Raw genomic sequence first — 72,089 nt, forward strand, 5'->3', positions numbered from 1 at the left:
AGAGGCAGATCCCCACCAGTACGCTAAATTCTTCTGAGGGTCCTCTAAATTTCCTGCATAACTAACAATACCACGCGTAGAAAAATTCAATGAGGTATCTATGTCCGCTTACATAAAGCAACCCCGACCTCGAACTTTGAACGAAAACTTCCATAAGAATTCGTGTTCTCTATAACCATAATGATTTTACAAATCACATCACTATTAGAAGTCAAAGGCGACGACTTGCGAAACATAATCAGACCAGTCCCCTCAAATTTACCCGGCTTTTTGTATGACCTTCGGTCCCCGACATCATTAAACCTTGTCATGCACAAATTTATAAGCAGTTAGGGCACATGACAGCATCCAACCATGAATTCTCTGCCAAGCAGAGTTCCACAAGATTCGAAACAAAACAAGTATGTGTTCCAACCAAAAAGCGTGATCGATTTACAACTCACAATAACCCTAATACCCACCACTCTCAAACACCCACCAGCTGATGACCCTCAACATAGTCTTTCACAACTTGTTAGCAGAGAACGCTCTGTGCCTGTGTATGTGTGCGCTCAACCCCCATCACCCGAACAAAGGAACAAGAAAGGTAGGCCACGGTCTGAATTCAAATTACGCATCGGTCGAAGTGGGTCACTTAGCTTTGGATTCACCGGAGAGAGAGAGAGAGAGAGAGAGAGAGAGAGAGAGAGATTACCTGTTGTGGAGGCAGAGACGAAGGAAGGAGGCCACTGCACCTTGCAAACCCTACGAAGAACTCCAACGGAGAGAGAACTTTGCTTTTTAGTTTTGCCGCGCGATAGTAGTATTTATTTTTTTCCTTCCCAAGTAGTCATGGCCACGGGCCGGTTTTGGTCCGGTCAAACCCGGCCCGGACCATTGACCGGGCCCGCGGTTCGGAACCGGAACCGGCCCGTGGCCTACGGGGCCTGGTTCCAGAAATTGGGAACCGGCCCGGAATCCGGGTCCAGGGCCAAAAAAAAAAAAATGCACGCGGCAAGAAAAAACCCTGCACTCCTGCAAAGATGCAGCACCCACGCCCCCCGCCCCACTCCCCCCACCCCCCACCCACCCTCACCTCCTCCTCCCTTCTCCCGGCGCTTTTCACTCCCACCCTCTCCGCGGCGCAGCCTTACTCCTCACGCCTCCCACCTTCCCTCCCTTCTCTCGTCCTGCACTCCTTCCCAAGTGCATGGTCCTTGAGGGAACCTTTAATTTATTTAATATGATATTTAAATTTTTAATATATATTCAATTTAGTCTATGAATTATACGAAAATATTCAATATTATCTTTTCATTAATTTAAACAACATTTGCTACACAAATTAAATTGAAACGTGTATAAAAAATTCAAGGGTGAACCTTTAATTTATTTAATATGATATTTAAATTTTTAATATATATTCAATTTAGTTTATGAATTATACGAAAATGTTCAATATTATCTTTTCATTAATTTAAATTTCGGGACAACATTTGCTACACAAATTAAATTGAAACGTGTGTCAAAAGTTCAAGGGTCACATTGAATAATTTAAAGGTTTAGAGAGGATAATGTATATTGAGATAAAGTTCATGGACCACATTACATATTAGAACAAAATTCAAGGACTATTTGTCATTTTCCCAATTATTTATCAAGACTAGATTTGCGTTGTCAATATTCCTGAATTTGACCGGTTATTACCTCTCTGACAATAGTCATGCACTTTTACATCTTCCTCTTCATTCATTTGAAATAATTGTTGACATTTTGTGTAACTTTTATGCCCCACAAGTTAAAAGATCGTTAAAGTTCTATTGAAAATTAAACCATTAATGATGTATCCCATTATTAAATGAAATACTAGCTATAATATTTTTCATTCACTAAGATTGCTATTAAAAATAAATTCATGTAATTGAAAAATTACCATTAAATTAACAACAAAATACAGAAAAAAGTGTATCCTAGTTTTAGTATGACCTACCTATACCTTAAGTAACTTTATTCTGCTTTACAAAATAAAATAATTAAAAGTAATATAACTTTAAAAAGTTAATTTAAATAAACCTATTTAATTTGGCACAAATTTGAACAAAAAAAAAAAAACAAGCAAACTAACTAGATCCAATTTGATCGCGTACGCACCTCTCAAATTTCTCATGTATCGAATCGATCTCCACGTGTTCATCGCCTGACTTACTGGATCCATCATCGATCGTTGACTTGATCTTAACTACTTCGCCATTATTCATTTCTGCCTTGCCTCGAGCAATCGAGACTTGTGATTTCTTTTTCATCTTCTAAACCTCCTTTGAGATATTTTGCAGTCCTCATCGCTCACTACAAAAATACTATAAATTAAATTCATTTAATTTAAAAAATAAACTAATATATAAAGTGAAAAGAGTAAACTACTTTATATTTAGTTTTACACTTTGGAGGGCTGAACTATTTCATTATTTACGTTTGAATTTATAATGGAAAGAACAAAAATGTGTTGAAAGTAAATTTGTATGAATTCATTTTATAGCTAGTTGAAATTGAATTTAAAACTTTTTATTATTCTAAGCATGACATTATTTGTATTCAACAAAAAAAAATTAATATTGAAAGTTTATCAAGAAAGAAGTATTCACTAACAAAGACAATAATGATGATAATTTATGAAGATAAACAACGGTAAGACTTTTTTTCTTGATATATCTACAATATTAACTTTTCGTGAATTCCACGATTAACTTCTTTGATAAATTTTCATTATCAGCTTGTTATCAACTCCTTTTCTGAATGAAAACGTAATAGTTAAATTAAAATTTTATTTCATTGAAAAGGTATAATATTAGTGACTTAAATTTTAAATTCTACTTTAACTATCGACCAAATATATTCATATAAATTTAGGGTGGGTCTTTTGTGTGATTCCTCTCCTTTTTTACTTAATAGACAAATCGGCCTTAATGGTTTCCATTTTTGCACAATTTTTGTATTTGCCTCTTATGTTTTTCCATCAAATTCAAATGTATTGCTATTTAGAAAATAAAAAGTAGTCTCTTTTTTCTCATTGCCCTCGTAATAGTGTATCTATTCTTCGTCCTTTTTATGTCGAACGTTCACTTTCTTAGTGAATTTTTTTGTTTTCTAAATTTTATTAGTATGAAATAAAACCTAGTCTCTTCATTTACGATATCAAAGAATTAATATTTTTTTTCCTTTCTATTGGTGGGAAACTTTTATTAATAGCATGCAAGAGTATCCAGTAATACAATAAAAACAATGAAGTGAAAAAGCTATGCATATTGAGGCATCTTGATATATTTTTCGTAAACACTTCACAAATGATATGAATTTTTCTCAATTTAAAATTGAATGAAAATTTTCATTGAAACTTAAAACATAAAAAACTTATTAATTGTAAAGCTTCGATTTAAGTTAAATTTCATCTTTTAAAGTTTCTCGTTGGGGAATGTAATTGTGGTTTTGTTTTGTAAAATCTTTAAAGAGGTTTTTCTTTTCATCCAACCATCCTAGTTTATGTGTATTTAAAGACAACTGATAAAAAAAGAGTTTGATGGTGATATGCCCAACAAAAATAACATGTGACCGTGTTAAAAGTTGTTAATGTTAGAATTTTCTACATCTTCATTTCATAATTAATCAAAAAATTTACTTGACAACGTAGTAAAGAAGTAGGTTTCTTGGCAATCAGATCCTAAATAGAAATTTAAAAACATTAAAAAAAGAAGGAAAGCATATAAATTTGGGGTCATTATTTAAAATTGCAATTGACTGTTGAGGGTAAATTTATATCTTTAGTGAAAATGGTGTGGACATGGTTTCAATATATTTGGTTTCTTTTGATCTACAGATATAAACATAATAAGGAAATAACTCGTTGTATAATTTTGTTGTTATCCATTTATATGTTTAAAAGTAATAAGGACAGAATTTCACACTTATAATTGCAAAATTTCATTCATTAATAAGATATGCTATTTCGATATAATTTTAGATTAAATGAATTTATGTCATAAAGCATTCAACAAAGGCTTGAAAATGCATTTCACTTGTTTTTTTTTTAATTTTTAATGCAAACTCAATGAGAGGAGAGATTAAATTTTTGGATTAACAAATCAATAAATTTGACCAAAAAAAAAAACAAATCAATATATTAGAAATTAATTATTGATTGGGTGCAACATATTTTTCGATTTTATTTAGTTACTTAGATTAAATTACAATAATTAAGACTATGGAAAATGTTAGAAGTTATTTTAATAACTTTAGGAGAGAGGTATGTATGACTAGGAAGTAAGGGTGGAAACTAGGTTTTCTTAAGGATCATTTGATGCTGAGAAGTCTAGTTTGGGAAATAGATTTAGGAGAGATCTTTTGGGAATAACATCTCAAGGAGGACCTGTTTTGGGGGAAAAAAGTCATGAAAATAAGTGCAATGGATAAGAATGGATGAATCAAATCTAACAATAAACGACAACTCCATAAACAAACCAATAACCAACGCTTCCTCCATGCATCATTTTATAAGGAAGAAAATTCGATATGGTAATTTTATATTCTGCAAGTTTATCCATGACTTAGATTTATAGTAACTTGCAATCATATTGCAGATCTTACATTCTATTTCGAGGCTTTACTAAATACTGCGAATTGGAGATTAATTAGCCTTCTAATCTCATCATTTCATTCGGATTCTCTTCTGTTTTATATCCAATTTTCCTGTTCCTGTCAACCAAACAAGGCTTGACTTTAGAAGGCAAGAAATCTTCCCGAAAGGAAGGAAAGAAAATCCAAAGAACACGTCCATCCTTGGTACGTTCTTTAATCAGACATCCCCAGTTCATCTCTGTTTGGTAGGTTCATCCCATATCTCTCTCTCGCTCTCTCTATTGTCTTTTGTCCTCGATCTTTCTTTCCAATCTTTTGTGCCTCAAGGTAGATATCTCCAATAGATGTACTGTTAGAAATTTAACTATAGTGAAAGATTGAAGATTCTGATTATTCATGTATAAACAATAACCATGCATAATCAGAATCGAATGCGGAAACGTCGAAAAATATGTACTAACCTCTAGCCATTGATGAAATTGAGAATCTGATACGTGGAGTTTTGACGATTGTCAGTAGATGCTTCTAGCCAATTGCCCTCTCAACGTCGATGGTGTGTTTTCCGATATCTCAAATCAATGAATGAGGGATCGATCTTAAGATTATGAGAGGGTTTGGCTTATATAACCTATTTATATCCCAATTCATACCTTTATAGATAACTTCTCCCATCAAGATAGTTATCTTAATATTAGGCTATCATAGTTATCATGTATTTGAATGCGCTCAATAAACATTGACGAAATTAATTAATGTAAGCAATAATAAACTAAATGTGTAATCACATTATAGATAATATAATTATAACATGTACTTGCCCCGGTAGATCTGCTGAATATACTACTGGTTCATGCATGTCAATCCACCACAGTGGGACAATCTACTAATAGACAACGTAATAACAACAGTTCCATGTTTGGCGTTAGCTTCCATTTCTACTTTTCAGGTGAGAATTTAACAGGATATCTTATATTGGTCGCGACACAAAGCGCGTCGTAGGCAACAAAAAAAAGAAAAAAAAAAGGACGGGGCAAACCCGTCAAGAATGTTGAGATCTGATTAACTGATCTTCTTAGCAACGGACACTAATTTATGTTGTCTTTAGTTTTATTTTTCAGTAACAAAGCACGCCAAGACACTCATCGATTCTTCCGTAATTGTCTTGGCCCTTTCCCTAAAGCCGCTTAATCTCTCTCGCTTGCCCCGCCGCTATAAATTCCTAGCATCCGAGACCTCTCTCTTTCGTACCGGTTTGACCTTTCTTGTTGTACATCTACTCCCCTTTCTTCATCTCTCTCTATTTTCGCTCCGGTGTACATTCGTTTCTCTCTGGTCGTAAAAGCATTACGTCCGTAAATCGTTTAACTGTTCCTGACCCGAAAAGAGAGACGTCATGGACAGACATGGAAACCGGTGGAGAGAACCTGATAGGTATCACGAGAGGGAAGAGAGAAACCAGAATAGGGATCATCGTCATGGCCATCCCGATTGTGAACGAGACCACCGACGTGCAAGGGGTGGTCGTGGTGGGGAAAGGAACACTTCCCGAGAATCTCATCGGAGAGTTAGGAGTCGGTCACCAATTGATAAGGACGCTCGTCATCCTGGATATGATGCCTCACTGTATCCAGAGCCCGAGCCTATAGCTGGTACGTATAATTTGCCTCATCTACGTTGCCTTCGCGGTGCCATACCTGATTGAATATTGATTGATTTTCTTTGGAAAGAGAAGTGTTCCAAATGGCCTGAAACTCAGGATCTTTTGATCGCATTTTCAGAGATCGGAAATGCTTTCTTTCTGCATTTTTCTGTGCATATGAATCATGTCATTTTCCATTCAATTCACATATCACTTATAATGTTTCAACACATACGATACTGAGTTTAGTTTTTATCCTGGTCAGGTGCATAATTGATGCATTTAAATTGCTGGGGTTTTAATAGTTAAACATTCAGACGTCATAAAAACAAAGTCATGAGTTTCATCCTTTTCTTTCAGGATAATAATCTGCAAAATGGTGCATAGTTGCTGTTATTTTATGTTTGCATTTCATCAGTTTTACAACCATAAATAATAAAAAATTTAAAAAAGGTATACACAAATTATAAGTGAACCACACATAGGGTACCTCTAACAAAGTGACTGAAGCTAATGCGTACCATCAATTGATGTGGTTTGTGTTCTCTTGACAGATCTTCGGGCTGTTTCTGTCCAGCCGGAGTTTAATCTGGTTTCCCGAGGAAATGGAGATAAGATTTGCCCCGTCAGACGCCCCGACAAAGGTGGCTCTTTGGCTGCTAGGCACGTTAGGATTCTTGTAAACAATTTTCCTATCACCTTCAATCCTGAAATCATCATAAGGCACTATGATGTTGACATCAAGCCTGAGGCGCCTGCGAGGCGCGGTCATCCTGTGAGGCTATCAAAAGCCACTTTATCTCAGATCAAGGAGAAGTTATTCTCCGACAATCGTATGCAGTTTCCTCTATCTATGACTGCTTATGATGGTGAGAAGAACATATTTAGTGCGATCTTGCTACCTTGCGGGATGTACAACGTGAAGATATTGTCCACAGAATACAATGAGGAGTCTTCGTTTCAATGCACTATCACGCTCGTGAACGAGCTCAAGCTTCGTAAGTTGAAGGACTACTTGGCTGGGAACTTGCTGTCAATCCCACGCGACATATTGCAAGGCATGGATCTGGTGATGAAGGAGAACCCTGCGAGGCATATGATCTCAGTTGGCCGACACTTCTATCCCCTTGAGTATCATGAGGCAGACGACCTCAAGTGTGGCATCGCGGCGTTCAGGGGATTCCAACACAGCTTGAAGCCAACCTCCCAAGGCCTCGCGTTGTCTCTTGATTACTCGGTCATTGCCTTTCGAAAGAGGATGTTGGTCATCGATTTCCTCAAGGAGCACATACGTGGATTCAACATCGGCCAGTTTGCAAGATACAGGAGGGAAGTCGAGCAGGCCTTGAAGGGGGTGAAGGTCACAATGACCCACCGCAAGACCAAGCAGAACTATACGTTCGTGAGGCTGACCAAAGAGACCACACGCTCGATATCTTTCAACTGCAAGAGCTCTGAGGGCAAGATGAAGAAGATCAACTTGGTGAACTACTTCTCGGAGAAGTACAAAATTGAGATCAAGTACAAGGACATTCCTTGCTTGGATTTTAGCAAGAACAACAAGAAAAACTATGTGCCAATGGAGTTCTGTGTGTTGGTCGAGGGGCAGAGTTACCCAAAGGAGAACTTGGATAGAGACGCCGCTTTCGTGCTGAAGAAACTTTCCTTGCCTCCCCCACATATCAGAAAGAAGTCCATTTGCGACATGATAAGGTCAAACAACGGACCTTGCGGGTATGTTACACTTTGTTTGAGAGGATAAAGATGTTTCTTATTATGTTTTAATGAGGGATTACAATATATATATACTTAACATAACGTAAACCCCTCTAACATAATATTACAATTCTACCCTTATTATCATAATTCTAACACTCCCCCTCAAGTTGGGACATAGATATCAAGTAGTCCCAACTTGTTACATAAAAAATCCACTCTATTCCCTCGTAAGGATTTTGTAAAAATATCTGCCAGTTGATCCTCTGTCCTTGCATGTTGAAGAATGATCTCCCCCTTCTGGACCTTCCCTCGTATAAAGTGACAATCAACCTCAATATGTTTGGTTCGCTCATGGAAGACAGGATTGTTCACAATATGGATGGCTGATTGATTATCACAATATAATGTTGATGGATCTGATGTTGACACACCAATTTCTGACAATAACATCCTCAACCAGATCAATTCACCTGTCACATGTGCCATAGCTCTATATTCTGCTTCAGCACTCGACCGGGAAACCACATGTTGTTTCTTACTTTTCCAGGAAACTAAATTACCTCCAAGAAATATGCAATACCCTGATGTAGATCTCCTATCAGTAGGACATCCAGCCCAGTCTGCGTCAGAGAATCCTGTAGTTTTCAGATGACCATAATTCTTGAAAAGTAGTCCTTTACCTGGTGTTCCTTTCAAGTACTTAATAATTCGCAGTACAGCATTCCAGTGAGTAGTACGAGGGGAACTCATAAACTGACTCACTACACTCACAGCAAAGGATATATCAGGCCTTGTAACAGTAAGGTAATTCAACTTACCCATGAATCTTCGATATTTCACTGGATCATGTAACAGATCTCCATTTTCTGCATCAAGTTTCACATTAGGTTCTATAGGTGTATCAACTGATTTTGCTCCAAGAAATCCGACCTCATTAAGAATATCAATCACATATTTTCGTTGTGATAAATTGATGCATGCCTGTGAGTAGGCAACTTCAATTCCAAGAAAATATCGTAGACGTCCCAGATCTTTAGTATTAAATTTTGTATGCAAAAACTGCTTAAGTTGTTGGATACCAACCGAATCACTACCAGTGATAATAATATCATCGACATATACCACCAGAAGAACACAACCAGTTGAGGAAACAGAACTAAACACTGAATGATCTACTTGACATCGTTTTAACCCAAACTTGATAACTGCATCAGTGAATTACCAAACCAAGCACGAGGAGACTGTTTAAGTCCATATAAGGCCTTACGTAAACGACATACCAGATTCTCCCCCTGAGCAACAAACCCAGGTGGTTGCTCCATATAGACTTCTTCAGCCAAATCACCATGTAAGAAGGCATTTTTGACATCCAATTGATGAAGATGCCAACCAAAGTGTGCGGCTAGGGAAATAAGAACACGAACAGATGGAATTTTGGCGACAGGTGAGAAAGTATCATCATAATCAATACCATATGTCTGAGTATATCCTTTGGCAACTAACCGAGCTTTCAATCGATCGAGAGAACCATCAGGATGAACCTTAACAGTGAAAACCCAACGACAACCAACAGGTTGTTTGCCTGTAGGTAATGATGTGAGCTGCCAAGTACGATTCTCAAGAAGAGCCTTCATTTCATCTTCCATGGCTTGTCGCCATCCAGGATGAGCAAGAGCTTCAGCAACATTACTGGGCACAGAAATAGTGGACAAGGACGAGACAAAGGTCGAAAAGGTAGGAGACAAACGAGCATATGATAAGAAATTGGATATGGGATGATGAGTACGAAGACAAGAAGAAAGGTTAGAAAAGTGAGCATAGCGATCTACAGGACGACCAACACAAGAACGTGTACCTTTCCGAAGAGCAATGGGTGGATCAGGATCAGAGGATGGTGTCGCAACTGATGAAGGGACAGATGAATCAGATGTTTGTGGGACCGGTACTACCGTGGGAGGAGCTGCAGCACGTCTATGATATGTGTGCTCGGCAAATTGAAATCCTGTTGATGGTGCTGGAGGTACAGAGAGTGGAGGAAGTGCTGGGAGGACACACTCGCCACCTTCAGTAGTCACCGTAGGATTTGATTGAGTATCATAATAGGCTTGATCCTCAAAGAAAGTCACATCAGCTGACACAAACAGACGACGACGAGTAGGACTATAGCATTTATAGCCCTTTTTAGTTCGAGAATACCCTACAAAGACACATTTCTCGGCACGAGAATCTAATTTATCAAGACCCGGAGAAAGACGATGAACAAAGCAAATGCAACCGAAGACACGTAAAGGTAATGCAAAGGGAGGAAGGTTTAGATGTAAAACAGAAAATGGTGTCTCCCCCTGAAGAACAGAGGTTGGAAGCCGATTAATCAAGTAACATGCTGTAAGTACAGCATGGCCCCAAAAATGTTTAGGAAGATGCATATGAAACATAAGACAACGAGCAACATCAAGAAGATGACGATTTTTGCGTTCGGCTACACCATTTTGCTGTGGAGTGTACGAACACGATGTTTGATGAAGAATACCATGAGATTCAAGAAAGGATCGAAAACCAGTAGAGGAGGCAAGATATTCTTTAGCATTATCTGATCGTAAAGTTTTAATAGATGCATTATACTGATTCAATACTTCAAAGTAAAATAGGCGAAAGCAATAAAAAATCTCAGTACGATCTTTTATTAAGAATAACCATGTCATTCGAGAAAAATCATCCACGAATGTAACAAAGTATCTAAAACCAGAAGTATTAGAAACACGACACGGACCCCAAACATCTGAGTGAACTAACTCAAATGGACTAGACACACGACTCTGAAAACGAGAAGGAAAAGAAGTCCTATAATGTTTACCAAACTAACAAGCTTCACATTGAAAAGTACTCACAGACTCAGACTTAGGAAATAAACGTCGAAGAATGTTCGGTGGTGGATGACCAGCACGACAATGCATTCGATACACATCAGAGAATGTGCGCTTCACAGCTGCAGCAGCCATTATTTCCTTGTCAAGATAGTACAGGCCATTTGATTCATGTCCCCCACCAATCATCTGTCCAGTCCTCAGATCCTGAAAAACACAACGAGACGAAGAAAAGGTGACTGAACAGTTCAGTTCCTTAGTCAATGAACTAACAGAAATCAAATTATAGGGAGATTTGAGGTGTAAGACAGAAGACAGTGAGAGAGAAGGACTTAAACGAGCAACTCCAGTACCAGAAACATGAGATTGTGAACCATCAGCTAATGTAACAGAATTAGACACTTCAGAAGATATGGACTGAAAGTAAGACAGTAGCTTATGGTTACCAGATATATGATGAGTGGCTCCAGAGTCTATAACCCAAGAGTCAGATAGTGTAGACAGTAAACAAGATGAACTACCTTTGGTGGTCTGTGCTAAAGTTGCAGTAGGAGCTGAAGAGCCTGTCACCTGTTGAGAACGAAGCCACGTAACATACTCAGTTCGTGACAGTGTAACAGTATCACCTATATACCATGCGCAATAGGAGGTTCTGATGAAGTCAATGCCGGAGAATCAACATAGGCAGCAACAGTAGGTCGAAGCTCAGAATGAAGAGTATAGCAATAAGCCTCGGTATGTCCATTTTTCTGACAATGGTTGCAATAGCAAGAGCCACGACCACCAATACCACCATCACGACCACCACGACCACCAATCGGAACAAAACCTCGTCCACGACCCCTATAACCACGACCCCGGGTTCCACGTCCGCTAGTGCTATGAGAAACCATAGCACTTGTCTCCAAAGTTGTGGCGAAGATCTTCTCAGTAGGTGTCGAACGAAGAGCTTGAGAGAAAATCTCATCCACTGAAGGAAGAGAGCTCTGAGAAGTAATTTGTTGACGTAGTGAAGAATATTCAGGTCCCAACGCCTTTAGAAACAGAATAACCCGAAGATCCTCTTGTCTCTTGACAAGAGTGGCTGCATCATCTGAAGCGGGAAGATAAGTATCCAGCTGTCGACATAGTGTCGTGAAACGAGCATAATATTTAGTCAATGACTGATCTCCACGCTTAAGGTCAAATAGTGCCTCCCATGTATCACAAACCCGTGTCATGTTATTTTGGCCAGAATATAGTAAAGCACATTTATCCCGAATCTCCTTAGCAGTACACTAAATAAAATGGGGACTAATTTTGGAATCCATACTATTCCATAACAATGTACGAATCAATGCATCACCAGCAATCCAATCAGCTACCTTACTTTGATCTGATGGGGCCGTAGACGTAAGATAATCGCGTTGTTTGGTAGCAGTAAGATAAACTTCAACAGAAGTCAATTGTAAATGTGGCAAACTAGCAGAAGTTCCAGCAACAGCAGCCATCAGTAATTGGAAGATACGATTGAACCCACAAATAATTTCGTAAGAAAACAAGTAGTCAACCTGAACAACAGAGTCTCCAACAACACAGCCAGCCAAATATAATCACCAGAGTCTCCAACAACACAGCCAGCCAAATATAATCACCGCTTTGATGGTTCAACCGGATCAAAACTAGTCACAATGACTTATGGAAAATTCATATATCCATCAAGTCAAAATCGAAGAATTACCACTTGAAACTACTGCATCCACTGGGCAGTGATCGTCGCTGCACTGAGCAACATAAATTTTTTTTTTTCGATATTTTTTATTTTGGAAAAAGTTGCTGTTCACCTTCGTCGTGCGAACAAAAAACGAACAGTGGCGGCTTCAACTGGGCTCGAAGAGCAGAGCATGTTAGTGCTCAGCTGAACCTTCAATGGGGCCGACAAAGATCGGCGCAAGAGAGCGAGACCGCCGGCGCAAGAGAGCGAGACCGCCGGGTCTCTATGCAAGCAAGATCGCTGACCTGGGTTCCGCGATCTGGGAAGTTGTCAACAGAAGTAGATCTGGGAAGTCACCAACAGAAGCGACAAGACTTGATGGGAGTCGTCGATCTGGGTTCGCCAGACTGAGTGTGAGCCACCAGATCTGGGTTCACCAGACTAAGTCGCCGGACTGGGTTCGCCGGACTGAGTCGCCGGTCTGGGTTCGCCGGACTGAGTCGCCGGTCTGGGTTCGCCGGAGAGTCTAGGTTTGCCGGAGAGTTAGGGTTCCGCCAATGGCGGTAAATTAGGATTTCTCAACCAGCTCTGATACCATGTTTGAGAGGATAAAGATGTTTCTTATTATGTTTTAATGAGGGATTACAATATATATATACTTAACATAACGTAAACCCCTCTAAACACAATATTACAATTCTACCCTTATTATCATAATTCTAACACACTTGTTCTTTGCTGTAATTGTGGATCCCCATCATTGCTTCTGTCCACACTTGGCCTGCGGATCACAACAATTAATGTGGTTATGCACATGAGGCGTTCATCATCCTTTTGTACTGTAGTCAATTTATAATTTGTGCATGCTCGTTATTTTTTCCTTGGTAATACTGGTGCTGTTTTATAGTCACCTATACAACACATAATTGTGGATTCTATTTTCTTTTTCGATGAAATGGTTGCATAAAAAGGCATATACTTTAGGATACACATAGCGTTTGATTGACAAAGAAGGTATGAACGTATATCACAGTAAGCACCGGACTATTATGACTATCTTTTTTCGTCTTTGATTTTGTCTTGTTTATTTAAAATGTTTCTTACGTTGCTGCAGAGACGTCAGCCAAAACTTTGGAATCAAAGTCGACATGAACATGACGAAAGTAGTGGGACGGGTCATCAAACCTCCCGAGTTGAAGCTGGGGACTTCGAATGGCAAGATGATCAAGATAGAAGTTGATAAAGATAAATGCCATTGGAATCTAATTGGGAAATCGGTTGTGGATGGGAAGCGGATTGAAAGATGGGTCATCATTGATTTCAGCGCGTTGGACCGGAATCGACTCAACTGTAAGCTGTTCATCCAAAAGCTTATTGGCCGATGCAGAAACTTGGGAATTCGCATGGAAGAACCGCTCTTTTATCAAGATGCGACGATGAGCATGTTCTCCAACGTGGCAAGATTGACTGAGCTGTTGGAGAATGTCAACGACCGCGCTTGCAGAGTCGGGAGATGGCGTCCTCAATTCCTTCTTTGCATTATGTCCAGGAGGGACATCGGTTACAAGCACCTCAAATGGATTTGTGAGACTCAAGTTGGATTAGTTACTCAGTGTTGCCTTTCCGGGCACGCCAATAAAGCGAACGATCAGTATCTCGCTAATCTGGCACTCAAGATCAATGCCAAGCTTGGGGGCAGCAACGTAGAACTATTCAATCGATTTCCGCACATTGACGGTGAGGGGCATGTGATGTTCATTGGTGCCGATGTCAACCATCCCACATCCCGTAACACGACCAGTCCATCATTTGCTGCCGTTGTTGGTACCGTCAACTGGCCTGCTGCCAATCGCTATGCTGCGAGGGTGCGACCTCAGCTCCATCGGCAAGAGAAAATTGTCAACATCGGGGACATGTGTCTTGAGCTCGTCGAGACATATGCCCATCTGAATCGAGTTAGGCCCGGGAAACTCGTATTGTTTCGCGATGGTGTGAGCGAAAGCCAATTCGATATGGTTCTGAATGAAGAACTGCAGGATCTGAAGAAGGCTTTCACAGGGAAAGATTACAGGCCAACCATCACAATCATCGTGGCTCAGAAGCGTCACCAAACTCGTCTTTTCCCAGAGAGAGACGTTGATGGGGGTCCCACAGGCAACGTGCCACCAGGGACAGTCGTGGACACAACAGTCGTGCATCCTTTTGAATTCGATTTCTATCTGTGTAGCCACTATGGCGGCCTTGGGACGAGCAAGCCAACCCACTATCATGTCCTCTTGGACGAGCACAAGTTTAGCTCCGACCACTTGGAGAAGTTAATTTACAGCTTATGCTTTATGTTTGCTCGATGCACCAAACCAGTGTCTCTGGTCACGCCTGTGTACTATGCTGATCTCGCCGCCTACAGAGGAAGGTTGTATCACGAAGCGATGATGGAGCATTCTCCCAGTTCGATGGCATCTTCATTCTCCTCGATGGCATCCTCATCGTTCTCATCACTTGGTTTGAATGAGGAGCGATTCTGCAAGCTGCATGCTGATGTGGAGAACATGATGTTCTTCATTTGAAGGCCATAGGCTCCAATGTCTAGAAGAAGTCCCGAGGACGTTCCATCTAAAAGAACTAGTAGGAGGCCTTCTGGATGTTGCCATTACTTCCAGAAAAGAAGTTCGATGAAGTGATAGCCTAATGGAGCAATGTTAGCATGACTGAGCAATCGATAGTGGCTCCGTAATGGCCAGCACTTAGTGAACTTCTAGACACCGGAGCCTAAACCTTCGAGTGAAGACAGAATGTCCTCAAGACTTCTAGCCATTTTATTCAGGATTTTTAGGGTTTTATTAGGGCGTTTTTTTTAATCCTGGCAGGATTAATGCTCATCATGTGCATTAAGGAATTGTGGATCTAGTCACTGTCTTTTTTATTTGTTTTTGGTAACAAATATGGATTCCTAGGTTGTTTGTTTCACAATGCAAGGCGTTTTTATATGGCCAGAATGATATCTTTTGCAAGTGATATCTGGTTGGGAAAAATTATATGAGCAATTTTATCAATGTTTTACTGCTAATGTGGGGATGCCTTCTTAATACTCAAGCATCTTCTAGCCCCTTCGTTTAATTGCCCAATATGATAGTTTTCGTAATCTAAAGATTATTGCGTTACCTATTTAATTTACTCTTTCTGGTGATAGTCTCTCTTGATAAATCTGGAAAACTTACGATGATTAAACTCGCTAACCTTCAAGGATTTACTGCCTGGACCACTACTGATTAAACACACCTCACCCAAGATAGGTTCCAGCCAAACTCGACAATCCCACTAAAATTCTTTTGTTAAGATAATCAAAATACCCCCTTGGCTCTGATACGATGATTATCCAGAGAATATATATACACACACATTTTAAGAAGACGCTATATATGCAGGGCCGTCCGTTACTTTTAATGGGATGCACTTCTATACTCTAGCATTTCCTGACTTGTTCGTTGAGTTCCCAGGTCTGTTAAATTTTGCAATCCTAGTAACAATTGTCTTACTAGCTAGTTAAAGACTGGTGCATTGCATAGATTGGGGAGTTTGCTCATTCGAATTTGATTTAGGTAATATATTATAATCAAACAATATAAAATGCATATAATTTTTTGTAAATTTAAACCAATTTCATATTAATCGACAAACAAAAAGAATTCATTAGTAATATCAACTGTTAGAATACTGTTTCATCTTAAGCTATTTATTTGAACGTTCATATTTTATTGGTGTTTATTGGATAAAACTAGAAGTATTATGCTTTGCTTTCCAGTGCACGATGTAAAAAGATGCTTCTATTTTTACGGGATCTCTTACCTTCTTTCTCATGAATGTGTCTTCCACTTCCCTCTGTACTTTCTCAATCATAATGTTTTTAACTAGTCTATTATATGCAATAATCTCATTCTATAATAATCAAATAATATATCATAATTGTTTCATATGCGAATATATGAGGAATTCGACACTAGAAGTGCCATAACTTTCATACGACGCTGACTTAAATGTCAAAACTTTCGTCATAATTTTTTTTTCGATTACTTGAATGCCATAACTTATGTATAGTGCTCACTTGAGTACCAAAAATACTTTTCCAATTACTCGAGTGTCCTATAACTTTTCAATTAATCAGTTGAGTGTCACAATTTTTTAAATATATTCACCACAAGTGCCATACCACATTGGATTTCCTGCACTTGGGTGAGCATTTTTTGAAAGTTATGGCACTTAATTGATCAATGGACAGTTATAGCACTCAAGTGAACGATATTTATGGCATATGGTAGAAAAAAAAATTATGACACTCAAGTTGTCACGCCCCAAAACCTACCATGATGAGGGGTGACACGACCGTCCTTCCACCCGAAGGACGCAGCCTCAAATCACAAGGAATCCGACTCCCAAAAGTCCCAACGACATCGCTCTCGCTCTATTGGCTACTAACCAAGGAACCTGAAAGATTGGGAAAAGAGAGAGGTGAGCAACCACAGCTCAGTAAGCAGTGCGTATCTCTTCTAAGCAGATCGAGCAATCACTATGCATATATACAAAGCAATATCGAAACTTTAAAAGCCAAATTCAGTATATAACATATCAAATCACATAAGAGTTGTTTTATTGAAATAAGCCTTTATACAAATAAGAAATACTCGTTTAAACCATCATAAACATCAATGGTCAAGTCCATTGATCAATCTCTATTAAAAACCACGTCAATGGTCCATTCCATTGACTAATCTCATCAAAAAACATACGCCAATGGTCTATTCCATTGACCAATCTAATCATAGAAGGCCTCGTTCGGGGTAGAGGCGCAGCCGTACTGCCATCCCTCAACCCGACCCGATATTATCCTTTTTGAGCCGCAGCCGCACTGCCATCGCTCTCATGAATTTGCCCTGGCACAACAAAAAAAAACACATCGATGGTCTATCCATCGACCAAACCAAAGCTTATGTAACCCAACTCCAACATATTTCAAACGTCAATTCAAAATATGTTATATACTATTTTAACACAACATTTTCACAATAAAATGCTCGTTTTAAATCAATAATATCAAAGCAGAAACCAATAGTCCATTCCATTGGTCAATCTCGTCAAAAACACACGTCAATGGTCTATTCCATTGATGAATCTCATATCACATCACACGTCGATGGTCCATTCCATCGACCAATCTATTGCTCAATATCAAACTATGATCATGCATCTCGCCTCGTGATAAGGCGACCAAGATTCCCCCCTTGGCAAGGTCTCCACCTACTATAAACCGGTGGCTCGGCCCATAAGGATATCTTAGACTAGTATGCGCATACCCATAAGCCCCTCAATGGGCTCACAGCGATATTGAGCACCAACACACATCCTTCAATAATCCACAATACCAAATCCATAATAGGTCTCATAATCCACAATCAATATCACCAACTGATTTCACAAAATAAAACACATAATCTTTCTCAACTTCGTTCGTCAAACCAAACGCATTTTTACAAGATATTTCTCAAATCGTTCTCAAATATCAAAAGGGTAGTAATTGCCCGATCCAGAATTTTATGCAACAAACATGATTTAGTAACTCGTACGATACTCAAATTCTTATCACTTTCAAAACATGAGTTTATAAATTCATAGAACAGATAACACCACTCACCTGGGAATGCCCCATAACTAAACAACGTGGCTAAACTCGCCGACGATCTCGTAAACCTATCAATTAAATGAGAATTGACGTCAACACCAAGTAAAACACCATTTTCACTAACGACTCGACTAAACCAAGCTTAGACGCTAACTAAAACGACTCAAACGCGCTCACAAATCGCTCTTCCAAAGCGATTATCCAAATCGTCTGCAATGCGAAAATTGAACGCGAAACTTGATCGCGCCATAACTTTCTCCATCGAACTCCAATCCTAGCAAACTTATAGTCAAAAGAAAGCCCGTTCCAAGTATTACAAAAGCCCAAACTTAGCCGTCCCAAAATCGAGCCGGATACCAATGAAAATCAGCCTAAAATCCCCTGATCGCACACTATTCACCTTGTGCGGCCAACTTAAAAAATTCATATTGGGCAAACCGTAAGTCCAAATCAAGATCCGTAAAATCGCACAGCTCCATGAAGCCTAAACTATCAATTCTATATATATACGCAGCTCAACGACTCCAAAATCGGACTTCGCGGCTCGAATTTCCCAAAATTCCGAATTTAAGCCCTAAATCGGAAAACTTCTCCGATCGGACGAACGAGGGGCACAAGTGCTTACCGGGCGTTGCGATACGAAGTTGAATCGGCTTGGCGAGGTTCCGCGGCGCAAAACCCTCCTTCTCTTCTTCTTCTTCTTCTTCTTCCTTCTCTTTTCCTCTCTCTTTCTTTTCTTCTTTTCCTCTCTTTCCTTTCTCTTTCTCGAGAACTCTCGGCCCCTTTTAAAAAAATCAGAAGATGTCCACTGTAGCTTTTGTTGACTTGTTGGCTTTTTTTTTTTCCAAATATTACATTCTCCCCTCCTAAAAAATTTCGTTCTCGAAATTTGAACTTAGCTTAACCATCAAACAAATGCGAACACTTGCATTTTTCCTCCTCCTCAGACTCCCAAGTAGCTTTTGAGTGCAATTTTTGCCATTGGATCTTAATGTATGTTCTCAATAAACACATTTGCTTCTTTAAGCTTACCAGGACATTCCAAAGATCCACTACGCTTCCGCTACGTCTATGATAAATATCGATTTTGCTTTCTTTTCTATTTCAAGTTTATCATCACCCCCGGAATTATTTGATCATAAAAAGTAACTTATAGTTCTATCATATAAGTACTAGAAATGGAAACCAGTCTGACCATACTTGTAAAATCTTTAGTTTGCGGTACATGTAAATCTTCAAACTAGATTTCCTTTTCATGAGAGAGAAAAGTCTTTCTAGAACAACTCGAAGAAGGAATTAATTCTCCGAAACTCCGTACATGTTATCCTTCTTCCCATCCAGTGAACGAGTACCATCATCATCATCGATACCAATAAGTTCAAAGTTCAATACACACCATCCCACTAGACCCTTCTCGTATCTTAGGAGAAGGGACGTCACACATAAATGCTTATCAGATGCTTAATGCCATTTATAGACCCATAGAAACCCTAAACTATGCATTTAAACTTTTATCACAAAGTAATACCTATTTATTGCAGTCATTCAATCACTCATACTTCTTGAGAAGTATTATATGCATTCTAGGTTCAGCCACTCATTTTGAGCATGGAGGAAAATCAAGGCTCCTCATACAAATGTCTTGAGATGTCCTGTCAAGCAGATTATCTGGAGAATTGGTGGTGGAGAAGAGAGGGGTTGTAGATCAACAATCTCATTTTCACTAACTGAAGTCAGAGATATTGATTGAAGCTTTCAATCGATAAGCACAATTTCCTTCCATCTTCTTTTCTCAACTTCAAGACGGCTAACTTATTATTGTTTCAGCTCTCCAAGCTCTCATTGAGCTGTTGTTTCTCTCGTCACTAGCTTGTATGTAATAGAGCTTTTGCAGGGACAATAGAGCCCTTATTTCTTCTAAGGACTTGAAGCCATACCTAAACCGTGGGTAGAATGTGTTTCCATAACGACATATGAATAGATGACGAAGTCGTTGGAGCTTCAAGATCACAACTGGCAATTCTGTGACATGTGTGTTTAAGGTTTAAAGTCTCTAGGTTTTGAATCTTCCCTATGGAATTTGGAACAGCTCTCACCTTGCTACCCTTGAAACTTAGATATCTTAAGTAGCACCACTCAGCAACTTGAGCTGAGAACCTTGTCAAAGGAGGAGTTTGCAAGTCTAGAACAGTAAGCAGTCTCCTTCACTACTTAGAATAGCATCCATGCAAGATCTCTACCCCAAACATGTATAAAGAATGTAGTTGAGACAATGACCTTTTCTATTGGATAGCTTGCAGGCTGTTCCGTAGAGATAGACGACGAACTTTGTCCGGTCATTTATGATATTTTTCTATAACTATTCTGCAAAGCCTTGGTTGCTCGACTTTGAAGTAATAATATCCAGCAGAAAATCATGGATACAGCAATACTCGATCCTTCCATCACTTGTTTTAAAAGCCCTCTACTAGACTTCTATTCAGGAGCTCATTTAAGTAGTCCTAGGCTACTCCTTCTTCCGTCATGCCTTCTTTCTTGTCTACAAATCCATAATCAAAGTAACCTCCCACGCTCAATGAGTTAACCCTTGGGAAATACACTCGAGTGCAAGAAAGAGGACTTCAAGTGGTATGGCAGGTCAACAAAGGGCTCTCTTCAAGGCTTTGAATTTGTCGTAGCAATCGATTTCAGTACGAAGACTGTGAGGAACCAGATCCCATTCTTTCTTCTTTTCGTGTCTTTTGAAACCAGAACACCGCCGATGGCCACAACAGCAACTGGAAATCCTTTGCAGTTTCTTAGAAAGGGCCCATGTCTCCTCTGGATGAGCTAAACATGAGTTCCCCTGAAATGCCTTTGCTTTCCATGACTGTCAAGTCAATGCCAGGATTTGCATTCCGATTATTACTGATATACCGTTCAAAACTAGTTTGGTTGTCAAAATCTATTTGTCCACCATTGCTCTTAGCTCAGCTTGAGGCTTACCAGCTTCTTAATAGCTTTTCCTCCCAATCTAAGGATAGGGTCAAGCTTTTGACTGAGACTGGTTCATTTCATAGTTTTTCCGACATAAGATGGTATAATTTCTTTGCCTTCACATAGTCTCCAGTGGATAAATACCCACTTAAAATGGAGTTGCAATTACTCCACTAATGCCAATTGCTCCACTTCACTAAAAATCTCCTCGACTTTGCTAATGTCACCGATCCTCACCAAAGAATCCAAGTATATGCCATATATTACGGGATCTGGCTGACACTTCTCTTGGCACAAGGAGAAAGCTTACTCTAGTTTATCGTGTAGGTCTAAGTTGAAATACATACTCATCATGTCAACAAAAGAAGGACCGAGGGGCTTTAGACCACTATTCTTGAACCCTGCCACAAGAGATTCTGCCAATTCCACATCTTGAGCTTTACAAATCGCCTATGTAATTTTATGATATGTTGCCAAAGTAGCAGAACCCAGATACTCCTGCATCTCCTTGAATAAATTCATTGACTTCATGTGTTCCGCAACTTCCTCATAGACTTCCATTGTGTACACAGAAGCTTGAGAGGGAAGTTCTTCACCCAAGCCAAACCGTTTGGGCTTCGTCCAAATTCCCCTTCTTAGAGCAAGCCCTCGGTACAGACAAAAGTACCTCTTGAGTCTCTTCAATGCCAGATTCTTACATCTCCTTTCTAAGTTCTGCGAACCGCTCTCTGTCCACGGTGTCCGGATATCTATGCAGCCATATGAGAACCCCATTAATATCTTTGCGTATCTCGAGCCTAGACATAGCCAAATCATAGAATATGAATGCGGCTTGCTAGAGATGATGTTTCAACAAGACTTCTGAGCCGATCACCAAGGCTCTATATAGAGAGTTATGCAAGCTCAGTCGAGGCATATACCCTCCTAACTGGATCATGCGATTATAAATGCTACATGCCTCCTCAAGGTAACTTTGGACAGGTGCACTAAGATATGCAACAAGGAGAATGTGGAAAGTGGATTCACTTGGAACTCGTCCTTGGTTTATCAGGTCATCGAATATCTCCCTACACTTCGCGAATTTCTGGTCCTTACCCAAGTAATCAGCAATCTTAGTCACAACGCAAAATTCCAACCTGTACTAATGTTGCTACATTATTTACTTGTACACCCTGAAGCTAGTTTTATACTCCCTGATTCTCATATAATGAACAGCCACATAAGTGGCGTCTCTTGCCTCTCCACTTCTTCAGCACCTTCAAAATCCTCACCAAAGTCCCGGCCTTGTACGCCGACAACTCCTTGTCAAAACCACATCTCAAGGACCTTAAGATACTTTCCAGTGTCAAAGGTAACAAAACACTTGCTTTTGTATCTCTTACAAAGGCGAAGCATACTTCTCTGAATCAAAACCAACGGTTACCTATACCTTAAAAGAAACACACACCCTAACACACAACCTCACAACGTCCCATAGACTCTATATTCTAAAAATCATATCCTAAGCTCTGATACCAACAAATGTCACGCCCCAAAACCTACCATGATGAGGGGTGACACGACCGTCCTTCCACCCGAAGGACGCAGCCTCAAACCACAAGGAATCCGACTTCCAAAAGTCCCAACGACATCGCTCTCGCTCTATTGGCTACTAACCAAGGAACTTCAAAGATTGGGAAAAGAGAGGGGTGAGCAACCACAGCTCAGTAAGCAGTGCGTATCTCTTCTAAGCAGATCGAGCAATCACTATGCATATGTACAAAGCAATACCGAAACTTTAAAAGCCAAATTCAGTATATAACATATCAAATCACATAAGAGTTGTTTTATTGAAACAAGCCTTTATACAAAAAAGAAATACTCGTTTAAACCATCATAAACATCAATGGTCAAGTCCATTGATCAATCTCTATTAAAAACCACGTCAATGGTCCATTCCATTGACTAATCTCATCGAAAAACATACGCCAATGGTCTATTACATTGGCCAATCTCATCATAGAAGGCCTCGTTCGGGGTAGAGGCGCAGCCGCACTGCCATCCCTCAACCCGACCCGATATTATCCGTTTTGAGCCGCAGCCGCATTGCCATCGCTCTCATGGATTTGCCCTGGCACAACAAAAAAAAAAACAAATCGATGGTCTATCCATCGACCAAACCAAAGCTTATGTAACCCAACTCCAGCATATTTCAAACGTCAATTCAAAATATGTTATATACTACTTTAACACAACATTTTCACAATAAAATGCTCGTTTTAAATCAATAATATCAAAGCAGAAACCAATGGTCCATTCCATTGGTCAATCTCGTCAAAAACACATGTCAATGGTCTATTCCATTGATGAATCTCATATCACATCACACGTCGATGGTCCATTCCATCGACCAATCTATTGCTCAATATCAAACTATGATCACGCATCTCGCCCCGTGATAAGGCGACCAAGATTCCCCCCTTGGCAAGGTCTCCACCTACTATAAACCGGTGGCTCGGCCCACAAGGATATCCTAGACTAGTATGCGCATACCCACAAGCCCCTCAATGGGCTCATAGCGATATTGAGCACCAACACACATCTTCTAATAATCCACAATACCAAATCCATAATAGGTCTCATAATCCACAATCAATATCACCAACTGATTTCACAAAACAAAACACATAATCTTTCTCAACTTCGTTCGTCAAACCGAACGCATTTTTACAAGATATTTCTCAAATCGTTCTCAAATATCAAGAGGGTAGTAATTGCCCGATCCAGAATTTTATGCAACAAACATGATTTAGTAACTCGTACGATACTCAAATTCTTATCACTTTCAAAACATGAGTTTATAAATTCATAGAAAAGATAGCACCACTAACCTGGGAATGCCCCATAACTAAATAACGTGGCTAAACTCGCCGACGATCTCGTAATCCTATCAATTAAATGAGAATTGACGTCAACACCAAGTAAAACACCATTTTCACTAACGACTCGACTAAACCAAGCTTAGACGCTAACCAAAACGACTCAAACGCGCTCACAAATCGCTCTTCCAAAGCGATTATCCAAATCGTCCGCAACGCGAAACTTGATCGCGCCATAACTTTCTCCATCGAACTCCGATCCTAGCAAATTTATAGTCAAAAGAAAGCCCGTTCCAAGTATTACAAAAGCCCCAATTTAGCCGTCCCAAAATCGAGCCGAAAACCGATGAAAATCAGCCTAAAATCCCCTGATCGCGCACTGTTCACCTTGTGCGGCCAACTTCAAAAATTCATATTGGGCAAACCGTAAGTCCAAATCAAGATCCGTAAAATCGTACAGCTCCATGACACCCTAAACTATCAATTCTATATATATACGTAGCTCAACGACTCCAAAATCGGACTTCGCGGCTCGAATTTCCCAAAATTCCAAATTTAAACCCTAAATCGGAAAACTTCTCCAATCGGACGAATGAGGGGCACTAGTGCTTACCGGGCGTTGCGATATGAAGTCGAATCGGCTTGGCGAGGCTCCGCGGTGCAAAACCCTCTCTTCTTCTTTTTCTTCTTCTTCTTCTTCCTTCTCTTTTCCTCTCTCTTTCTTTTCTTCTTTTCCTCTCTTTCCTTTCTCTTTCTCGAGAACTCTCGGGCTCTTTTTAAAAAATCAGAAGATGTCCACTGTAGCTTTTGTTGACTTGTTGACTTTTTTTTTCCAAATATTACACAAGTGAGCACCGTATGAAAGTTATGACATTTGTAGTGTCCTTACCTTGAAGCTCAACATAGCACAAACAATGGCGGTGTCATACCTTGGTTGTCTCACTCTCAGGTTTTGCTCACTAAAGCTCAACACGACACCAACAATGGTGGTGTTTTCGAGCGCTTGGATGCTCTTGGCTAAAGGCATGATTGTGTGGACCGCCATACTCTCAGAGGCTCTCGCTCTGAAGCTCTCCGTCTGGCCGATCTCTAAGCTAGTTAAGGTTCAGATCCCTCTCCTATGGCTCAAGCCTCCATACGACTACCTCGTCATCATCACCATAGCCACTTCCTCCAAGCTCCACAAAAATATAATAATAAATAAATAAATTCTCCATCAAATTTCATTCAGTTGGGAAAACCCCTTAGGATGTTAAAAATGACAAAACTATCTTATACAAATTATTATCAGATAGATGCAAGTGTTGTTTCTGTCTAAGTATCTATTATTCATTCAACACCGTTGAATCTATCCCTGACGATATATGAAAGAACTTGAAAGACTGGAAGGACTTTAAGGATAAACAAGTCGACGAGAACGAGAAGTTCATGAGAACTTGAGAAAAGTCAAGTTCAGAGCCATGCTCAGGAAAAGTCGATGAAGGTTGATAAACACAAGAATTGTCAGCTGGACCACTGGGCAGAACCAAGGAAAGATGATAAGCTTATATCGAACTTGCAAGAACACTTGTACAAATGACATAATGAAGATCTGGACATTCCTTGATTGTTGTTGTGCATCCGTAGGAATAAAATAACCTATCACAAGTCTAGAATTACGGATTTAATTACTCTGAAGAAAATTAAATCTATCATTCCGCTGGACAAGGATTGTTTCCTAACTCGGCTTTCTATTTACATAAATGGCAAGATTGCTGAAAGATCCAATTGTATGGGTAACCAAATCTCTAGTGATTTTATTACAATCTACAACAATTACATTAATCTGTCAAACGATCAAATCGACGATTGCTGTCTATAAAAAGGACCAATGCATCAAGACAGAGAGATATGATTAGCAAAAATTACAAGAATTCTTTATACGCTTTGTGATAAATTGATCTTACTCACTGAGAGTTATACACTGTTTGTTAGTCTTTTGAGAAGTGAACAAAGCAGTATAGTAGTGTGTATATTCCTAGTAGTGTGGTCTACTGAGATTCGAGTAGAAGCGGCTTTAAGTGGAAGCAGCACAAGCTACATTTGTAATATTTCATGAGCTACTAGTGAACTCCAGTTTTGTTGGTGGCAGGTAGTCTAGAAGAGTGGAGGTAAATTTATTCCAAGTTGAACCACTATAAATTTACGTGCATCTATTTCTATTTCCTAATACATGCTGTATTATTTATGAAAAAGTGTAATGAAGTCCTAAAACTTGTCACGAAGTGTAATTGAGTCCTATAACTTCAAAAAGTTCAATCAAGTCCTAAAATTTATCAAATTGGTCCCATCAAGTCCTTCGTTGATTGCATTTTTTGAAATTTTGAGAACTTAATTGCACTTTTATGGCAAGTTTTAGGACTTGATTGCATTTTTTGAAAGTTTCAGGATTCGATTGTACTTTTATGACAAGTTTTACAACTTGATTATAGAAAGTTTCATGACTCAATTGCACTGTTGTGTTTTAAGACTTCTAGTGCACTTATCCCTAGATTATATAACAATCAGATTAGCAATTGACTAGCACCTTCCATGACTTGATATCAGCACGATCCACCACTCATTATCAGCACGTGCTTGTTATCATTAGTTTGTTGGTGTTGTCTACAATCAAACCGTATTGAATGACTTATCATCAATCATCCAAAGATCCTTTCGAGTATGTTAGCTTCCCATGACTTCAAGTTGATGAAGATTAGCCATGGTACCGCAAAGTCTTCATAGAATCCTCATCATACTAGGCTTGTTCTTTTGTTGTCGATATCTTCATTAGTCTTCATTGAACTTACACTGGTTATCATATCATCACAGTCTTCCACCTCATCTATAGGGAGCTACTCTTGCTACTGATCCTCACCGATGCTGTCAATAAGTAGATATTTTTGTCAATGATCCGATTTTCAATCTTCTAGTCCTTCCAAGCATATTGATGATCATGGCTCTACCTAGTTGTTCACCTTTCCATGGTTTTTCTAAGCTTTACGAAGCATCCTCGTTCTAGGAATGTTCACTATCAGGTCCGTCCAACTATTTACCAGATCTTGGTACCTCCATGTCATTATCGTTCTTCGCGACTTGTTCACCCTTGATCAAGGTCTTCCATTGTTTCATCTTATATAAATGTCCTTTCAGCTTGAGACACCTCGGCTCCTAATACCTTGTTCATCCCTAATAGTGGCAGCGATCCCTTGATAGTGACAGAGCACTGCTTATATCAGCTCATCTTGTTAGGACACCATCTGCATATTGGCTTTGTGTATCTATCGCCCGGTTTACTCAATCAATACATACGTTGGTAGCCTTTGATTATTTTGTCATCTTCAAAACAACATAGGGCATTTTTCCAACAACCTCCCCCGTTTTTATAATTACAAAACAAATTCTGAATATGCAACAGCTATCAAATTTTGTGCGCATGAAAAGTAATACAAATTATCTTGCCAAAAAAAATAGGAATTCAGATCAAGGCATCATAAGCACATAATGCAATCTACAAGTATTAAGAAATTCAACGAATATAATCAAGATATATCATGTAGAAACAATATGAGTAAAGAACAGAAATTGATAACATCTCTTGTTTTTACATAGGTCACTTAGTCACATGAGTTTTAAATAAAACTGAATATTATCTTCATAACTAAATTCAAAGCTTATATTATACCTCCAAACATATATGCATATTTCATCAAACCTCTCACCTTTTTTGTCATAATAAAAAAGGTACAAAAGGGTGATAATAAAGTAAAATGAATTACGTAAGAACTATGTAATTCAGCTCATCTTCGCGTAACTTCACCAAAAATGTTAGTTAGATACACTGTTTCCATAAATAAACATATTTAACATGCTCGGAGGAATAAAAAAAGATGTGCAGTGTAGCTCATGTTGACCACTACGAAGGATTGCAGCCTACCACGGGTTTGATTGTGCTAGAGACGGGAAGGAAAATCTCACGTGACCACCAACGGTCAGGCTTTCTTTTGTAATATTTCGTAATTATATTTTGTCATCCAAGCTTATCCACTCCAAGGCTAGGATTACTAATTCATGTGTTTATCCGAACACAATCGGATTCATCGAATTCAATGTGCATCACCAAATGCCGGATATGATCACATATCCAGACCACCAAACACAACCTTATCATTTTTATTAGAAAGTAAATTTTCATAATCCTGACATGATTAATGCTAATCATATGCATTGGAGGAATATGGAACTAATTATGGAAAATGGTTAAAAGGTAAAGCTTTTATCGTACAGAAGACAATTGTCATGGTAAATGACATTATTTTTAAAGTGACAGCTGGTTGGAACTAAAATTTTTCCTTAGTATTAAAGCTAATAAATTCATTTAACGCACAATTTTTGTTGATGGTTTATTGCGACCAGACCTATCAAAACGGGTCTTAAACCCATATATGACCCATTTAATAGGTCACTACAATTTTAAAGAGTCCATCTTAAATGTGTTTTAAATTTTAAAGTTGAAGATAAACGGATCTAAATGAGTTGAGTTTGGAACCCATTTCCAACCCACCCACACACTCTCTCTCCCTTTTTATAATGATATTTTTTTTAAAAATTAAAATTTAATTTTTTTTATTTTATTCTTTTTTCTTTCCATTTCTTCCTTTCTCTTTTCTCTTTATTTTCGGTTGGTGGCCAGCCACGGCGACGGCCGGCGACCATGGCCAGCTACTGGCCATAGGGCCTCGCCAATCAGTCGAGCCTCGAGCTCGCGCAATTTTGGCAAGGCAAAGGCCTTGCGGACTTGTGGAGAGGCTTCAGCCTCGCCGATCTAGCGAGACTCGAGCTCCCCAGCCTCAAGCAAGCTCAACCTCACCGAATCTGGCGAGGTGGAGCCTTGCCCTAGGCTGGCGAGGCTTGACTCGGCTCGTCAGAATCGAGCGAGCTCGAGCTTCACCGGCCTCCGGCAAGCTTGTCCTCACCTGTGGCCGGTCGTCATAGCTGGTCAAAATAAAGGAAAAATAAAAAAAAGAAAAAATAATTAAAATTCGATTTTAAAAAAATAAAAATTATTAAAATGAATGCACGAAATAAAATCAAATCAGATTTTACATACAAAATGTCGAAAAATATTTTCTAGTTCATTTTTAAGTTTCAACCGAACACCGAATTTTTTTTATTTTCTTGGATAATGACTTCATGGAAATTATTTTCTAGAAATATTGCATTTTTCGCGAAACAAACGGAACCTCAATTTTCATAAAAAAATGATAAAAATTGTTCACTAGCTTTGTATTGCATGAAAATGTTTTAGCAGTATAATTTAAAAAAAAAGTCATAAGAAACAATTTTTCCTCAATTGGGTTAAATATAGAAGTGTTTTAGCAATATGAGTCGAGTCGGATATGAGTTGGGATATTTATATTATAAATAAATGGATCATTCATGGGTTAATGGTCAATTTGGGTCGGACTATTTATGACCCGACTCCAACTTGACCCGACCCACCCGTTTAACAAGTCTAACTGTGGGTAAACCATAACTCTATTGTAGTGTAAGTGTGTGTTGACATCTGATTTTTAGTCAATTTTTCAAATTTTCTTAAAAATCACAAAATTAGGATTAGGAACCTTGGCCATGCTTAGGAACCTATTTCTAAACCAAAAATAAATTTTTCTGAATTTTTTTTCTTATTTTCTTTTGGCCAAAATGAGTGAAAAATCAAGAAAAATACCAAATGGAGTTCAAAAATTCCATAAAAATAGTCATTAGGTTTATTTTAATTCCAATTTCATCACTGCTGCTTCAATTTTGAAAAATTTCAATTGGGAATATATTTTTCCCAAAATTGGGCAAATTCACACCCAAATTGAACCAAAAATTCAATTGAGTCATTTCTAGTCATTTTTAGTCCATAGTGTCTTCACAACAAATGATTCAGGGATCTTGAATTGCATATTGGTGGGTCAAATTTTATAATTTAACAAAATAACTGAAAAACCCCAAAAATCAATTGAAAATTGGGGATTTTAAGCCCAAATTGGGAATCTTGGTCAATTCGAAATTGTCGAACCAAGGCAGCACCATCCCTAGGGTTAATCAGTCAAGGGTAATCCAATTTTAGCATCAATTTTTCCCAATCAGATCATCTAGATACTGAATTGAACAAAAGCCCTATTATCCGAATTTAAAATTTGGGGATTTTGGGTTTAATTGTAATAAAAATTGGTACAAATCTCATATTTGAATGCAAAATGTGTCGAGGAATCCAATTTTGGGGTTAAATTTGAAAAATTAGGTCAAAATCGAGCTTAATGTGCAATTTTAGACCAACCCGGGTTTGCCAAGTCGGTCGGATCGACCCGACCCGACTCGACCCGGGTCGGCCATCTTCTTTACTCGGTTCAACCCCACACATGAAAAAATATGGAAAATATCTTCCCGACCCGCTACTTCGCTGACTTACCTAGACCATTTGAGCACGTGAAAAATAGTTTTACCAGTTAGAGAATCTCCAGCTAGCATCGGAGATTCGATGTAACAAACTCGGAGGTCGGTGGGAACAAATTTTTTGGTGGGAAATCGAGCTAGAAAAAGGAAGAAAAACATTATCCCGCGCACAGAACATGCTCGACGGAATTTCTGAGAGAGAAAAAGAGAGAGTTAGAGAGAGAAAGAGAGAGATTCAGAGAGGGAGTGAGTCAAGGCTCCCAAGACTGAGCGATCGGTACTTTTCCAATTGGAAAAGCATAGGCGAATCGGTCTGGATGGTGAGTCTCCTCACTTGAGAGCCTGTGTTGAACTTGGTCGCCGGCGCCTGAAAATCGCGCTCGATCATCGTGTCTAGGAACTCCCTGGCGAAGCTGAGGCCACCAGCTTGGAGTTTAAGCGTTGAGGAAGAGCTCCACGGTCGCCGGTTGTCCTGAAAATCCCATTTGGCACTTCGTTGAAGCAGGTAAAGTGTCCTCCTTGACATGGTTTTAGCAAAATCCAGAAAACCTGTTTGAGCCTTATCTTGTTGTTCATGTGATTTTCTCTGCAATTTTGAACTTGTTGCTGACTGAGATGAGTTTCTAATCATGTTTTTCATTGTTTGATTGTATGCTGAATGCTTAAACCTGCATTTGACCGATTCGGCCACCCTGAACTACCTCGCTGGAGCAGCCCTGACCTCGCCGAAGCATCTCCCGTGGCCATAGGCCATCCAAGTTAGCCTTCTTTAATCTTGTTTGATGGTTTTATATTCATTTTGATCGATTTAGATGGCTAGTGCGCTAGATTCACCAATCCGACGGTTAACAAATCAAGTTGTTAGAATTGCTCTAGGTGAGGGTATTTAGGTTCGTTTTTCGCCTGCCGGCAGCGGTTCGATGGCGAGCTAGTCAAGCTAGTTTGATAAAGGTTAACATGGACTCAACATTGAATCAAGTGGAATGGTCAAAACTTCGCCGGAAGGTCGCCGGAGATCGATCCAAACCGGCGGCCTTGAGAACATTAACTCATGACTTGTGCCCACCAACTGCTCGGCAAAATGCCACAATAAAAAATGATCCGAACGGCGCCATTTTGGCACTATGCCCGCCGGGGTGCTGGCCGGTGCCAATGCCGGCCGGTCCGACTCAATCGGACCGGTCTGCATCGGTCAGCCCAGTTCAATCACCTCGGCGGGAAAATTTTAAAAAATAACAAAAAAATAAAAAAATCAGAAAATTCTAAAAAAATCAGAAAAATATTCATAAAATCTAAAAAAAAAATTTCCGAAAATCATAATTTTTTTAGAAATTCCGAAAATTAGAAAATTCATAGAAAATCCATAAAAATCAGAAAATTTCCGAAATTTCATAAAAAAAATTGTCAGAAAATCCACAAAAATGATAAAAATTCAGAAAAATCCATAAAAATTTTCAGAAAAAAAAATCAGTTTTTGGGAAACAAAATTATCAAAAAATCTTTCCAAAAAAAAAATCAAAAATTTCAAAAATTCACAGAATGACCAAGAAACCTGGTGGCCACCTATCAAAAGTGAAATTTGAATTTTTTTAAGTGTCCAAGTGGCATAACTGAGAACTCCTCAGTTTAGGGGTAAAAGAGGTCTCAACCCCTAAAAAACCCTAAAACAGCACATTTCATTGAACAAAAAGGCCATTAGGGCTTCATTAGACATTGAATGTTTTGAATTGCCTTCCTTTTAGAGACAACTTAGGATTGCTTTGATTGATTGACATTGATTGTCCAATTATTGATTGATAGCCCGCGATTAGAATGATTAGAATTAGTGAGTAGACCTTGAAAACTCGTGTGACACGTTAGACATATCGTATCGTTTTAGATACCGAAAAGGCGTTAGTGATATCAGTTTGGGATTATTAACGTAACCAAGTCCCCTTACTTAGAATCTCTAGTTTGCAGAATTGTGGTATTTCTTCTGGACCCTGATTAGGTTTCTAGTCAATCTACCAATAATGACTAGTGGCGACTCCAAATTTAAAATTAGACTAAATAGAAAGATAAAAAAAAATCACAACCCGCTGTCATGTATGGTTTGGGAGAGGCCCCTATTTGTCTAGTGATGGGATGTCTGTGAGATGTTTGGGCAAAATATCCGTATCGGACCTTAGTAGCCCATTCGGGGACAGTTTTCCCATTCGTGACAAATGGAAGTACCTCTTTAGCGTGTGAGAGCGCGGCGCGATAGCGTGTTACTAAGGTTTCGTTCATTTCGCAGAAAACAATTTTCAGAAATTTTTTTTCGGATTTTCTTGCGTTCTGCTCATGGAAAATAAATGAGTCAAGCAAAACATTTTCCATCAATGAAAAAACACCTTAAAAAATGGAGAAAATGATTTACTCTTTTCCCTTCTCTTTCTTTGACCTATAACTAAGCACATTCTCCTCTGTGCACTCCTTTTAATTATTTTTTTATTTTTCTCTTTTCTTTTCTTTTTCTTTTCCTTTTTTTCTTTTTTCTTTTTCTATTTTCCTCCTTCTTCTTCGGCCTCACCCAAATCACAGCTATGGCTAGAGATCGGCCACAAGTGAGCTCAAGCCTCACTAGCCTGTGGCAAGGTCGAGCTCACCAGATTTGGGTGAGGCTGGAGCTCGCTAGCCTCGAGCGAGATCAACCTCGTCGGATCTGGCAAGGTGGCGCCTCGCCTAAGGCTAGTGTTGCTCGGCTCGCCTGTGGCTGGTCATCGGCTATTGCCATGGCCGCAACCGGCCGAAGAAGAAGCGAAAAGAAAAAAATAAAAAGAAAAGAAAAGAATAAAAAATTATTAAAATGAGTGCAAGGAGAAAAATCAAATCTGATCTTCTATACTAAACAGCGGAAAATATTTTCCAGTTCATTTTCAAGTTTTAGCAAAACACCAAAAATATTATCATTTTCCTGAAAAATGATTTTCTGGAAAATATTTTCCAGAAACATTACATTTTTCGCGAAACGAATAGAGCCTAAATGGTGTAAGCATATGTTTTAAAGCTGTAGCACCTTAAATTCGAGTAAGACAATTTCTTAAAAACTGTTATAAGCTATAATACGTTGTGGTATAGGTGTATTATGAAGTGTCATAAGTTGTTGCAGCCTATTAGATGATACATTCATGAGAGATTTGTCAAATACCTTATTAAAGCTGCAGTAGACCTGTCAAATGGGTGGATTGGGTCGGATTTGGGTTGAGTCACAAATGGTCCGACCCAAATTGACCCATTAACCCATTTATGACCCATTTATGCGCAATGCAATTTTCTTGACCCATACCTGACCTGATCCATATTGCTAAAACATTTGCATATTTAACTAAATCTAGGAAAACTCATATCTAAACTGATAGAGTGCGGAGTGAGTGAGCACGGGATTGAATAAGGGCAATAGAGATGAGTTGAGTTTAAATAAGTTGTAAACCCATTTACGACCCATTTAACACCCATATTATACCTTTACCCATTTATGATCCATTTCATAGATATAACTAACTCATTTACTAATATATGGATTAAGAAATGGGTTTATGTCCCATTTTGACAAGTCTAAGCTGTAGCACCTTTTTTTTTTCAAGAAAAAAAAGAAGTTGGAGCACCCCTTTTCAAAACTGAAACTGATATTGCTGAAAGTTAGACCCAATAGTTCTTGCAATGTGGATGCCTTTTCAATGTTCAAGCATTACCTGACGTCTTTTAATTATCTATTCTGCCAAGTTTTTGTAATCTAGGGATTATTTGGTTACCAATTCAGCTAGCTCCTTTCCGGAATTGAACTTTTTAGTCTTTCTTGTGATTCAAACTGTATTGGAAAGTTAAGAAATGTTATAATCCTGGGCCATTTGTTAATTAACTATGAGAGCATTCTGATTGTATGGCTTCATAAGGCAAGCCAAGAAAGGGAAGGAAAGAAACTAGCTGCTTTTGCATATTTGAACCCTGCATACATTTAATCTGCCAAAGTACACACGTTGTGGATTGTCCATATTATGTAGCCGGCTGACATTGGTCGTGTGAATGCTTCGAGCAACCTCGCGTTTTCATCATTGACTTTTGTTTATCTTGAGTGATCGACAAAGTGCCCTTGGTCATGGTCGAATTTCCGAAAACATAGTAGATTATGCGGTACCTTGGATAGAGTTCACATGAAAGAACAGCACATAATATGATGAACACTTTGTCGCGAAACTGATTGTGTCCGTCGCCTTAAGTATTGTACAATTTTACCAAATAATATCGAAGTAACTCCAGAGCTCAGTTACAGAGAAGTGAGAGAAGAGGAACTGATGATAACATTACGAAGCCAGTCACTGAATGACTTGATATTGCCAATTCTGCATGTGTACAACCTGAAATCTCATTTATAGCATAAACCCTTTCAAGCTCACAGGCATGGGTGCCTTGAGTGGGTGGTGATAAAGGACAAGAGCTCATCAGCCGTCCATGTCACTAGGGAGAGGTTGTGCAGAAGGCTCACTGATTCCTCATTCAGTACACAGAGAGTCGATAAACAACCTGAGAAGGGAAATATAGTAAAGCAAGTCATTCATTACTACGGGACTGTGGCAATTGCACATCATTCATAACCTTGAAATTTTCTTAGAGTCCCCTCTTCTTATTGCCAATTTTGTGTTTCCTAATGATAGATGTAACAATATGGGGACTACACTTCTAATGACCCGCTTAAACTAAATCAAGGAAAAGAAAATGGATTGACCGAGATTTAAAGGGGAACAAACTTGTAGGTCTTTGGAATGGAACGTGCTGCTCATTAAATCTAGCTATAAACACAAGTGCTGGCATTCTCTACTGGTTTAATTTAAAGGAATGAGTTATTGAAGACTTATCACCAAACGGCCACAATGGATCTGAAGAATAATATGGTACTAGAATCATTCACTTTTGTCATACCGGATGGAAAAGACATGGTTCTGTGACAGTTTGTACGGGACAAATACCTGAACTCTTGATGAGATTTAGAAGCGAAGATGATGCCAAGACTCTCTCCTCCAGTGCTCTATCGAAGTTCAATGACTTTAGCATCTGTGGCATTAAAATCGAGCACGCCTCCAACTGTAGATCTCCATCCTCGACCAAATGGAGAAATCCGCTCAGCCATGAGACAGTGACGATGCCAGCTCGTACCAATACAGGGATACCATTTTCAATTGCACCCGAAAGGGCAGTTAAAAACCTCATTCTGCCATTCCTGAGCAAGACGAGCGCTGTTTTCCTTAGCCAGTTTTCGGTTTCCTCTTCCTCTTTGTCCTAAAAATTGCAGCATCGATTAGCCAAACCACGATGTTCGGGGTTATAGTCAGAGCACAACTTACTTTTCCACAGAAAGTAGACAAAGAAGTACATGTTATTCATTAGAGCTGCTAGTTCGAAAGAGCGCGAAATTCACAAGGCTTATTGCAACTTTCAACTAAAAGCAGCTGAATAATGTGTTTTGGAATCATCAACTTGTTTATGCCATATTAGCTTCAGAATTCTCAATGTGTCGAGGATTGATGTGTAGCAGCAATGTTATGCAATTCGTATCTGGCTATTAAAGGTTTAACTGAGTATACCACCAATCTTTATAAGCTTATGTAATTTGCTATCAAGGAATTTTGCGCTGGACAGACAGGTTGTGCCTGTATAATTCCACTTCAAAATGAAGTGCCCTCGCAAGACAAACTAAATATCCCTTTCCTTGGACTCCCTATTCCTGGAAACATCTCAAATAATCTAGTTTGAAATTGAATTTGAATAATGCACTAACCCTGGGCGTTGTAGTACCAAGAACCGTATCTTCGCTGTGGAGTGCCATGTCTGGATCTTCTGGAAAACCCAACTTCTGCAGGAGCCATTGTTCAGTCACTGGCTCGCCTGTCAAAAGAAAATGGCCTCCGAGCATCAGGAGACTTCTCGCCACTTGTTCTTGGATATTTTCAGTGACTAATTGACAATCCAAAGCGGCTATGATCGCCTCGAGTGCTTCTTCTCTGTATAAACTGCACATCCCACAGTCTCCCTGCAAGAAACTGCAGTTCCTTATGGAGGTCGTTCTAGGATCTTGAATCGAAATTTCCACAGAAAATAAAAACTCAGCGGTTATATTTTTCGAATATTTTATAACACAATTAGAAATACCAGAAGATCAAGCTGCAGTAAAATTGTGGCAAACAGCGGGCGTTTTTCCAATGAAGCTTTCTGGAGGTAGATCAGCAAGACGTGCATAGCATTCAGCCCGCCCCATCCACTTTTTACTCCATACAGGAACTTGTTTATTTGTGACCTTCTGTTATAATAACATGGCTAAGGATACCAATCTGGTCTTGCAAATATAGCTAAAGAACAATGTTTGTTGAGACAAGAAAAATGTACCTGCTAAGGCAAAGAAACTCAATAAGTAAATTTAAAGCGCGAGTAGATTTCTTTTGGTATTCAAGTACAATCAGTTCAAGCAGAGAAGCCTTGTTTATATTTTCAGCGACATAATTTCGACATGTCCCATTAGCTTGGATGCAACATGATGTGAGAACTGCAGCATTTATTCTCTCTTGAAATTCTCCTATATCGATCCGCTTTATAAGAAGATTCAATCCCCCAAGCGAGACCATATCTCTTGCATTTTCCAAGTTTTTGTCCTCGTCAAAACCGAAAACAAGTTGGTTTAGTATGTAGAAGGCCGCTACTCTAGGAGCACAACGAACAGTGAAAAGGGTCTGCAGTTGGTCGCCGAACTCGAGGACTCGAAGGACGAGCAGGACCCACTCGGTGGATATCATCTGTTTTGCCTTCGGTTTCAAGTGATAAAGCAGAATGGCAGCTTTTAGGAATACGCTTGAACGTTTCAAAAGCCTTATGAAGATCTCGAGCTGCGGGTCAGTGCTCAAAACTATCTGGCTGATATTCCTGTTTCGCACCACTATTTCTGCTAATAGTGAGATAACTAGCTCAAGAACTTCGTCATCTTGTGATGCAAATAAAACCTCAAGCATCCCCTCAATGACCGAGGCTTTCGATACTGATGCTTCAATGGTGTGATCACCATGTGAGCTCAACCAGGCTTTTGTTATGACATGGATAGCAGTTTCACATTCACTTAGAATATCTGAGCAATATAAACTGGAGATGGCTTTACCCAGATCATCTGAGACTTGGGGATCAATTTCTTCCAGTTTATTCTGCCTATTGCTGGAGATGCCATTTGTGCTAACCAGGCACTGGATGGGCACACTTTGGCAGTTAAGCAATGAGACGTAGTTTGATTTCTGCGTCTTAGGCCACAAATCAAGTTTCTGATTCTCGCAATAATTTCTTGATGATATTCGAAGAGTCTCGTTCTGCATTGAGGCAATTGAATATATTATGGAACTGTTACTCCTAAAGAAAGATTACAAACAGGAAACAAGTCGACATTTGACATACATGAATGATGCTGGTGTTACTACAGCTTTCTTCACTACTACAGGGATTCTTTTCATCAACCGAACCAAATTTTCTACTTCCAAGCTCAAGGTCCATAGATCGTCGATCCAGTCGGGGGCCAAATACTGCTTGGTATCTTTAGTGACATAGAAAACCATTAGAAAGCCATATAACTTATCAGACAGTCAGCATACCTTAATAAACTAAACTGTTGCATTGGAAAATTACTTGGCATCAGTTGGATACACTTACAGATTTCCACTAATTGAGGAATGTGAAGTATATGAATCCTGTGATTGCCTTCGAGTCAATCTGTGGCTACGCATTCTTTGTGGTCTCACGTTCCTTGAAAATTCATGGCTCGGTTTTAATGGCAAAGGCACATCTGGAACTGGAGGAGCCTCGACCCCAACTTTAAGCCATTGTTTATAATACAGCGCAAACCGAGCAGTGCCCATATCCAGTTGGTCATTGTATAACTTGCTTAAGCATTTCGATTTCCTCTTGTCCTCAACATCGTCTGAGCTCGAAAGGAATTCAACTTCCCTTGTGTACCAAACCTTGAGGTGAAGAAGGTGAGGAAGGAAGAGATGCTCCCACAGGTCGGGAAGCAAGTGAGTCCTAGCAAGAAACGGCGAATCGCAGAAAACCTGAAGCAAGTGCCTAGCTGAGATTCTATCATTCTTCTCTAGCTTGTAGCTAATGGAGAGGTACAATTGAGCGCAAGCTGAGAGATATGAATTGGGTATCCCACAAGCTGAACCGTTCTTTGTTTTCTCCGAATTCAAAGTAGCGGCAACATTCAGAAGCCTAATGGAGTTTCTCAAGGTCTTCATCCTCAGCTCCTTTCTTTTTATACCCGGATCGTCCACCAACTTCTCGATGCTTTCGATACCCGTTTCGATCCTCTTCAGGATCTCATCGTCAGTATTCCTCTTCTTCCGTGCCAAGCAAGAACCGCATTTCTCGCGGATGCTAATCCTGAAGCTCTCATCCTTCACATACCGACCAGCGTAGCCACTTAGTATTGAGATCACTGCTTTGACAGCCACCATATCGATGGCAGGCTCGTCTATTATCTCTGATACCAGCGACTTATTAGCATTCGATCTCTCTGACATAGAAGCGGCCCTTTCCGACACTAAAGCTGACGAACTATTCCTCCGCCTATTGCACCTGAAGGGTTTCTGCTCTGCAAACTCGAGGCTTTTCCGACCACGGCAGAAGTACACTGGCAATTGTTTCGGCTCATCGTTTCGCATCATATCGAGATACTTCACTGGGGTGGTCGACAATAGCTGTCCGTCCTCGAATCCTTCTTCTGCCAGCAATTCCTGCAGAGAAGCCATTCTGTGGATACAGACTCAGTTGTGAAGGAGTGAAGAAGAAGAGAGGTTTGAAAGCTCCGGTTGTGTCATTCTTTGAAGAAGATAACAAAAGACAGCTTGGGAAGCACAGAATGAGGTGAGGAAAGACGAGAGGACAAACTTTTGTTTGGGCATCTTTATTTGGCCGTGTCTTTCCCTGGACCACCCCAGTGCTATGGCAGTTTCTTGTTGATTTTGGCTTTTGTTGCGGTTGAGTCGGTTCATTCGAGGAGTTTTTAAAATCTCGTTGGGTTTAAAACGGAGGCCAATTCCCTATAAAATCCTCAACAATCTGAACTTCTTCTTATCTGAAAAAAGTCATCAATTTTTAGCTAAGCCCCAATTTTTTTTTTGTTTAAAAAAAATCATCAGTTTTTAGCTAAGTCCCAAAATCAGACCTCCCTTAAAATTTCGTCCAAGTGGCTGCTAGTTGTCCAGTGAGTCCACATCAGCAATAAATCCACCTCGTCTACCGGTGGTGGAAGAGACCAAGTTGGAGGCGATGGATGGTGACCTCGACGCCACCCAGCCACCGTCTAAGATCCAGCAACCCTTGCTGGGTTTAGGCCCATCGTGGGACATCCGAAAATTTCGAAAAAGTATTTATGTGATATTCAAAAATTTCCGTATCCGGTAACGATACTTAGACATTAAAGCTAAGTGTTATTAGCTTAGAATTCGGGTGGACACCTAGAAATCTTAATTGAATCGTAAATTTTGTCAGGCGTAGAGGATGATTTTCGTGAACGTAATTGTTCCAAGTTCGACGTGTTGCAAATTAAGATACGTCGATATATACGTTAATATTATAACGATGTTAATTAATTCACCGTCGTCTTTATGGTTGATGGGTGAGATTATTATTCTAAACTTTAGTTGATTAATGATAATAATTAATTATTTGCAATATGGTATTAAAGGGAGTAGAAATTCTGTTTTCATTTTGATTTTTCACAAAAACCTCTCTTAAGACACCTAAACCTAGACATGGCCACGGTTCAGGAACCGCCGGTTCCGGTTCGTGGCCATGTATGAACCGGAACCGGAACCGCAAGGGGGCGGTTCCGGTTCCGGTTCCGGCCGGTTCCGGTTCGAGGGGGGAGGAGGAGAAAAGGGGAGGAGGCGCAGGGTAGCGAGGGGGGAGGAGGCGCAGGGTAGCGAGGGGGGAGGAGGAGGGGGCGTCGGCGTCGGCGGCTGCGGCCATGGGCGGGGGCAACGGCAGCGACGGCGGCGGGGGTCAGATCTGGGAAGACGGGGGGCGAGGCGGAGGAGAAAAGGGGAGGACCGGAGGAGGCGCAAGGGAGAGGGGGGAAGGAGGGACCGACCATGACGAGGACCTTGCTGTCGGTCCGCGAGAAGAGCTCGGAGGCGAGGCCCGAGACGCAGGCGATGCGGTACAGGGTCAACACGGTGGCGTCCGCAGTGGCGAGGGGCTGGCCGGTGAGGGAGCTGAAGAGGATGAAGACGGCGTGGACCCCCGGCAGGTTCAGTGCGGAGGAGTTGCCGGGGAAGTGGGTCACGAGCTTGACGCCGATGTAAGGGAGGGAAGGGTGGGAGGACCAGGAGGGCATGAGGAGGAGGGAGGCGGAGGGGGTGGCGGCGGCGGCGGAGAGGGGGTGGGAGTGGCGGAGAGGGGTGTGGACGGAGGAGGAGAGGGTGGAGCAGAAGTGGCGGATGAGGGACTAGTCATTGGTGGGAGAGGAGGGCGTGGGGGACTGGAGGAGGTGGGTTTTTTTTTTTTTTTGGAACCGGGCCCGTAGGCCACGGGCCGGTTCTGGTTCCAAACCGCAGGCCCGGTCAACGGGCCGGTCCCGGATTTGACCCGGGCCGGTTCCGGGCCAAAATCGGCCCTTGGCCATGTCTACCTAAACCTCACGTGGCACTTGGAGAATTCATGCACGGCCACATGCCACTTTTAAACTTAGCCTCTTGCACTAATGTGACCCATATCCATAAGCAATCATTACATAGAAAGTTTCTTCTATCTGTAAGTCACCAATATGACACATATCCATAAGTCACCAACACATCCCCACTTGGGCGTAGATTAGATGAGAATTAGCCACCTGTGACTTCATGCAATCTTACATCTAACAATACCAAAACATAACTCTTAACTTGGGTAAAAATTTGAGACTCATTTTTCACCTCGGTGATATTGTTCTTCAAAAGAGAGTTTCGTCTATCTTTTGGTCTAAACTTCAATTTGTCAAAAGCTTTCACGGTGATTTAAACTTTGGGGTCGTTCGGATCTCGTTCAAGGTAAGTGAAGACTTAGAGTTAAGTTAGTTAAATCTACTTGACACTTTTAACTTAGTTGTTTGAGATATGTCATTTTGATGTGCTATAATGTGTGGATATGATTATTGTTGGATTCGTTTTGCTTGCCTCGTACATGTTCAAAAGGTGTGTGATTTGTTTCTTAGAGTGTAGTATAATTGGCAAGTGAGATTGTTAAATTTGAACTTGGAAATCTCATTCTTGAAGTGATTGTTGAACTCGTCTTGCTGGTCTCATACATGTTTAAAAGGTAATTGTTCGTTTTTCTTAAAGTGGGGTACATTTGGTAAGTGGAAATGATTAATCTGAACTTGGAAAAGTTATATTTGGAAATCTAGATCTAAACGTCGTTCATAAAATCTGTCTTATGAATCCGAGCATATTTTATTCTCTGAATCTGAATCTATTTACTTCTAAACCTGAGCAGATTTTACTCTCTGAATTTGAACATGTTTAATTTTGAACCCGAGCAGATTTTACTATCTGAATCTGAACCTGTTTATTTCCGAATCCGAGTTTATTTTACTCTTTGAATATGAACTTATTTACTTATGAACTCGAGCAGATTTTACTCTCTGAATTTGAATATGTTTACTTCTGAACCCGAGGAGATTTTACTCTCTGAATCTGAACCTGTATACTTCTGAACCCGAGTAGATTTTTCTTTATGAACAGAATATATTTACTTTCTAAAACCAAATGTATTTATCTTCCAAATCTGAAGATATTCACTTTGTCTTCATAATATACTCATTTATTTGTCCAGACTCAGAAATATCCATTGCTTGTCTAGATTCAGAATACACTCAGTTATTTGTTCAGACTTACAATCTACCCATTTGTTGTTTAGATTCACGTTCAGACTTAATCCTTGAATATAGTGATTGGCTTTCTTAGAACTACTTTTGAAATATACCCAGTTTCTGAATATATTCAATTAATGAGTCTTATTACATATTTCTTCATACTAGTTTGTTTGACTAAAATCTCACTTCTTGAGGAATATGTGATGGAGCAAGAAGGTGGGTATGCGTATTGAAATGCATGTAAATACTTATTGTCATGGTTTGCATGAGAATAATATAATTCCGTCACCCATAATTAAAAAAGGTGACAATGCCCCGGGAGTTTCGAGATGCCCTGTTATGTGGTCTAGATGCCTCGGGAGAGTTCGGGAGGAGAAGTAACGAACTTAATGCATGAATATGAGTACAATATGTTATGCCATATGCTTGTGTCTGAAATGAAATATTGTGAATGGGAAAGGCATAATACTTATCCATGTTTTCAGCATACTTATTGGTTATTATGCATTTATGTTGTTGTACCAGGTGCAGTGATAAGATGATTTTCCTAACTTAAAACTAAAGATTTCATTTAATGGGCATTGGATCATTCATTTATTTTTCAGATTTGTAGGAATGGACAATGTGACGCCAAAGCTTGTTGGTTTTCCTAGACACTATGTGTACTAGTGTCACGCCGCACTTTTCCCTACCTGAGCGCTCTAGGAGGTATTTTTGTTCATTTCTAATGATAAGGGATTTTTTTAAACGAATGATGGTCTCTCCTTGACCATACCTCATGAGACAGCGGGTACTTGTTATTTTATTTTCTATTTAGCCTATGTTTTGTTTTGGAGTCGCCACTAGTCCTTAACGGTCGACTAGAAACCTAATCGAGGTAAGGGAGAATTACCCCGATTTCTACGAACCAGAGATTACATGGGTAGGGGGAGTTGGTTACGTTAAAGATTATGATATCAAGATCCCTAATGCCCTCTCGGTACTTAAAACGATCCGAAGTATCTAAACGTGTCATGCGAGTTTACAAGGCCTATCCACTAATTCTAATTATTCTAATTAAGGAGAAATCAATCAATAAGGAAATGCGCAATCAATTCAAATCACAAATGGCAAGCCCTAGTGAAGCCCTAAAGGCTTGTTCATTTTAAGGATTGTGTTATCTTTTAGGGTTTTAGGATTTTTTTAGGGGTTAAGACCCCTTTTGGGGGTTAAACCCCTTTTTATCCCTAAACTAAGGAGTCTTCAAAAGAACCACTTGAGCACCTCAAAAAATTTAAATTTCACTCAAAGTATGTGACCGCAGGTGTTCTAAGTCATTCAGTGAATTTTTGGAATTTTTTTTTGAAATTTTTGGAATTTTTTCACTTGCCTGAACTTCAATTTTTATTCTGAAATTTTTTTCCAATTTTTTTCGAATTTTTTGAATTTTTTGAATTTTCTGAATTTTTATGGATTTTCTGAAATTTACAAATTTTTATGGATTTTCTGAATTTTTTCAATTTTTATGGATTTTCTGAATTTTTTTCCAGAATTTTTATTTTTTTGAATTTTCTAAAATTTCTGATTTTTTTTTTGAAATTTTCTTCATTTTCTTCATTTTTAGGATTTTTAAGAAATTTTAGAATTTTTTATTTTTCAGATTTTTCTGAATTTTTTGGGGAATTTCCTGAATTTTCTAAATTTTTTAGAAATTTTCTATTTTTTTAGAAATTTTTTCTATTTTTATGAATTTTCTAATTTTTATGATTTTTTTACGATTTTTTTATTAATTTTTTTATTTCCCAAAACCGAACCGGACTAGTTCAGTCCGGTCCAATCACGTTGGACCGGCTTGGCTGGCATCGATCAAACTCCAGCAGGAGCGATGCCAAAATGACACCGTTTTAAGGCTTCTTCATTAAGGCATTTTTACAAACATTTGGTGTGCATCAAATGTGATATTGCATTTTCAGAACCGTGACTTTAACCCAAACTCCGACAACCATCCGGTCATATTCCGGCCACCCCAAATGACCCTATATCAAATACACACTACCCTCTAACCACCTAATCCTACCGGACCGCCGCCGGACCACCGTCAGCTGGCGAAAACTAAGCCTAAAAACACTAACTTGAAATTACCTAAACCTAAAATTTTATAACATATTCAACTAGTCCTAATCAGCCTAATCATCCTATCAATCAAAACAATTAAGGAACAAAAATGACTAACTTGGGACGACCAATGGCCGAGGAAAGGAGCTCCGGTGAGGTTTGGTTGCTCCGGCGAAGTGGTTTTTAGGGACCGATCCATGGTTTATGTACAATCATGATCCAAAATGCATCAAACGATAAAGTTATAGGTGATTGGGAATGAGCTTTACCTTCTTTACTGGAGCTCAAATCAGAAATTTCGAACCAAACGGGAGCTTTAAAACGATCCTCTGACACTTGCTCTTCAAGAGGGTGGCCTTCGCTTCGTCGGAAAGGTTCTGAACTGGCTAATCGGAGCTCATTTTCAGAGCTTCCCGATCATCCCTTCTCGGTACACCTGGGGAAGGAGGTCCACTCGAGAGACTAATTCGCTGGCGTCGTTCCTATCAGGACGACATCGGTCACTCAGCTTTGGGGACCTCTACTTCCTATCTCTCTAATTTTCTCTCTCTCTCTCTCTCTCTCTCTCTCTCTCTCTCTCTCTCTCTCTCTCTCTCTCTCTCTCTCTCTCTCTCTCTCTCTCTCTCTCTCCCTTTGGTTTTCTATCGAACAAATGGTCTCTCTCGAAATTGATTTTCTTGCCCCTTTTGATCACCTTGCCGGGGTTGTTCCGAGCACTAACCGACTCTCCACTCGGTTAGATTTGCTTGGGATGGACAATTGGAGAATCTCCGGCTGTCAATTCCCTTTGACACGTGCTAAAAGTAGGGGAAATAAGTCGGCAAAGGGGTGGGTCGAGCGGATTTTTCTCCCTTTTTCCCAGTCTGAAACCGAGTCGGGTAAGGGAGATGAAGACCCGGGTTGGGTCGGGTTGGATTCGACCGACCTGGCTAACTCGGATTGATTAAATTTGCAAATTGAATCCCCATTTGACCCATTTTTTCGATTTTAACCCCAAATTTAGGCTTCTTGACATTTTACCCTAGAATATGAGTTCAATTTGAATTTTCATTTCAATTTGGCCAAAAATCTCCAATTTTCAATTCAGTTCAGTTGGGTTTTTGTTCATTTAAGTGTCTAAATGACCTAATTAGGCAAAATTGAAGTCAAAATTGAATTACCCATGTTCAATTAACCCTAGGGAAGGTATGAGCTTTGATTTAAAATTTAAAATTGAATGAAATCCCCAATTTAGATCTTAAAATCCCGAATTTTTCAATTAATTTTGGGGCTTTTTGATATTTTCATCAAATTGTGAAATTGGACTGACCAATGTGCAATTCAAGGTATTAGAATCAACTGTTGTAAAGACACTATAACCCAAAAATGACTAGAAATGGCTTAGTTGGATTTTTGGTTCAATTAGAATATGAAATTGCCCAAATTTGGGGAAAACATATTCCTAATTGAAATTTTGTAAAATTGACATGGTAGGGCTAAAATTGGAATTAAAATAAGACTAATGACTATTTTTGTGGAATTTTTGAATTCCATTTGGTATTTTCTTGATTTTCTTCCTAATTTTATTAAAAGAAATTAAGAAAAAATTAAAGAAAAATTAGCAAAATTATTTTTTATTTAGAAATAGGTTCCTAAGCTTGGCCAAGGTTCCTCATCCTAATTTTGTGATTTTTATATAAATTTAAAAAATGGACAAGGTTCCTAATCATTTTTTAGATTAAGCTCGTTAGAGATTGATCTCAAAGACAAGGTGACACTTGAGTCATAGTCTACTCAATTGTAAAGACAAGTGAAAATTTCACAACAATGGATCAAGGATCTTTGTTAAAAAATTCTGTCCAAATCCAATTTTTCCACTTTGATGCTTTTGATGAATTTGTTGATGATCGAGAGAGAAAAAGGAACTTACTTGCTCATGAGAGTTTCATTGTTGATTATTTCAAGGAGTAGAGTGATGATTGTGATGAATATGATTTTGATCTTATGGTTTAAGGATAAACTTTCCAACCTTGTAGTTTAAGGATAAACTCACGAACCCCGTGGTATAAATCCACAAACCTTGTGAAAATTTAGAGTTTGAGGAAAGACCCACAACCATATGAAAATTTAGGATTTAAGGAAAGACCAAAAACCATCTGAAAATTTAGAGTTTAAGGAAAGACTCAAAATCATCTGAAAATTTAGGGTTTAAGGATAGACCCACAACCACTTGAAAATTTAGGATTTAAGGAAATACCAAAAACTATCTAAAAATTTAGGATTTAATGAAGGGTTAATACTACGAAAAACCCTAAACTGGTACACTTATGACACAATTACCCCAAACTATTTTTTTGACCATAAAAAACCCCAAACTAGTACACCTGTGACAATTTTACCCCAAACATACCACAAAAAATCCTAAACTGGTACACATGTGACAATTTTACCCCGAACTAATTTTTAATATTATTTTTTTTTATTTTTTTTCTTTTTTCTTTTTTCTTTTTTCTTTTTTCTTTTCTTTTTTTTTCCTTCACCTTCAACCTCTGGTCGGTCGCCGGTCCGGCGACCGGCCAGAGGCGGAAGCCGGCGAGCGCCCGCCGCCTCGAGCCGCCGGCGTCGGGCGAGGCCGCCCTCACCGGCGTCGGGCGAGCCGCCCTCGTCGATCCGGCGAGGGCGACCCTCGTCGGTATCGGCGAGGGTTGCCCTCGCCGGCGTCGGCGGCCCTTTCCCGACGCCGGATTTGGCGAGGGCGACCCTCGCTGCGTCGGCGAGGGCCGTCCTCGCTGCCCGGGCCAAGGGTGGCCCTCGCCCGACGCGAGGCGAGGCGGCCCTCGCCCGTCCGACGCAGCGAGCGGCGGCCTCGCCGGATCCGGCGTCCGGCGAGGCCCGCCTGCGCCGGCGAGGGCACCCTCGCTGCCGATCCGGCGAGAGGCCACCTCGCTGCGTCGAGTCGGCGAGGGCCACCCTCGCTCGGAAGTCGGGCGAGGGTCGCCCTTGCCACGGGCGGGCGAGGACGGCCCTCGCCCGACGCCGGCGAGGGTAGCCCTCGCCCGACGCCAGCGAGGGCGGCCCTCGCCGGCTTCCGCCTCTGGCCAGTCGCCGGACAGGCGACCGGCCAGAGTTTGAAGATGAAAGAAAAAAGAAAAGAAAAAAATAAATAATAAATAAAAATTCGAAAAAACTAAAAAAATAATATTAAAATTTTAATTCAGGGTAAAATTGTCACATATGTACCAGTTTGAGATTTTTTGTGGTAAGTTGAGGGTAAAATTGTCACAGGTGTACCAGTTTGGGGTTTTTGGTGGTTAAAAAAATATTTCAGGGTAAAATTGTCACAGGTGTACTAGTTTGGGATTTTTTATTGTCAAAAAAATAGTTTGGGGTAAATGTGTCACAAGTGTACTAGTTTAGGGTTTTTCGTGGTATTAATCCTTTAATGAAAGACCCACAACCATATGAAAATTTAGGGTTTAAGGATGACCCAAAACCATTTGAAAATTTGGGTTTAAGGAAAGACCAAAAACCATTTGAAAATTTGGGGTTTAAGAATAGACCCATAACCATTTGAAAATTTATGATTTAAATAAAACCAAAAACCATTTGAAAATTTGGGTGATTTTGATCTCAAAACATGCATTCTCCGTGTTAATGCATTTAAACAATTAAATTTCCTTCGAAATGATATATTTGGGCAAATTACTTGAAATTTTTCAAGAAATGCTTATGATGATCAATTGGAAGACTTTCACTAGAAAAGATTTGCCTCAATCTATGAACTAGCCTTTTATCTTCATCCGTTGATATGGGAATTACTTTGTATTTCTCAATTTATCTCTCATAACCAATCCTCAGGTATTCAGATATATTTGCAATATATATAATTCGATTGATCCGATAAGGTTTTTTAAATGGATCGTAGAGCCGATTTGGTCAATGGCTATTCTAAGAATAGGCATTTTGAGGCCAAGAAAGAATTTCATCGTCTTTTGATTCGCTTCGGGTTTACAAGTTAAGAACCTCGAGGATAAAACAAGATAATATTGCCCACACTTCTTTAAGTAATGGCTTCTGATATGAAATCATGTTTTCACTCTCAACATCCCAATCAGAAGAGTCTATGGGGAGAGGTTGTAATGTTGGTATTGGATTTCTGTGAAATTGGTGATCTTCTTGGCATTGTTGACACTTGATTTTTAGCTCATTTTTTTTTCATATTTTCAAAAATCTCAAAATTAGGATTAGGAATCTTGGCCAAGCCTAGAAACCTACTTCTAAACCAAAAATAAATTTTTTATCATTTTTCTACATTTTTCCTTAATTTCTTTTAGTCAAAATAAATGAGAAAATCAAGAAAAATAGAAAATGGAATCAGAAAATTCCATAAAAATAGTCATTAGTCTTATTTTAAATCTAATTTCATTAATACATCATCAATTTTGAAAAATCTCAATCGGGTATATGTTTTTCCCAAAATTGGGCAAAATCAAACCCGAATTGAACTAAAAATGCAATTAAATCTTTTCTAGTCATTTTTAAGTCATAGTATCTTCACAAAAAATGATTCTGGGACCTTGAATTACATAATGGTTGGTCCAATTGCACAATTTATAAAAGAAATCAGAAAATCCCAAAATTCAATTGAAAATTAAGAATTTTGAGCTCAAATTGGGAATCGTGCCCAATATGAAATTGTTGAACCATGAGACCATCATTTCTAGGGTTAATCAGATGTGGGTAATTCAATTTTGGCATCAATTTTGCCTAATCAGGTCATTAGGACATCAAATTGAATAAAACCCTATTAACCCGAATACAAAAATATGAAAATCTTGGACATGATTATCACAAAAATTAGGGAAAATCACATATTTGGGTTCAAAATGTGATGGGAAATTCAATTTTGGGGTTTAATTTGAAAAAATCGATCGAAATTGAGCTCAATTTGAGTTTTTAATCAAAATCGGGCTTGCCGGGTTGACCGGGTCAACCTGACCCGACCCAATGACCTGTCTTCTTCGCCCGGTTCGCCCCAAAACGTGCAAAACCCAGAAAATTCCAATTCAAACCCGCGCATTTGCCAACTTATTTTGGGTAATTGAACACGTGAAAATTGAAATAACCAGCTGGAGAATCTCCAGCTGGCACCAAAGATTCGATCTAACCGATTTTAAGTCGGTTCTAACTGAATTTGGGCGGGAATTTTGATAAACAAAAACGAAGAAGAACTGAACATTGCAGAGGAGAAGGTGTTCGACGATTTGTCAAAGAGAGAAGAGAGAGAAACAAAGGGAAAAAGCCTGAAATCTAGAGAGAGAGAGGAGTGGAGATCCCCAGGTCGAGTGATCGGCATCGGTCGATTGAACGGCGCCGGCAAATCGACCGTCTAGGAAGGATCTCCTCCTCGGGTGAACAGTGGCGAGCTGACCGTGAGGCCCTAAAAATCCGACTCGATCAGCGAATCCGGAGCTCTTCCGACGAATCCAAGACCACCAGGTTGAAGTTCAAGTGTCAAGGAACAACTCTAGAGGCGCGGATCAGTTCGGCGATTCCTTCTGATCATCGAACGAAGAAGGTAAAGTTGGCTCATAATCATTTTTTTCCAAAATTTCCAGAATTCAGTTCTAGTCCCAATATGAATGTTTATGTGATTTCGTTGATGAATTTTAGCATTTTGATGTTCAAAACTTGTTTCTAATCACATTTTGTATTGTTTGATTGCATTTGGATCATTAAAAATGCACAAACTGAGTCGGCCATGCATGAAAACCACTTCGCCGGAGCTCGGAGGTCCTCATCGGAGCATCACCGTGGCCATAGGCCTGTCAACCTTGTTTGATGCTTTGTTAATGATTAGAACCAAATTAGATGGCTAGGGCGAGTAGAATCGGGACTTAAAGTTTTGAAGAATTAATCTAGAATATTTGTGAATTAGGTTTTTTGACCGGTCTTTTTGCCGGCCGGCGAACGTCCGCCGGTGTTCCAAGTAGTCTAGATTGAAAATAAAACACATAGACATCACAATGGTGCAATCGGAATGGCAAAACATTCGCCGGAAGGTCACTGGAGACGAGCACAAACCGGCGGCCTCGAGAACATATAACACAGAATCATGCCCACCAACTATTCGATCAAATGTCCCAATGGGCATTGGGTGAAACGGCACCGGTTTTGGCGCTGGGCTCACCGGAGAAAGTGACTGGCGACCGGTGCCTGCGACGCCCGGGCCGGTCCGGTTCATTTTCCCGGCGGGAAATTTTAAAAAAAAATAAAAAATAAAAAATATAAAAAAATAAAAAAATTCATAAAACAATTCATAAAAAATTCAAAAAATTGTGGAAAATCAAAAAAATAAAAAAAAATTTCAGAAAAAATTGGAAAATTCATAAAAATTCAAAAATTTTCAGAAAATTCATAAAAATTCAGAAAATTCAGAAAATACAAATAAAAAATGTGAAAATTTTAGAAAATCAATAAAAAATTGAAAAGTGACCGGCGATCGATGCCGGCGACGCCCGGGCCGGTCCGGTTCATTTTCCCGGCGGGAAATTTTAAAAAAATAAAAAATAAATAAAAAATCTAAAAAAATAAAAAAATTCATAAAATTGTGGAAAATTAGAAAAATAAAAAAAAATTCAGAAAAAAAATTAGAAAATTCATAAAAATTCAAAAATTTTCAGAAAATTCATAAAAATTCAGAAAATTCATAAAATACAAATAAAAAATGTGAAAAATTGGAAAATTCATAAAAAATTTCAGAAAATCATAAAAATTAATTCTCGGTTAATGAAATTTTCAAATTTTCAATTTCCGAAAAAAAATCAAAAATTTCAAAAATTTTAAAAATTCACAGAATGGTCCAAAAACATTGTGGCCAACCTTAGAAAGTGAAATTTGAATTTTTTGAAGTGCCCAAGTGGCATTTTTAGAAAATCTCAAATTCAGGGTTTATAACCCCTAAAAAACCCTAAAACCCTAAAAAATGTAAATCATGAAATGAATAAACTTCTAGAGCTTCATTAGGGTTTGGATGTTTTAATTGATTTTCATTTTTGAAGACCATTTAGGATTGATTGATTTGATTGACATCGATTACACATTTAATACTTGATTGGTTTTTCCTATAATTAGAATGGATAGGATTAGTGGGTAAGCCTCGGAAATTTGCATGACATGTTAGACATCGTATCATTCTAAGGTACCGAAAGGGCATTAGGGATCTCGATATGGGATCAATAACGTAACCAAGTCCCCGTACTCAGAATTTCTGGTTCGTAGAATCGTGGTATTTCTCCCATGGCCCGATTAGGTTTCTAGTCTACCTACCAATAATGACTAGTGACGACTCCAAAATCACAAACTTAGACTAAATAGGAAATTACCATCCGCTGTCACATGAGATATGGTCTGGGAGAGACCCTTACACAGAAATACCTCCTTAGCGTGCAAATCCCGAAAGTTCAAAAAGCGCGGCGCGACAGGCTTGGTGACTCCGTTGGGGACTTACCTTTTCTAAGTGGACTTAGGCCTAGATATAACGATATGCTTGTGTTTTGTGCTTGCAAGGATCCCAGGTACGTCCCACTAATGATAGTGTTAAATGGTTTTGCAGGCGGGTGGTATAAGGGGTGTAGTCTTTGCTAACCTTTGTTTTGCAGGATGGTGTTGGGATTGAATGTGGTTTGAATGAATTTTAGAAGTGTTGTTTGGTTATTAATTGTTATACATGCCTTTAAGTTGCTTTAGCACTACACCATTAGCACACACCACCTGTGGGCCAATCCCGGCTACATTTAGGATTACCCTTAGGAGGTATGTGTTTAGACGAAACTATGAGCCGATTGCTCATGGGATCGTTTAAATGCAATACCGATCACCAAGGTGGAATAATATTCCATTACTTTAGGCCGATTGCCTATTGGAACGGAATCTCTTGTCCATTAAGATGGTGACCTTGAGTCTTTAGCATATCCTATCATTTTACTCGTCAAAACTTCACTGGTTGCATTCGCTTGTCTTTGTGGTTGGTATACCTAAAACCAAACAAAAATGTCATGGTAAGCAAGTATCGTTCCATTCCATTCTTTTACAATTATGCATGTTGTTAACACTTAATTTTTAGCTCATTTTTGTCATACTTTCAAAAACTTCAAAATTAGGTCTAGGAATCTTGGCCAAGCCTAGAAACCTATTTCTAAACAAAAAATAATTTTTTTTAGCATTTTTCTGCATTTTTTCTTAATTTCTTTTAGTCAAAATAAGCAAGAAAATCAAGAAAAATAGTAGATGGAATCAGAAAATTCCATAAAAATAGTCATTAGTCTTATTTTAAATCCAATTTCATAAATAAACTGTCAATTTTGAAAAATTTCAATCGGGTATATGTTTTTCCCAAAATTGGGCAAAATTAAACTCGAATTGAACCAAAAATGAAATTAATTTTTTTCTAGACATTTTTAGGTCATAGTGTCTTCACAACAATTGATTCTGGGACCTTTAATTGCATAATGGTCAGTCCAATTGCACAATTTGATGTAAAAATAAAAAATCCCCAAAAAATTGATTGCAAATTAAGAATTTTGAACCTAAATTGGGAATCGTGCCCAAAATGAAATTGCCGAATTGTGAGATTATCATTTTTAGGATTAATCAGGAGTGGGTAATGCAATTTTGGCATCAATTTTTCCTAATCAGGTCATTAAGACCTTGAATTGAACAGAACCCTATTAACCCGAATATAAAAGTGAGAAAATCTTGGGCACAATTATGATAAAAATTGGGGAAAATTATATGTTTGGGTTCGGAATATGCTGGGAAATTCAATTTTGATGTTGAATTTCGAAAATTTGGTGGAAATTGGGTTTAATTCGCGAAATTGAGCAAAACCGGAGTTTCTCGGTCGGGCGGGTCGACCCGACCCAACCTGACCCGAACAGTGTCGTCTTCTTCACCTGGCTACTTAACCCATGAGAAAACCCAGAAAAAAAATCACTCAAAGCCGCGACTTCATTGATCACGTTCGAATTTTTGAGCACGTTTTAATCGGTTTTTCCAGCTGGATATAGCTGGCGTCGATCAACAACAAAAACCGATTAGAATTCGGTTCCAACCGAATTTTGAGCGGAAAATCAAGGATCAAAAACAGAAAAAAACTGAAGAACAAGGAGGGAAACCTGTTCGAGAAAATTCCCGAGAGAGAAAAAAGAGAGAAAGGAAGAAAACTGAAGGAAGAAAGCTAGAGAGAGAGGGTCGGAGGTCCCCCGTGAGTGATCGGCGCCGCCCTAGATGGCAAAGCGCCGGCGAATCACGAGTTGGCCGTGACCTCCCCTCGCCGTGCTGAGCCGGAAAACCTGATTGGGAACGTCTGAAACCAGGTGTCGTTCGGACGACTCCGACCTGTTCCGGCGAATCCAAGCACACCGGGAGGCAGAGAAAGTGTCAAGGAACGTTCTCTGGGCTGTAGATCACTTCAACAAATTCATTTGGTTGTCGAACGAAGCAGGTAAATCTCCTTCGTGGTCACGGATTCCCAGAATTTCCAGAATGTGTTTTGGTTCAAACTTGTGCATTTCTTAGGTATTTTGCGACGTTTGATGCTCAAAACATGTTCTGACTTCATCTTTATTGCTTGTTTGCATTTTGAAAGGTTAAAATCGCATAAACCGAGCCGATCCGTGCATTAAACCCACCTCGCCGGAAAACTTGAAACTTCGCCGGAGCATCACAGTGGCCTCAGGCCATTCAAGTCAGTCTCTCTGAACTTTGTTTGTTGGTTTGTTAGTTGTTAGACTCGATCTAGATGGCTAGGGCGATTGGAATAGGGGTTAATGTTAGAAAAGTGGAAAATGTCAGTTTTGAGTTGGCATTTTTAGGCTCGATTTCTGCCGGCCGGTGAACGTCCGCCGGCGTGCCGAGTAGGTTAGATTGAAAGTAGAATATATAGACTCTGTTTTGGTGCAACCAGAATGGCTAGAAGGTCGCCGGAGGCTCGCCGACGGTGAGCTCAAACCGGCGGTCTTGAAAACTGAAAACATGGAATAATGCCCATCAACTGTTCGTGAAAATGCCTAAATGAAAATCACTCAAAACGGTGCTGTTTTGGGGATGCGTTCGCCGGAAGGGACGATCAGCGACTGGTGCCGGCGACGGCCGGTTTGGTCTCGGCCGAACCGGTCCGAACCGGTTCGGTCCGGTTCATTCCCCTCGGCGGGAAAATTCAAAAATAAAAATATAAAAAAATTAGAAAATTCTAAAAAAAAATGAAAGAATCACAAAAATCATAAAAATTAGATTTTCTTAGAAAATTAGGAAAATTTGCAGAAAATTCATAAAAATTAGAAAAATTACAGAAAATTCAGAAAAATACAAAAATTCTCGGAAAATTCATAAAAATTTCAAAAATTCAGAAAATACAAATAAAAATTTGAAAATTCTGAAAAATCAATAAAAAATTGAAAAATTGGAAAATTCACAAAAAATTTCCAGAAAATCATAAAAAAAATCATTTCTCGGTTTAAAAAAATTTCCGAAAAAAAAAATTTAAAATTTTGAAAATCCACAGAATGATTAAAAATCATTGTGGCTAGTCATAAAAAGTGAAATTTGGATTTTCCAAAATGCCCAAGTGGCATAATTTGGAAAATTCCAAATTTAAGGCCAAAACCCCTAAAAAACCCTAAACCCTAAAAAATAAAATGAACAAGCTATTAAAATTTTGTTAGGGTTTGAGTAGGTTTTCATTTCTAGTGACCAAATTAGGGTTGCCGTGATTGATTTGCCATTAGATGTGCATTTGATTCTTGGATGCTTAATTGTTTGTCCATGATTAGATTAGTGAAATGACCTTAGGGATCCGTGTGATACGCTAGACATGCCATATCGTTCTTAGGTACCAAAAGGGCGTTAATGATCTCAATTTGGGATCGTTAACGTAACCAAGTCCCTTATCCAGAATCTTTGGTTCGTAGGATTGCGGTACTTCTCCCGTACCGCAATTAGGTTTCTAGTCGATCTATCGTAAATGACTAGTGGTGACTCCAAGTTTGAATTTAGATCAAACAAACCCCGCTGTCATGTGAGGTATGGCCTAGGAGAGGCCCGTATAGAAAAATACCTCCATCCTAAAGCACGCGAGAGCGTGGCACGACAGGCTTGGCGACTCCACTGGGGAATCTTAAATTTTTAAGTGGACTTAGGCCTAGATAGAACGATATGCATGTGTTTGTGCTCGCAAGGATCTCAGGTACGTTCCATTAATAACGTGTTAAATGGTGATGCAGGTGGGAGGTATAAGGGGTGTAGTCTATGATTACCTTTGTTTTGCAGGATGGTGTTGGAATTGAATGTGATTTGGTCAAATTTTAGAAGTGCTGTTTGGTTATAAATTGTTGTGCTTGCTTTTAAATTGCTTTAGCACTTCACTTTTCGCACACACCACCCGTGGCCCAACCCCGGCTACATTTAGGATTACCCTTAGGAGGTATGTGTTTAGGCGAAACTGTGAGCCGATTGCTCATGGGATCGTTTAAATACAATACCGATCACCAAGATGGAATAATATTCCATTACTTTAGGCCGATCGCCTATTGGAATGGAATCTCTTGTCCATTAAGGTGGTGACCTTGAGCCTTTAGTATATCCTCACCCTTTTAGGTGTCAAAACCTCACTTGTTGCATATGCTTGTCTTTGTGGTTGGTATACCTAAAACCAAGCAAAATGTGTCGGTAAGTAAGTGTCGTTCCACTTCTCTCATCTTTTCAATTATGCAAAGTTAGTTGACACAATTTTGTTAAAAAAAAATGCCCAAATGACAATCAATGTTTGGACAAAATGCCTTTTCATACTAGAATGAATGAATAGGGTGACATGCTCCATTTGGTCACATTTTTCATTTCTAGATGGAATGTATAGGTCCATGATGATTTTCAATCTAATTCAAATAGATTGAATGCTCAAGATGTGACAAATACAACCCCATTTGCCGAAAGTTTATTTTCGATGTATCCGAAGTTGTAAACCATAGGGTAGTACTTTATGGTCAAAATGGAGCATGTCAAAAGGCATTTGCTTTAAACATTGGTTTCATTCACATTTTTAAGTATATGCTCTTTTAAGGCATAAATGGATTAGAAGTGGCATTTGTATTACGTCATAAGAATGCAAATGTGCTTTACCTCCATTTTATCCATAAAAGGACATATAATTAAAATGGGGGCATTTAAAATTAATCCATGGTGACTAATAGTGAACTTTTTGCATGATTAGATCGAAATGGGGAAACTAGACATACAAGTCATCCCGGTTCCAAGGAAAGAGCTTTTGGCCTGGTGGATGAACATGACTAAAGACAACAAAGTCTACGTGAGGGAAAGATTGTGATATTTGTTCAAACTCATCAATCTAGAGCACCAAGTGAGCTTGATTCAAGCGTTATCCCACTTTTGGGAAGTTACCACCGCCACATTCCAATTAGGCGAGCATGAGATGGTACCTACATTAGAAGAGTATAAGGCAACCATTGGGGTTGATTTCGAATCAAGAATCGTTGAGCCCCCAATTGGATTGAAACCCACGAGTGTCATAGCTGAATTTTTGAACTTGAAGACTCCTCAAGTGGAAAAGTTGATCAAGTTGAACGCTGGGAAGTTTCCTTTATCCTACTTGGTGGCTAATTACTCCAAATTGCCAAAGGAAACTGGGAATACTTCCGCGAGAGTCTTCATCCTTGCTTTCTTCGGGTTCGTCTTATTCCCTACATCAAGGACCTGATTGAATCCTCTTGTTGCGGTGATTGCTAGGCAAGCTTGCCTAAAGTGCGATTTCTCCAACATGCTTTTAGCAGAAACCATCATTTCTTTGAACAAATATCAATGTCACCAAAAAGGTGTACTTCAAGCCTTAGCCGGGTTACTTTCTGTATGGTTCATTTCCCATATCAGACCTTGGGAACGTCATATGCGCATTAAAGAGATCAACTCATCTACCGACCCTATTGAGAGGTATTTGAAGCTCCAAAACAAATTGCCAAAATACTCTTTCCATGAGTGGGCAAACTTCATTAGGGCATTGACTCTCGACCAATTCTAATGGAGAGTTCAATGGCCAAAGATAGTGACAGCTCAAATTACTTGTCAAGAAGGCAACTTAGTGCCATTGCTTGGATTGAATGGTGGAGCCGCTTATTATCCACTAAGAGTGGTACGACAATTTGGAATGATTCAACAAGTTCCACCTACTTGGCATCCCGAGGAATTCACATTTGATATACCACAAAAATCCCAATCGGAGAAAGAAAATAAGGAGTTGCAAATAAAGGTTCAGAAGATCATGTATTCCTTGAAGAAATCAACCAAGCAAATAGTGCAATGGCCTGAAGATTTACAAGGAGAAATGAAGCTCTTCTTGACATCCAAAGAGTACATAGAATGGTTGAAGGCTAAAAGACCGATTGATGTCGAACCATATGTACCTTTGAGTATTATTACCCATCTTGATGAGCCGTACATTCCGGAGTACATCGTGCCGAGCACGCCAGGTGTCGAGCCATACGTTCCCGAAGAGGTTACGATTGACGTGGAAGAATGGGAGACACGAGTCAAGGAATATGGAGAGGCTGAAGCTACCTTAGCTAGCAAGAGGCCTAGACTTGTTTAAGCTAGTGTTCCCCCATTTTGATGTAAAGCATTGTAATATGAATCTTCAAAATTAAAATAATTACTTGATGCATGATTGTTTGATGAATGTTTTAAAGCACATTTTGCATAAAAGAAACAATCACCATGGATTACAATTCTTTGAATTGTATGGTTCATTGAGAAAAACATTAATGAGAAGTTTTATACAAGGCTAAGGCTTGTGTAAAATTTCTTATCCTTGTCAATCACAAGAAAACATACAATTGAAAGAATATAGGTCTTCATATCCATTTCGTCAATTCTAATATCTCATTGATTTTCATGAAAGCAGGTTGTTTAGCAACAGAAGGTAGAAGACCTCGAACTCGCTTGCAAATAAAAATGGTTGAGGAAGAGACTCGCACTCGGCTAGCTGAAGTAGAAAACCAGTTGACACAAATGGCTGCCATGATGGCAGAAATGAAGACCTTCATTATAGCTGCGAAGGGATCTTATCCTATAGTTTCAAATCCAGGAGCTGCAAATACCGATGAGGTACCTGTTGAAGAGACCATGAGAAGTAAAGAACCAATTCAGGAGAATCCTCCAAAATCTGCACCTGAAATAGTGGATTTGGAAGAAGACATTTGGGTTAAAAAGACATCCAAAGATGAAGAGGAGGCCAAACGATTGGCTAAAATTGAAGAATGTCTAACAAGTCAGGGCTATGAGCTTCAGAGATTCGATAAGTTCTCGCCATACGCGAAGGTGGTTGTTCCAGAAAACTACAAAGAACCAGAGTTCGTGAGCAAGTATGATGGAACCGGCTGTCCTAAAAGCCATTTGAAATATTATCTCCGCAAAATGGCGAGATATTCAGACAATATGCCACTTCTTATCAGTACATTTCAAGATAGCTTGAAGGGAGTAGCCTTGGCATGGTATACCGCTCTTGATATAGAAGATTTTACCGAATAGGACCATTTGGTAGGAGAATTCCTTCGTCAATACAAATTCAATGTCGAAGTACTTCCAACCCGGGAAGATTTAGTCAGAACCGAAAAACTAAGAAACGAAGGATTCAGAGCCTACGCTCAAAGATGGAAAGCTGTAGCCTCACAAGTCAAACCGGCTATAAGTGAGGACGAGCTTATTGAACTCTTCTTGAAGTCGTTACCAACTGAATATTACGACAAGTTGCATATATCGGGCTGCCAAACATTTACCATGCTGGTGAAGGTTGGTGAAAGGATAGAATGGTCATTAAAGGAGAAGAAGTCTCAAGAAGCGACAGCACGGAGACCGTATCCTGGAAGAAAGGATAAAGAACCTATACGTGACGTGGCTATGGTATCTAGCCCTAACGTTAATCAGGCTTCATTCCCAAAGCAGTCCAAAGTCCCTTGGAGAAATCCAAAACCATTTGAGCCAAAGAAAAAACCCGTAAAGCAATTCACCCCGTTGCCACGGCCTTTATCGAAATTACTACCGATTCTGTTAGAAAGGCATTTGGTGGCTAAAGAAGTGCCAAGAGATAATCCTACAAGGTTCCCCTGGTACAATGAGTCGAAAACTTGCACATACCATATGGGAGAAAGAGGGCACGATGTGGACAATTGTACAGTCTTGAAATACAAAGTCCAGCAACTCATAGACAAGAAGATACTAAGCTTTCAAGAACCAGAGCCAAATGTGCATCAGAACCCTCTTCCTGAGCACAATGTGGTAAATATGGTCCTTACAGAGGGAGAAATAATAAGGCCTGATGAAGAAGATGAATATGAGGCCAAATTAAAGACAACCCGACAAGGAGATGCTCGCTTTCGCCGCGAAGCATTCTTAAAAGGGGAAGTCATAGACAACTTGGGAGAAGATTCTGGCAAATACAACTTCCAAGTAAAGTATACTCCACCACCATGGGCTTTTAAAAATGAAGTGATTGTGCCCGATGGTTGGGGCGGTATGGACGATGAGCTCAGCAAACAAAATGAGATTCCATCCGATGATGAGGAGGATCAGTTTGAAGAGCAAAAAGAAAGGATTCGGCAGTGTGAAAGGCGATTTACCCAAACATCACTTGAGCAAGGTGACACTGTAGACCTCCTTGGTCAAGACAGTAGAAAATACAACTTCCGTGTTAAGTACACACCTCCACTCTGGGTTTTAAAAACGAAATCATTGTGCCTGATGGATGGGGAGGCATGGATAAAATCCCAATCAACAAATTAAGTCTTGAGGAGAAAGAAGATCGAGACGAGAAAATGAAGAAAAAGGCTCGTCAAGGAGACGGGCGATTTGTTCACAAAGCACGAAAACGAGGCGAAATTGTGGATTATCTGGGACAAGACAGTGGCCGGTATAACTACCGTGTCAAATATACACCACTCTCATGGGTATCCAAAGAGGAAAATATCGTGTCTGACGGTTGGGGTGGAATGGATACTATTGAAGCTAACAAAAGCATGGTGTCCATGATTACACCACTATTGATAAATCTTGATGAAGTGGATAGACTCGAGGAAGAAAAGCATCATGTTGAACCAATTACCATTGAGCTCCCAATTGGTCAACTAAAAATCGAAGAGAAAGAGGTGCAGCCTGTGATTATTACTTTGCCTCCAAAGGAGAAATTTGATACCAAGTGTGTACCATGGGATTACACGCCTAAAGAGGTTGATGCAATAACCAGATCGGGAAGATGTTATGTCCCAAAAGAAGGTGAGCACGAAAAGAAGAGAGTAACTGAAGAGGATGTCAAGCAGTTGCTGTCAGTCATGAAGACAAGTGAATATGAAGTAATTGAGCAATTAAGAAAGATGCCGGCACAGATTTCCTTACTAGATCTTTTCAAGACTTCAGAAAGCCACAAGATGGTGCTTATGAAGCTTCTTAATGAGGTGCACGTCCCGAAGACAATTAATGAGGTACAACTGGAAGACTTTGTTGGTGCCATTCTTCTAAAGGATAAGATTACCTTCTCTGATGAAGATTTCCCAGTTGATGGACGTTCCCATAATAAAGCCCTGTATATTGCCGTTAAATGTCGGGGCAAGGAAGTGTCACGGGTGCTGATCGATAATGGTTCCGCACTTAATTTGTGTCCTCTAAGCACATTGCATCACTTGGGGATTAGTGAAGAATCTATCAAACCTTCAAAGGTGACCATACGTTTGTTCGACGGGATGAAGAAGGATGTTATCGGTGACATCGAGTTGGAAGTAAACATAGGCCCTGTGCCTTTTCTGATTGATTTTCAAGTGGTAGACATTCCAAGGACCTTCAACCTACTGCTAGGGAGGCCTTGGATTCATATGGCTGGCGCCATTCCTTCTAGTCTCCATCAAAAGGTTCGATTTGTTATTAACGGTAAAATGATTACCGTACACAGGGAGACAGACTTTGCCACTTACAAGGAAAGTGCCATACCTTATGTCGAGCCGGAGATAAAAGAAGAGCCCAGTTATCATTCCTTCGAGATGATTTCCATGATACAAATTCCCGCTGGTAGTGTCATGAAGACTCCAGAATTTTCGGCATCGTCTATTATGTCTGGAAAAGGGCAAAAGGACACTATAAGTGCCATAAGTTGTGTACGGAGATCACTTTGGTGCCATAACTTTTTTTCGGATCACTTTGGTGTTAACTTTTTTAAAAAACGATCATTTTAGTGCCAATGCTGACATGGCCGCCGGAAATCTGACGTAGCTCTTTTTTTATTAATTTCCGATACTGATATGGCTTGCCAGAAATATGATGTGGCTCGCCGGAAATCCGACGTGGCTCTTTTTTTTGCCGGAATTTTGGCCGGAGTCACTAAAGTGATCTCTTTTCCTCCGACTTGACACTAAAGTGATCCGAAAAAAAGTTATGGCACCAAAATAATCTCCGTACACAACTTATGGCACTTATAGTGTCCTTTTGCCTCTGGAAAAGTGTTATGCCAATATGGATTTAACCATAATGATGGGCTTTGGAAAAAAGTGCAAGGAATTAAAGAACCTATTATCCCATTTGGTACCAAGAAGAAGTATGGCGTGGGGTACGAAGTCATCAGTAATCACCATGGAGGCCGAGGCCAAGGTCAAGAAAATCACAAAGGCCGTGGAAGCCGAGGTGATCGAACCATTAACCCATCAACATGGAAAGGTAAGGCTAAAGAGTTACCCTATCATCAGATTCATATCAGAGAAAACTTTCTCGGGCCTCCCAAACTGCTTTCAGAAGAAAATTTACGTACAAAAACTGAGCCTGACACGCTCGGTTTATTATAAGAAGACATTATCAATGTCATTATAACCGAAGATGAAGACACCTACGCACTGGAGTAGGAAGACTCTTTTGAACCCTTTCCTTACTATTGCCTTTACAATTTGTCTGTTTCATGATTGATGTTGTTTCAATTCAGTTGCAATTTACATTTCTTTCAACATAGATGTAATTGCATTTTTCAAATTCAATAAAAGTGTTCAATGTTTTGTTAAGGACATATGGAAACAAAACCAAACCAATGATGAATATCGCTCTCACATGTGAGGCTTGAGGCTTTGGGTTTCCGTATGACTCCTCATTGCGAAAATGGTTTTAAGAGCAAGGATGTCCAAGGATACAAGGATTAGCTCTGTTCTCTTGATCTCTTCAAAACAGATTTCAAAATAATTTTCCAAAAGAGTTTTTCATTAAAACCTCATGCATCAATTCATTTCATATGCAATCACTAATCATGTTTGCTTCATGTCAGGCATGAGCATTCATACACCTGTAATAGGTTCATATGTGACTCAAATCTCTCCGAGGAGATCACTTATGATATTGAAGGGGATAATGAAGATGAGGAATGGATCAGAAGAGAATGGATCCGTCATGAAGAATCAAAGCCACTCACGTTAGAGAAAACGATTACTGTTAATCTGGGTGATAAGGAAAACCCCAAAGAAGTCAAGATTGGAGAAAGTCTTTCCTCAGCAGAATCAGAAAGAATAACATATTTGCTCAAGGAATATCAAGATATATTCGCATGGTCGTATGCTAACATGCCAGGCCTTGATCCAAGTATAGTTGAACACGCTTTGCCAATTGATCCAAGTATTCTACCTAAGAAGCAAAAATTGAGGCGAACGAAGCCAGAATTGGCAAAGAAAATAGAAGAAGAAGTGATGAAATTACTCAAAGTCGGTTTCATCGAAGTAGTGCCATATCTAGAATGGGTTGCCAACATAGTACCCGTAATGGAGAAAGATGGTCGGGTGCGAGTATGTGTTGATTATCGCGACTTAAATAAAGCAAGCCCAAAGGATGACTTTCCGCTTCTACATATTGATGTATTAGTGGATAGCACGGCTGGATTCGAAACATTCTCATTCATGGATGGTTTCTCAGGATATAATCAAATCCTCATGAAGAAAGAGGATAAGGCGAAAACGTCCTTCATAACACCATGGGGCACATTTTGTTATAAGGTGATGCCTTTGGGTCTGAAAAATGCTGGTGCCACATATCAAAGGACGATGGTAACTCTGTTCCATGATATGATGCACAAAGAAATTGAGGTATACGTGGATGATATGATCGCAAAAACCAAACAAGGAGAAGACCATGTTGAGGTGCTTCGCAAATTGTTCGAAAGACTCACAAAGTATAAGTTGCGACTAAACCCCAATAAGTGTGTATTTGGAGCAAAATCTAGCAAACTGCTAGGATTTGTGGTCAGCGATAGGGGAATCGAAATTGATCCTTCCAAGATCAAAGCAATACATGACTTGAAGACTCCTTCTATGGTAAAAGAAGTGAGAAGCTTGTTGGGGCGATTAAACCACATTGCCCGCTTATCTATCAGCTTTCTGAGACTGCTAAACCATTCTTCAAACTGTTGAAGAAAAATGTCAAAGTAAAGTGGGACAAAGAATGTCAACAAGCCTTTGACAAAATCAAAGAATATCTGGTATGCCCGCCAGTATTGGTACCACCAATTCCTGGCGTCCCGCTGATCCTATATTTGACGATTCACCATGAATCATTAGGAGCAGTGCTGGTACAAAGAAGACCGAATGACGGTAAAGAACAAGCCGTTTATTACTTGAGCAAGAAATTCACAACATCAGAAGTGAATTACCCAGCAGTTGAGAAGACATGCGTTGTAACATTCTGAATTTTCGATCCTTTTTCCGGGATTAATGAAATGAATATTTTGGCCAATGTACTTATAGTGAGATCTCACCCGGAACCGCGCATTCTCGGGATGCTAACTTTAGGGGTAAGGTCATCACGGGATTGAGTTCGCTCGACTAAAGAACTCGACCTTGGTTCGACCTTCGACCATAAGGATTGACGAGGGAATGTTTTGGGCCAACAGAGACCGATCTATTTGATCGATCGTGTCCGAAGGGAACTAGCGACAGACCCTCGCAATTACATGACAATCGAGGTCGGTTTGGCTCGAGCAAACTTAAACGTGACTCGACTTAATGTCGGTCGCGGGTCGAAAGCGCATAATCCCAATGAGCCACCCGTTAGTAAGAGATAAGCTAAAGTCGTGATTGTCGATTAGAGTCATTTCTTGGAATCCGGGCCCGGGAATCAAGAATTTTGAAAGTGACAATTTTAGCGGCCGAAGGCATTTTTGGCGTGGCCAACCTTAGGGCCACCTATTTCTGTAAAAAAATGGATTTCGGTTTGGGACCGGAAAAATGACCGTTTTGCCCTTATGCACCGCGATTGAATTTTAAAGACTGGATTAAGTCGGGGGACTGAGAATTATCCTGTTTGACCGAAATTAGAGGGACAAGAATGCCCTTCTCCTCCCATGAGTAATTACTCTTTTGCCCCTTGAATTATTGGATAAGGTTGAATGTGGGCCGTTGGATTTGGATAAGATCAAATCTTGACCCTTGGATTTGTGGGGTAGTTAGAAGGGTAATTTGGTAATTTTAGGTGGGGTATTAGAGACCAATTATTGGGAGCACCATATAAATATCTATTTCTCTCTCTTTCTCTCTCATAATCCACCCTCTCTCTCTTTCTCCTCACCCCCACCGATCGAAATCTCTCTCTCCCTCCTTCCCCATGCGTGAGCCATCTTGGCCGGCCACCAGCCCGCCAGCCGCCTGGTCGCCGCCCTCCCGCCGTCCGCGCCGCCGCTTCTTCCTTCCCGACCGCGCCTCACCCACCGTCCGCCTATCTCTCTCTCTGTCTCGCCTGTTCTGTTCGGCCCAGCTGCCGCCGAGCCACCCCTGGTCGTCCTCCCCTGGCCCATACATCCCCTTCGCCACCCCCAGCAGGCCGTTCGCCGCCCGCCAGCCGCCCGTCCACGGCGCCTCAGCCGCTCGCCTACCTGACCGCCGGCGACGCTGCTTGGTTGCTGCTGCTGGGCTGGTCATTCCAGCCACCTGTCCAGCCTGTTTGTCACCCGTTTCATGGTAAGTGACTCCCCCAAATGTTACCTAGGACCTAGGGTATTGCTGAAAATGTTTAGGACTCGGTTCGGGTAGTTTAGGGGCTGTTTGAGGCATGTGAAGAGGGGCTAGATATTAGGCTGTTATGGACTGATTTGATGACTGAATGTGTGCGGTTTAAAAGGCTCAGATAGGGCTGTGGTGATACGGCATGGCTTGGACTGAATTGTACGTTGATTGGTGAATTTACGGCTTGTATGAGCTTATGAGAATGTTTGTGTATCTTGTGGTTGTTGGCTGATTTCTGAGCGAATGTTGGACTGAATGTGGCGTGGTTGTATGCCGTGTGTATGTGGCCGTGAGGTGTGATGGTGTGATCGCGCAATGAGGTCGCATGCCAAGTGTGTGTGGTCGTGTGGTGTGCTCGTGCGACGAGGATGTGCATTTGCGAAGTGTATGTGTGGCGTGAGATTGGGTGTGGCCGTGTGTTATGTGTGGCCTTGTGGTACGTGTGGTACGTGTGGTACGATGGTATGAGATGGTTGGATTGGCTGGAAAAGTGATACCCTGAGGCGTGTTTGTTTACGCGGGGTAGGTTCCGTCCTGAGGCGTGTTCGTTTACGCGGGACGATTCCGTCCCCGACGAGGTGACGATGCCTGGCCCGATGGGGTAACGATGCCTGACGAGGTTAGAAGACTGTTAGCCTGATGCGTTTTACGCGGGCGCGGTAGTGGTGGAAACGTGAGAAAATGAGCTGGATTTGGTTTGACGTGCGAGATTTGTGAAATTGACGCATGGTGTGAGTTAGTGTGCGAGTGTGGTTTGCCTCGCGTGACATAGTGTGTGATGAGTGAGGACGTTAAAAGATTGGTTGTATTATCATCTGACATGCAGGGATGTGCAAGATGGATCCCAGGTAGGATCGCATGTGATTGTTAATATGATTGGTTGTTGTGTCATGCATGTTTTGTCTGGCGGTACGTGAGAGCCTATGTGGGGTTTGGGGTTGTGCACTTATTGAGATTCGTCTTATAGTTGTATAACCACAATTTCAGACCCCCAGCCATAAACCCAAGAGGCCCGTCTCCTCGTTTTGGAGTATGAGGAGCCGCCCATGGTGCCCCAGTAGAGCCGCAGGCCGTGCAACCATTGCAGGCGATTCCCCGGTATCATGGTCCAAGTGATCTTTCAGGGCACGAGCCAGAGGACTCAGGAGCAGAATAGGAGGAGGGTGACCATTTGGTTTCCTAGGGTATTTTAGGGGTTGCGTAGAATAAGTCTGACCAGTCACCTTTTGATAGATAGGTCGATCTATAGTGAAGCTAAGTTAACCCAACCACCCGATCCTTTTTGTTATGTCGGTGGTTTTGGATGCTCATTTGCTAAGTTTGTTTGTAATATGATGTTTGTATGCCCGGTTCGATGGCATTGTATAAAAGTTAATGTTGTTGTTCTTTGACTATTCTGATGATCTACCCCGTCGTCATCTTTATAGTCAGGGGTTTCTATTTTCGTTTCCGCATGTGTCTCTGATGTTTGGGTTGGGTCGGCGATGTTCTTGGGACGTCGCAATACTTCGACCAAAGAGGGATGTTGCGAGCTTGATGGGGTTCGGGGCGTGACATCCCCATTCGAATTGGTATCAGAGCAAGGCTAGCTCGATACCGGTAAGGTCGAGACCTGGAGTGATAAGCAGCGATGACTTCGGGGTAATCAGTTAGGGAGCCCTTCGTAGAATGCATGTTTATGTTGATTATGCATGTCCCGTGAGTACGCGCCTGTGATTGCTGAGTGGTTTATTGTGGTTGTGATGTTGATTGAGACGAAGGTGCGGCAGGACTTGAGGTGAGTACAAGAACCCTGTTGGTTGCTTGGTGATGTTGGTTTGATGTTACTCGATTGATTTGTTGGTTGGTTGTTGGCTGTTGAGTGTTGTTTGTCGAGTTTTGTGCCTAGGGCTTGGACTAGTATAGTTGGCCTAGGTCTCTAATTCCTGTATGGAATTATAACAGGTAGGAGGGTAGCGTGAGCCCGTGAGAATGAGTAGGAGAGGTGCAGGAGCAGAAGGCTCGTCGAGCTCGCAGATTTCGATCGCGGAAGATCTGCGTATGGAAGGAGTCCTTAGAGTGTTAGAAGGAATTGGGAATATGATGAATAGGCAAGCTCAAGAGCGAGCTAACGCGACTGCCCAAGCTGCTGAGGCCGCAGCTGCTTTAGTTAATGAGAATGCGGGTAATGGAAATGGGAATCGACAGATGCATCAGTTAGTAGAATAATTTCTGAAGCTGAAACCATCAAAGTTTGAAGGAGTAGGGGACCCAGAGGCTGCTTCTAAATGGGTTGAGGAGTTAGAAAAACTTTTATTTTATTGGGGTGTACTGAAGCAGAGAAAGTGACGCTGGCAGTATACCATCTTTAGGGTAATGCGAATGATTGGTGGAAAGCCACGTTGGGCCGAGTGTTTCCTGCGGGTGTGGATCAGAATTGGACGGCCTTCGTTCAGGCTTTTAACGAGAAGTATTTCTCGGTAAGTGCTCGAGAAAGGAAGATGAAGGCTTTCCTTAGACTGCAACAGAACCAAATGACTGTGGATCAATATGAGGCAGAATTTGCCAGGCTGTCTAAATTTGCACCGAGAATGGTAGACCATCCTAAGGACAAGGCGCGAAGGTTTAGGGATGGACTGAGGGCTGATATTCGTAGTCAACTGATACCGGTAAATTTGAGGACTTATGAGGAATTATATGATAGGGCCCAAGCTATTGAACAGGATATGACGGATAGAGCTGCAACGTCTGGATCACGGTATATCTCAGCCAGGGACAATCGTCAGCAAGGAAAAAGGCCGATGATGGAAAATCGACGTTTTGTTCCTCCGGCAAGGAGGAATATTGGGAAATCGTCGCATCAATCTAATTCGGCTTGTAGACGTTGTGGGAGACATCACGGGAGTGGTCCCTGCTCAAGTGTAACTGGGGCATGCTTTGGGTGTGGTGGAATGGGACATCACATAAGGAATTGCCCGAATCAGCAGGTTCGACCACCCCCATCATCGCAGACACCTCGGATTGGAAATCCGACTAATGTAGCCCCACCGGCTAATCAAAACAGGCCGCCAGCACAAGGACGTGTGTACGCCATGGCGAGAAATGAAGCTGAGAATGCGCCAGGCGTAGTCACAGGTATGGTTTCCCTGTGTAATTATGTTGCATATGCTCTATTTGATCCGGGGGCGTTGCATTTGTCACGCCCCGCACCCCACGAAGCACGAACATCCCATGCAAAGGTCGAATTTGCTTGCGACGTCCCAGGAACCGTCGCCGACCCAACTCCCAACACAAAGAGCATTGCACATGCGGAAACAATATACTTATAAATCACCCGGACAGTACAACCTTATGACCAAGGATAGCTCAATCACAAATAGCATCATAAAATATACATTTGTATTAACCAGAAATATTTACACTATCCATCGAACCGAGTATGCTACAACACTACGATCCAGCTCGACATCACGAGCATCCAAAAGCCACCAACACGGTCGAAAGAGGACAGGTGGCTGGGCTAATCTAACCACACTATAGGTCGACCTATCTTCCAAAAAGTGACTGGTACGACTACTCTACACAACCCCTAAACTAACTCTAAGGCACCTAGGGGTCATCCTCCACCTGACCATCTTCTGAGTCCTCTGACTCGTTTTCCAGAGAACTGCTTGCAATGGTGGTACAGCCAGTGGCTCCTCTGGGGGCACTATGGGCGGCTCCTTAATCGGCTCCTCGGGATCCACGATCTCGCCATCGGGAGGCCTGATCGCCGAAGGGTCCCACTCACCAACGCCCTCGTAAGGGGGCTCGAAACTCCTCAGGGGGCCGGTCTCCTCAATACCGTCTCGAAACATCCACGCCACGTACGGATAGGACTTCAGGTATAAACCACCCTCATCAACCCAAACCACGCTCGTGTGTTTCACATAAGTCCGACCGTCTCCCAACGGATATTCCACCTGCTGATTGTCCATATGACTGGGAATTCCAAAGCGAGGAGGGAGGTTTCTGGGGTTCATGGCTAGGGTCTGAAAAGTTGGGTTTTAACAACTATGAGACGAATCTCAGTAAGTAAAACCCTCTAAACGTAAACCAGGCTAATATGCACCTCCTGATAGGCAACAAAATACCACAACAAAAGCCACAACAACAGACCCAGGCTCTCAGGCCTAGATCGAGCATACAATCGACCCTGCAGGCTAGGCATTTCAATATAATAATCAAGTCACGTACGCGAACACACTATCCATACGTACGCTATACGCATGCTCATGCTCAATAGTATTCGTTTCGCATGCCATTCACCGAGTCTCACATGCTCGCACATTGGCCCATGCATCTTATGCATGCAAATGTCATCATCATGCAATGTTTCATTCTGGCTCACACTGCACACTGGCTCAAGGCTCAATTATCAAATTAATACGACTCGCGTAAAATGCATCAGGTCTCTTTCTTAAATCACAACACTTCGTGGCCCGCGTAAAACGCATATCCGGCCCAGTGTCTCTAGCCTGCTTCAAAGTGCATGAGGCGCAACACCGATCTATCTCCGGCCCAGTGTCTCTAGCCTGCTTCAAAGTGCATGAGGCGCAACACCGATCTCTTCACGAACCAGAGCCTGCGTAAAACGCATCAGGTTGGTCGTCATCCAGACGTACCGGGCATCGTCCCGCGTAAAACGCATCAGGACGGCACACCCTGCGTAACACGCATCAGGGCGAAATGTGATCACACATACACACAGCCAGTTATTATCTGAACCCCACGAAAAACGCATTAGGCCGATTGAGTGATCACATGCTCATGTCAGGCACGCAAACTTGCACACTTTTCTTCTCATGTCCATTCTCAGCATACGAAATGCGTAGCCATGCGAAATGAGCACTCAATCTCAATCACGAGCACATGACTCAACAAAATCAATACGTGCTCAATTTATGCCACACGTGTCTGATTAACATGCTAGCAAGCCCCACACATAGTTCACACTCTCGGGCACCATAATTCATGCCAAATCAATGGCCAATTGCACACCGTATTAATCGGTCACACAACCACACAGCATGGCATCATATAAATGAGCACCAATGAATACGATTCAGCCCATATAATCCCTAATCATGGCATATTCGGGAAATTGCAATTATACTCCCAAATTGTTCATTTAATCCTCAACATGGGCAGCCACTAATCTCAATCATTCTCGGCCATAAATCAACTTCATAATAGCCCATTAAGTCTCCCTGTTCATCAATTTAGTCCAATTCTAACCCGTCACACAGTTGGTACATAATTCGTGCAATTAGCACAATTCAAGCTTACACATTCAAGGCCCGTCACGCCACATCATACTCGGCCACCATATACACGTAACGTGGCATCATGAAATTAACCTCCCGATTAACACGAATCAGCCATCAAACAGTAAATCTAGGCATCCTCGGCAATTACACAATTTAATCCCAAAATTGACCAAACTTAGTTCAATGTGATCCACCATGGACAGCCACTTATCCAATCATTCTAAGCCATTAAATTTACTCCCAAATCAGCATAACAGTCCACCAAAAACATCCCGACACCAGCCGCCATGATTAGTCTCCTAATTACCCCCAAATCGCACTAATTAAGCCCTAAATCACCCTAAACCCGTCTAGAAATGCATAATCGTCCTAATTAGGGTTTAGAGGATTATACTCACCAAATCCTAAGTCACGACGACGAGGAACGGCGGCCAATGACCGGTGGACGGTGGAACCGGCGGCGGCGTTCTCGGCGAGCGGCGACGGCGACGTACAGCGGCTTCCGGCGTCCTTGGGCCGGGAGAGAGAACAACGGGAGAGAGAGAGAAGGAAGGAGAGAGGGAGGATGGGGACAAGAGGATGGTGGTGGTGAGGCGTGGACGGCGGCGGCACTCAGCTTCGGCGAGTGGCGGCGATCCGGCGACTCCACGGCCGAGAGGAAGAGAGAGCACCGGCGGTGGAGAGGGAAATCGGGAGAGAGAGAAAAGGTGGTGGCCGAATGGAGAGAGTGAGGAGAGAGAGAGGGGTCAAATATGGTCAAATATGGGGATTAGTGGATGCCACGTGTCGTCGATCCAAGGGAATTGACCAAAATGCTCTTGATCCAATGCCATAATCCAATCTTATCCAATAATGCAAGGGTAAAATAGTCTTTAGCCCCAATAATTGAGCTGAAAATCAATTTCAATTAATCCAATATTATCCCAAAATTCGAAGCTCAAAAATAGGCCAGGGGCAAAACGGTCATTTTTCCGATTCCGGGTCGAAATTTCATTTTTCGACCATACTAACCCCAAATATGGTTGGCCTACATAATATGACGCCGGATTCGCAAAAATAGTCGTACAAACCCTCAAAAATCGACACCGGAATTCGGGTCTAATTTCGTGACCAAAATTCGCTCAATTTCCAATATCAGGGTCTCTCACTAACGGGCGGCTGTTTAGGGGTTACGCGTATCGACCTAGGGTTATCCGAGTCATGACAGTTCCGATCATAGAGAGAGAGAGAGAGGAGTTATCACTAGTTCCAGAGGTCACGAT

At 40.5% G+C, this 72,089-nt stretch overlaps 3 protein-coding genes and 1 pseudogene across 5 annotated transcripts in view; 1 reads left to right on the forward strand and 3 right to left on the reverse strand.

Annotated features, from left to right (window-relative positions):
* LOC115689509 (transcription initiation factor TFIID subunit 8) overlaps positions 1 to 821 on the reverse strand; it is a 3,571-nt gene extending 2,750 nt beyond the window's left edge. The window contains exon 1 of one of the 2 annotated variants that reach the window (XM_030615565.2): positions 695 to 821. The gene's annotated coding sequence lies outside the window, so the exon portion shown is untranslated. Of the gene's footprint in view, positions 1 to 461; positions 665 to 694 lie in introns of those variants that run through there. The other variant, XM_030615566.2, reaches the window with a different exon arrangement.
* A 5,190-nt stretch (positions 822 to 6,011) lies between these two features.
* On the forward strand, positions 6,012 to 15,426 carry LOC115689501 (protein argonaute 2). Its single transcript, XM_056307117.1, has 3 exons — positions 6,012 to 6,231; positions 6,802 to 7,981; positions 13,638 to 15,426. Exons 1-3 carry the CDS (start codon positions 6,012 to 6,014, stop codon positions 15,088 to 15,090), a joined length of 2,853 nt encoding a protein of 950 aa, XP_056163092.1. The 3' UTR covers positions 15,091 to 15,426.
* A 4,067-nt stretch (positions 15,427 to 19,493) lies between these two features.
* LOC130136783 (pentatricopeptide repeat-containing protein At2g15820, chloroplastic-like) lies at positions 19,494 to 25,076 on the reverse strand (annotated as a pseudogene).
* Positions 25,077 to 34,721: 9,645 nt separating this feature from the next.
* On the reverse strand, positions 34,722 to 39,445 carry LOC115689496 (putative E3 ubiquitin-protein ligase LIN). Of its 2 annotated transcripts, XM_030615549.2 has the most exons (7): positions 38,192 to 39,440; positions 37,940 to 38,075; positions 36,893 to 37,854; positions 36,659 to 36,806; positions 36,288 to 36,539; positions 35,479 to 35,788; positions 34,722 to 35,035 (listed from the first exon to the last, which is right to left on the reverse strand). In XM_030615549.2, the coding sequence occupies exons 1-7, from the start codon at positions 39,286 to 39,288 to the stop codon at positions 34,905 to 34,907; spliced, it is 3,036 nt and encodes a 1,011-aa protein (XP_030471409.2). In that variant the 5' UTR covers positions 39,289 to 39,440; the 3' UTR covers positions 34,722 to 34,904. The 2 variants fall into 2 exon arrangements, with proteins under 2 accessions (XP_030471409.2, XP_030471411.2); XM_030615551.2 differs by lacking the exons at positions 34,722 to 35,035; positions 35,479 to 35,788 and having other exon boundaries at positions 36,287 to 36,549; positions 38,192 to 39,445.
* Between the last annotated feature and the right edge of the window lie 32,644 nt (positions 39,446 to 72,089).

This window comes from Syzygium oleosum, unplaced genomic scaffold, assembly GCF_021117445.2.
Source record: "Syzygium oleosum isolate NSW1041296 unplaced genomic scaffold, Sole_v2.1 Sole_v2.50, whole genome shotgun sequence".
Taxonomy (NCBI): Eukaryota; Viridiplantae; Streptophyta; class Magnoliopsida; order Myrtales; family Myrtaceae; genus Syzygium; species Syzygium oleosum.

What these genes read in the sequence shown, in the direction of transcription:
- LOC115689501 (XM_056307117.1), top strand. Translation starts at nt 6,012, where the DNA reads ATGGAAACCGGTGGAGAGAACCTGATAGGTATCACGAGAGGGAAGAGA. An exon ending in CCTGGATATGATGCCTCACT is followed by an intron (nt 6,232 to 6,801) that starts GTATCCAGAGCC and finishes TTCTCTTGACAG; the next exon opens with ATCTTCGGGCTGTTTCTGTC. An exon ending in TCAAACAACGGACCTTGCGG is followed by an intron (nt 7,982 to 13,637) that starts GTATGTTACACT and finishes ACGTTGCTGCAG; the next exon opens with AGACGTCAGCCAAAACTTTG.
- LOC115689496 (XM_030615549.2), bottom strand. Translation starts at nt 39,288, where the DNA reads ATGGCTTCTCTGCAGGAATTGCTGGCAGAAGAAGGATTCGAGGACGGA. An exon ending in TCCTCAATTAGTGGAAATCT is followed by an intron (nt 38,076 to 38,191) that starts GTAAGTGTATCC and finishes ATGTCACTAAAG; the next exon opens with ATACCAAGCAGTATTTGGCC. An exon ending in TACTGCAGCTTGATCTTCTG is followed by an intron (nt 36,540 to 36,658) that starts GTATTTCTAATT and finishes AGTTTCTTGCAG; the next exon opens with GGAGACTGTGGGATGTGCAG.